The sequence below is a fragment of the Mauremys mutica genome, chromosome 20 (genome assembly GCF_020497125.1).
Source record: "Mauremys mutica isolate MM-2020 ecotype Southern chromosome 20, ASM2049712v1, whole genome shotgun sequence".
Lineage (NCBI taxonomy): Eukaryota > Metazoa > Chordata > Testudines > Geoemydidae > Mauremys > Mauremys mutica.
The window spans coordinates 709,752-770,303 of NC_059091.1; the positions used below are offsets into that span (position 1 = coordinate 709,752).

At 64.5% G+C, this 60,552-nt stretch overlaps 1 protein-coding gene across 2 annotated transcripts; it reads right to left on the reverse strand.

Annotated features, from left to right (window-relative positions):
* Positions 1 to 331: 331 nt before the first annotated feature.
* On the reverse strand, positions 332 to 43,856 carry LOC123353592 (ELAV-like protein 3). 2 transcript variants are annotated; one of them, XM_044994812.1, is made up of 8 exons: positions 43,747 to 43,856; positions 41,305 to 41,375; positions 7,563 to 7,785; positions 7,230 to 7,333; positions 6,588 to 6,741; positions 5,595 to 5,820; positions 2,906 to 2,944; positions 332 to 718 (listed from the first exon to the last, which is right to left on the reverse strand). In XM_044994812.1, exons 2-8 carry the CDS (start codon positions 41,371 to 41,373, stop codon positions 391 to 393), a joined length of 1,143 nt encoding a protein of 380 aa, XP_044850747.1. In that variant the 5' UTR covers positions 41,374 to 41,375; positions 43,747 to 43,856; the 3' UTR covers positions 332 to 390. The 2 variants fall into 2 exon arrangements, with proteins under 2 accessions (XP_044850747.1, XP_044850746.1); XM_044994811.1 differs by lacking the exon at positions 43,747 to 43,856 and having other exon boundaries at positions 332 to 739; positions 41,305 to 41,533.
* Between the last annotated feature and the right edge of the window lie 16,696 nt (positions 43,857 to 60,552).

Sequence of the window (60,552 nt, forward strand, 5' to 3'; positions counted from 1 at the left end):
CCCACTGGGGTTATCGCGACGCCGTGGGGCACAGTTGTGGAGGAGGAGCACGGGGGGGGTCAGGCTTACGTTTGCCTCGCCTGCGGGCGGGGGTGGGACCCCGGCACCCCCCTCGCTGTCTCGTCACGGCTCCCACGGCGGCTTCTTCCTCCTCACCAAGGCTGCAAGGCGTTCGCTTCCTTCGGGTGCCCCACGGGGGGCATCGCGTGCCAGCTGGGGGGTGGCTGGGAGGGGGACGGTGCCCATCACGGGGTGGGGGGATGGTGCCTGCCATGGGGCGGGAGGTTCGGGGGGGGGCTTGTCTCGCTTTCCATCAGGTCGGGGTGTCGGGGGGGGGCTGCCCAGTCTCTGCCACGGCTCCTCTCTCCTGCCCTCGGCTCAGGCCCAGGCTCAGGCCTTGTGCTGCTTGCTGGTCTTGAAGGAGACCTGCAGGATGCGGTCGCCCAGCCGGTACCCGTTGAGGCTGGCGATGGCCATGGCCGCCTCCTCGTAGTTGGTCATGGTGACGAAGCCGAAGCCCTTGCACTTGTTGGTGGCGAAGTCGCGGATCACCTTGACGTTGGTGACGGCGCCGAAGGGCCCGAAGAGCTGCCACAGGACGCTCTCGTCCGCCTCCGGCGACAGGTTGTAGACGAAGATGCACCAGCCGCCGCTGGAGGCGCCCGTCAGGTTGACGCCCGCCAGGCTGGTCATGCTGTCGATGGTGATGGGCGAGAACCTGGAGATTAAGGACAGAGGACTAACCTTGGGTGTAAGGCAGGCATGGGCGCGGCGGGGGCACAGCGCCCACCCGCCCTGGGCACGAGGAGCAACCCACCCGCCCTGGGCAAGGGGAGCGGGGAGCAACCCACCCACCCTGGGCACGGGGAGCAACCCACCCGCCCTGGGCACGGGGAGCAGGGACCAACCCACCCGCCCTGGGCACGGGGAGCAACCCACCCGCCCTGGGCACGGGGAGCGGGGAGCAACCCACCTGCCCTGGGCATGGGGACCAACCCACCTGCCCTGGGCACGGGGACCAACCCACCTGCCCTGGGCACAGGGAGCGGGGACCAACCCACCCGCCCTGGGCACGGGGAGCAACCCACCTGCACTGGGCACGGGGACCAACCCACCCACCCTGGGCACGGGGAGCAACCCACCCGCCCTGGGCACGGGGAGCAGGGACCAACCCACCCGCCCTGGGCACGGGGAGCGGGGAGCAACCCACCTGCCCTGGGCATGGGGACCAACCCACCTGCCCTGGGCACGGGGACCAACCCACCTGCCCTGGGCACAGGGAGCGGGGACCAACCCACCCGCCCTGGGCACGGGGAGCAACCCACCCGCCCTGGGCACGGGGACCAACCCACCCACCCTGGGCATGGGGAGCAACCCACCCGCCCTGGGCACGGGGAGCAACCCACCCGCCCTGGGCACGGGGAGCGGGGACCAACCCACCCGCCCTGGGCATGGGGAGCGGGGACCAACCCACCTGCCCTGGGCACGGAGAGCAGGGAATCGCCCTGGGCACGGGGAGGGGGGACCAATCCACCCGCCCTGGGCACGGGGGAGCAGGGACCCGCCCTGGGCACGGGGAATGGGGAATTGCCCTGGGCACGGGGAATCACCCTGGGCACGGGGAATGGGAAATCGCCCTGGGCACAGGGGAGTGGGGACCCGCCCTGGGCACGGGGAATCACCCTGGGCACGGGGGAGCAGGGACCCGCCCTGGGCACGGGGAATCACCCTGGGCACGGGGGAGCAGGGACCCGCCCTGGGCACGGGGAATGGGGAATCGTCCTGGGCACGGGGAGCAGGGACCCGCCCTGGGCACGGGGAATCGTCCTGGGCACGGGGAGCGGGGACCTACCTACCCGCCTGGGGCACAGGGGAGCAGGGTCCCTCCTGGGCCACCACCCCAGGCCTGGGTGCGGGAGGCCCTACGTTCCAGCCAGCCACCAAGCTCAGCTCCGGGGGGCAGGGCTTGGAGGGAGCCTGGGATCTGGATTCGAACCCGCTCTCACCTGCAGTGCCCTCCACCCCTCCCCCACAGCAATTCCATTCGGGGGGCGTGGCCAGACCAGGATTTGAGGCGCCCCCCCGGGCATGGGCGGCTCTGGCCTGCGCTGCCCTTACCCTGAATCGGGTTCATCTCCCCCCTCTGCCCCAGACTCCCTGGGTGACCCTCTCTGGGCCTCAGTTTCCCCATGTGAGCAATGGGGATAATGATCCTTCCTGGCTCTATTTCGATTGTCAAGTCTTCGAGGCAGCGACTGTCTGTCCCTGGGTCTGGGCAGCGCCCGGCACAACAGGGGCCCGGATCTTGTTTGGGGCCTGGGGGGGCCTGGATCTCCGTCGGGGTCTCTCAGCCCAATAACAAAAGCAGGCGTGTTTGCTGCTGGGGGATCTGCGCACGTCCCCCCCCCTCGCGACCCCCCCGCGCCGGCCAGGCTCTGAAGAGCATCGAACCCCAACCCAAGGGAGGGAACAATCAAGTGATGCGTCCCATGTGCCCCCCTGCCTGACTCCCAAGGCCCTGACACCCCCGGGGGGGAACGGGGGGGCTGGGCATTCTGCACTGGCCAGCTGCTCCCATGCTGGGGGGGGCGGGGGTGGGGATTATGATTTCAATGAAGACGCCGCAGAATCGACCCCAAAAGAAGGTTTTTTTCCTTTCCACCATCAGGCCCGAAATGGATCCAGGAACCTGCCCCCCCCATGGCCCCCCAGTCATGCAGGGCAGGGATCTGGTTGGGGGCAGGGACCCAGGGGAGATGGGGGGAGGTGGAGGCGTCTCTGCTGTCAGGCTGGGCTGGGCAGGGGGCCTTGGGGAGGGGATGGGGAATGGGGGGGGGCTAGTTAATTCCCAGTGCTGGCGGCTGGGGCTGGGGGGCAGCGGCGGGCTGGGGGGGGGGCTCGTTACCTCTTCACGCCGTAGGCCATGTTTAGCAAATTGTCCAGCCTGTGGGAGGAAGACGGAGAGGAGAGGCGAGGGCCCGGTTAGTAGCTAACCCGGTACAGCGGGGAGGGGGGGCCCTGCAAGGTCACCTGGCTCGGTTATGGGGCAGGAAAGGGCAGGGGGTGCCGCGTGTAGACATGGGGGTGCGACACCGGCTGCATTGCACATGTGAGTGCACCCGGCGGCATCACTCGTGTCAGTGCACCTGGGCCTGGCAGATGCTTTGTGGGTCAGAGTGCACATGCATGCACGAGGGCTGTGTGGCACGGGTAAATGCACACGCATGCACGAGGGCTGTGTGGCACATGTAAATGCACACGCATGCACGAGGGCTGTGTGGCACGGGTAAATGCACACGCATGCACGAGGGCTGTGTGGCACGGGTAAATGCACATGCATGCACGAGGGCTGTGTGGCACATGTAAATGCACACACATGCACGAGGGCTGTGTGGCACGGGTAAATGCACATGCATGCACGAGGGCTCTGTTGCATGTGTTACACATGTGCCTGGAAGCATGTTGCATGAATGTTCCATGTAGCACATGCTGCACCCATGAAGGTGTGTGTGCTTCACGCACATGCGTGTTGCCTGGCCATGTGTGTATTTGTGGCAGTTCGCACATGCAGGCTCAGGAGCTGTGTAGAAGGCATTGAATCACACGGCACGCTACATGTGGCTGCTCAGAAGACACACATCCTACATGCATGTCATGTGTGCAACATGTGGCGTTGCAGCGTGTGGAATAGCCCACGTGCCCTGCTGCATGCATGACGCAGGCATGATGTACATGGACATTGCTGGATGCACACGCATGTTGTGTGTAATTTTTTTCTCACACTCAGGCCAGCAACCCCCGTGGACACAAACGCGTCTGACTGGCTTGGCTACGTGTGGCGCACGCAGGGCGGGGACGTGGGTCACGCGTGTGCCGAGGCTCTGCCCGCAGGGCTGTGTACACGCCGCAGTCCTGGCTTGGGGGGGGGGGTCAGGTTCTATTATACCGTTGGGGGGTCATTTTAAAGCTGGAGGGGTAACTAGAGAAGGAGAGCGGGCTCGGTGCCAGGACTGGCCCTGGCTGGAGAAAATGGGGCGCTGAGGGGGATGGGCCCGTCTGGGGGTACAGGACTGGCTGTTTGGGGGGGGGTCACATCCCAATGGGGGGGCTCAGAGCCCCTTGTTCACAGGCCGCAGTAACGATGTGTGAACACGTAAAAAGGGGGGGGATCTAGTGAGACTGGGGGGGGGGGATTATGGCTGCCATGGCAACCCAGCCACCGGTCCAACCCTGACCCCCGCCCATGCACCCAGTATGCCCCCTCCCCCCCTCTTCTTGTGGATGAGAAAGTTGAGGTCCCTGAATCGCCAAAATCCCAAGAATGGTCCTGTCCCCCCCCCCGCTGCCCATCGAGCCATGATGCCCAGTAGTGAGATGCAGCCACCTCTGGGGTGGGGCAGGGGATTGGTTCCACAGGGATCCCTCGCGTCCCTGCCCAGGGTGCCCTGCCCAGGATGCCACCGGTTACCTGCCTTCCAGAGGGGCAGATACGGCCAACAGCATCCCAGCTGCCCCCTTCCTTCCTGCCCCACAGAGCCAGACCCCCCCGGCCGGCGTGAACAGCCATCGCTCCTTTGACACCTGGGGATCCAGCCCCATGGCTGGGATGCAGCCACCTCTGGGGTGCCAATGCCGCACAACGGACGGAGCCAGGCCATGAGGGAGGAGCCCTGGCAGGAGTTCGGGGCAGGACGGGATTTCGGCCAGGACGCCTGGGCTCACGCCCCTGCCCCAAGCTACTAAGAACTGAGGTTTTATTTCTCCTCTGCAAGGCGGTGCCTCCCCCTGCCCAGCTCCTAGCACCCCCCCCAGCCTCCAATTCAGCCCCTTGGCCCGGGGGGGGGGGGTCTCCCATCCAAGTCCTAGCCATGGCCTGGCCCTGCTTAGCGCTGTGGGGACCGGGCCCCAGGGGTCCCGGACAGTTCACACCTCTGCGATGGAGCCAGCCCCAGGTGGGGGCAGAGAGCCAGAGGTGATGGGGAGCCCCCCCAGCCCCAGCAGAGACAGAGGGGAGGGGCTGCCCGGGGGAGAGGTACCCAGGGGCCATTTCACAGACCCCGAGTTCGTCACTGGGCAACCGGGACTCAGGGTGCTGTACACAGGAGATGGGCGGGGCTATTGGCAAAGGGGCGGGGCAGGAACCAAGGAGGCGGGGCTACTAGGGTAAGGGGTGGGGCCAATGGTAAAAGGGGACAAAAGGGGAAATGTTAATAGAACAAGGGGAGGAGTCAGGAGCAAAGGGGGAGGAGTTACTAGGGAAATGGGAGGAGCTAATAAGGGGGGCTGGGAATGTGCTAATAGTAAAGGACGAGGGGCAAAAAGGGGAGGGGCCAGGAAAGGAGGTGGGGCTACTGGTTAAAGGGGAGGTGCTAGCAGTAGAAGGGCGGGGCCACGGCCAAAAGAGGAGGCACCGTGGCAAATAGGGACGCTCTAATAGAAAAATGGGAGGGGCCAGGAACAGGAGGCGGGGCTACCGGCAAAAGGGGAGGTGCTAGCAGTAGAAGGGCGGGGCCGTGGCCAAAAGGGGCGGGGCGAGCCGTAAAGGGGCGGGGCTCCCCGGACGAGGGGCGGGGCCGGGCCCAGCGGCGTCTCACCTGAAGCGCTGGGTCTGGTGGTGCAGCGGCCCCGTGTAGCGCCGTGCCGTGGTCTGGTACAGGTGGCTCAGCAGCGCCTGGCCGGTTTTCTGGCTGGGGTTGTTGGCGAACTTGACGGTGATGGGCTCGCTGGCGCCCAGCGGCTTCTGCCCGTTCAGCCCCTTGATGGCCTCCTCCGCCTCTATCCTCTTGTCGAAGCGGATGAAGCCCACCCCTCGGGAGACGCCTGGGGGGAGCACAGCCAGGTCAGGGGGGCGGGGCTGGCCTCAGCGTGGCGCCGAGGGGCACCGTGGGGCAGGGGGCCAGGGTGGGGCTTGGCAGGGGGCGCCGTGGGGCAGAGAGCAGAGCAGGGGGTCAGTGAGGGGCGCTGTGGGGCAGGGAGCAGGGGGGAGCCGTGGGGAGGGGTCAGTGGGGATGCTGTGCTGCAGGGAGCAGAAGGGCCAGTAGGGGGTGCCATGGGGGAGGGGGTCGGGGTGAGGCTTGGCAGGGGGTGCCGTGGGGAAGAGACCGGAGCAGGGGAGTCAGTAGGGGGTGCCGTGGGGTACGGAGTCAGTGAGGGGCACCACGGGGCAGGGGTCAGTAGGGGGCGTTGTGCTGCAGGAAGCAGGGGAGTCAGTTGGAGGTGCCGTGGGGCAGGAGGTCGGTGGGGGGGCTCCATGGGGCAGGGAGTCAGCGGCGGGGGGGGGCTCTGAGGACTCATGGCTGCTTTTCACAGCAGCCTGGCGCCATCAAGACGAGGATTGTGCCCCCCTCCCCCATTTGGGCCAAATCGGAGCCCTGGGCCCCTGCAGCACTGACCCCCCCCCCCGTCCATCAGTCTCCAGGCCCCACGGTCCCTCAGGCCCGGATGGGTCTGATCCAGGGGGGCTGGGAGGGGCCAGAGCTGGATGCCGCTGAAGCCACCGGACCCCATTGATCCAGCGCCCTGGAGAGAACCCTGGAGTCCGGGCTCCCAGCCCCCCCTCCCCGGAGCAGGGGGCTCCCGGCCCCTACCGGTGACCTGGTCCACCAGGATGCGGGAGGTGATGATGCGGCCGTACTGCGAGAAGAGCTGCTCCATCTCCTTCTGGCTCATGCTCTTGGGCAGGCCGCTCACGTACAGGTTGGCATCGCGGATGGAGGCCGAGCTGGGCCGGGCGTAGGAGACCTTGGGGGGCGGGGAGGGGTCAGACGGGGGCTGCGGGGAGACAGGCGGGGCCAACCCCTCCCCCGCCACCGCCTCACCCTTCGCTGCTCCTCTCCCTGGAGCCCTGGCTCCCAGCCCCCCGCTCTAACCACTAGGCCCCCCTCCGAGCTGGGGATAGAACCCAGGAGTCCTGGCTCCCAGCCCCCCGCTCTAACCACTAGGCCCCCCTCTGAGCTGGGGCTAGAACCCAGGTGTCCTGGCTCCCAGCCCCCCGCTCTAACCACTAGGCCCCCCTCCGAGCTCTGAGCTGGGAACAGGGGCAGGATCTGTGGTGCTTCCTCCCCCCCGCTCCACTCCATGGGTCTGTCTCTCACTGGGGGGGTTACCCGGCTACCCCCTAACCCCTCCCTGTCCTTGAATCCAACCGGCTCCGTCCCCCCCATCCCCCCTCACCTCATCCTGGCCCCCACCCGCCGCCTCCTCCCCAGGTCCTGCCCCCCCCCGCTCACCTTGATGGTTTTCATCTGCAGTTTCAGCCCGTTCAGGGTGTTAATCGCTTTGTCCGCGTCATTCGGGTCCACGTAATTCACGAACCCGTAACCTAAACTCTGCCCTGGGGGCGGGGAGAGACGTGAGTGGGGGGCACAGAGCCCCCTCCCCTTACCCGCACAGCCCTGCCAGTGCCCCTCACTCCCGACCCGCAGCCCCTGCCAGCCCAGCCCTGGGCTCCCACCCCCCAGCTCTGCCGGTGCCCCTCACTCCCAACCCGCAGCCCCTGCTAGCCCAGCCCTGGTCCCCCAGCCCTGCCAGTGCCCCTCACTCCCGACCCGCAGCCCCCGTACCTGTGATCTTGTCCCGGACCAGCTTGCAGGACTCAATCTCCCCAATGCTGCCGAAGAGGCTCTTGAATTCCTCCTGCGTCATGTTCTGGGGCAGGTAGTTGACGATGAGGTTGGTTTTGCTGTCGTCGGCCGCTCCGTTGGCGCTCAGGGGCGGCCCGTTGGGGAGGCCGCTGTTACTGGTGGGGCCGTTGGACACCTGGGTCTCCATGGTGCTGATTATCTGCTGGAGACAAGAGGGGGCAGGGGGTGATCGCTCTGCAGGCAGGGGGCTGTGTGGGGCAGGGGGTGCTGGGTCAGGCAGTGGGGCTGTGTGGGGCAGGGGGTGATCGCTCTGCAGGCAGGGGGCTGTGTGGGGCAGGGGGTGATGGATGGGGTTAGGGGGTGCCGCATGGGGTAGGGACGCTGTGTGGGGAGAGGGGACTGATCCAAGGGGGCACTCCATGGGGTCGGGGGGACTCTCCAAGGGGGTATCTGCCCTGGCATTCGCTGCCACCCGATGGGTGTCAGCCGAGTGTCCTGGCGCCGGGGTCGGTTCAGCCCCGGGGGCGCCATGGACAGACCGACGGACAGACGCCCTCCCACCCGCACTCAGGGAAAAGCCAAGGGACCAGGGGAACCCGTCCAGGCTGCCAAATCCAGAGCCCCTGAAACCCGGGGATGGCGGGACCAAGCGCTGGAGGGCAGACGGCCAGGCTGGGGGGCCCAGACAGACACACAGACAGGCCGAGGGGGACAGGCGGCCGGCCCGGGGGGAGGGGGGAACAGACAGCCTGGCTGGGGGAAGGGATGGCCAGGCCAGGGAGCGGGGACAGACAAACAGGCCGGGAATGGGGGACAGATGGCTGGGCCGAGGGGACAGACAGACGGTCGGGGGGACAGACAGACAGACAGACAGACAGACGAGGGAACAGACAGACGGGCGGGGGGGACAGACGGGCGGGGGGACAGACAGGTGGGCGAGGGAACAGACAGACGAGGGAACAGACGGGCGGGCGGGGGACAGACAGACGGGCTGGGGGGACAGGCAGAGGGACGGGGGGACAGACAGACGGGCGGGGGGACAGACAGACGGGCTGAGCACAGACAGTCCCAGCTGTTCTAACATTCTGGGGAGCCAAGCCCCCAAATGTCCCCCGCCCCCTTGCCAAGGGCAAGAGCCACCCCCTCACCCCCCACCCCCGTGCTCTCCCTGCAGCTGAGCCCCTTCCCCTTCCCCCCTCCATGGAGCAATGGGGAGCCTGCTCCGACCCCCACCCTGGCCTGGTTATTTCTGCCCCCTCCAATGCACGAACCCCGAATCAGCTGCCCCCCCTTCCCAACACCCCCATTCCAGTCCTGGCCTTTCTCTTAACCCTGCCTCAGCCGCCCACATCCCCCCTTGAGGATCCTCCAGGCCCGGCTGCCCCAGGACGCCCCATCAGACCCTCCCCTTGAGACACTGATCCACCTTCCAATACATTCGCCCACCCGGCTCCTCCAGGGGCTCCAGATCTGCCTCCCCTCGGTGGCCAGAAACCTCCCCATGTCCATGCTCGGGCTGTCCCCGTTTGCTCGCGCCCCCCTCCCTGGCTCCCCCCGGGGTGTAGACGGAGCGCTCAGCTCCCCGGCAGCCTGCGTCCGGCCAGGCGGAGCAAGCCCAGCGCTGTCAGCGCCGCCCTGGCTGCAGGGAAGGTGCCTTGCGTTGACAGCCAGCAGCTCTAGCCTGACCTGCAGGCCGTTCCTTCCCCCGGACGCTTCGTGCAGAGCCCCAGGATCTCGCTAAACCAGCCGAGACTGCGGGGAGCCAGGTGCCCCCGACGCCCCCGCAATGGCAGGGAATTGATTCACTGAGACATGCCCAGATACTCCCAGCCCCACACTGCAGAGGAAGGCGAAAAACCCCACCCCCCACCTCCAATCCCTGCCAATCTGGCCTGAGGAAATTCCTCCCTGCCCCTAATCGGACGGTCAGTCTGACCCTAGGCAAGCTCCACCAACCAGAGGATGCTTCTCTGGCCAACCTCTGATGCTCCAGAGGAAGGCGGGGGGGGGGGGGGGACAGGATCCATCTGCCCAGTTGTGCACTGTGGGGGAAGGGACATCCCTTCCTGACCCCTGCAGGTAACCGGCTGCAGCCCTGAAGCATGAGGTTGGATTCCAGCCTTAAAGCATGCGGAGGGCAATGCAGAGATTCCTCTTCTCCTCGTGGTCTGTGATGGAAGGGGATGAACAGTGGGGCTGACAGATTCCAAGCCAGAGGGGACCTCCATGACCAGCTCCCCCCCACCCCGCAAGGCTGTAGAATCGCTCCCAGAAGTGGGAGATCATCTTTCAAAACCCTCCAAGTGATGACAAGTCCAGCCCCTCCCTGGGAAGCGGCTTCGCCGTGTCATCACCTCCCTGTGTCTTATTCCAGGGTCGGATTTATCTACCTTCAACTCCCAGCCAGCCCTTGTCAGCCAGACTGAAAAGCCCTCGCGGCATCGCCAACGACCCTTTAGTCGTCCATGGGCCTGCTCCACGGTCTGTTGCCGGCCCCTGCGACCGTCCTGCCACCCACATGACGTGTGGCTTGTGAGTCCAGGAAACGCAGGGCAGATCCCAGGAGGCGATTCCCATACCGGGGGCATTGCCGCCCCTCTGGTGAGACCGGGCTGGGGGGGGGGAACGGCCCTGCCTGCAACTTGTCCGAAAGTCCCCAAAGACATGAGGGGGCCGTGGCCCTTCTGATCAGCCAACGTTAATATCGGTGAAAAGCCCCCAGCGATGCAGAACCCCAGAGACACCCCCCTTTCTCAGCAGCAAGGCAGGGGGGCAGCAGGCTCGGGGTGTGTGATTCGAGGAGCCCATTGCCTCAAACCCATCCCTCGTTTCCTGCCTGCAGCCCGGAGGTGCGATTCCGGCAGCAGGAGGCGCCCGGTGGCCGTGTGCCCCTGGGTGCCGAGTGCCCCCCCCGGAGAGCCGCCCTCATTGAGCCGACAGCGAGGACAAGCCCGGCGCACGGATCCAAGCCTGGGCCCCAAAATTCAGCAGCCAGATCAGAGCCACAAACCAATCCCAGCTCCTTCCGCCGGCCCGGGGACGCCTGCAGCGGCCGGTCAGTTTCAGCCGTGGCTGTATCAGCGTCTCCCCCTCGGTTCTGTCAGTTCCCCGGCGGCTCTGTCAGGGACCCATGGGCCCGAGCCGACCTGTGCCGCAGCCGCGCGTCTGAGGGAGGAGGGGGTGGAAACCGGCGCAGCAAAGCGCAAATCAGGCTGGAACGGAGGGACCCCGAACTCCCCCAGTTCCCCGCGAGGCCGGCACAAATCTCCCACACGGCGGCTGCAGGTGAACCCGCAGGCCGGGCCTACGCTGGGGCATTTTGCGGGTGCTGCTACGCCAGGCAGGGGTCACCCAGAGCTCTGCCAGCCAATGGTTGCAGCGTAGACTCGGGCTGAGAGCCCTTGGCCAAAAAATGGCCCCGTGTAACCCAAGGGCGTTAAGCTACACGAGGCCTTTGCCTTCCAACACACGAGTGTCCGTCCCCACGCGGCATCCCCGGGAGCAGGGCCTTTCAGTTCACCCCCCGCCTTAATCCGAAGTCGCCCCCCGCCTTAATCCGGTGTAGACGAGGCTGGGTCTGCATCAGGGGCCTTTGCCAGCACAGAGGGCCTGGCAACGTGCCCCAGCAGGGACGCAGCCGGGGGGCATTGCTCACCCCAGCGCCCCCAGGGTTGTTGCCGGCTCGGCTGGGTGGGTCGGGGACGAGCTTTTCCACACTCCCGACTGAGCAGCTCTCTCCCCTGTGCAGCCGGCCCCGGGCGGGTCTGGGATAGCGAGAAAATCAGACCCCCCCCGCCCCCAAGCCGCACGGTTCTACCCGGCGAATCCTGTGTCCACCCGGCCTCACACGCCAGCCCCGCCCCACAGCTCAGGGGAGTTTGGCCAGGGTCACGCCTCCCCCAGCAGCTGCCAAAAGCCTCACGAGGGACACTAGTGACCCCCCCAGCCCCCTATCCCCCCCCCCTTGGACTTTTCAATTGATCAGAAGAAGCAACCACAGCGCCCCCTAGCCCCAGGCAGGGGTGTTGGGGGTAGGACCAACTTCGAGGGGAGAGCACCCCCTAGTGCCCCCCCGCTTCCTGCAGCACAGCGCCCCTAGTGCCCCCCGCTCCCTGCAGCACAGCGCCCCCTACTGCCCCCCCGCTCCCTGCAGCACAGCGCCCCCTACGCCCCCCCGCTCCCTGCAGCACAGTGCCCCCTAGTGCCCCCCACTCCCTGCAGCACAGCGCCCCCTACGGCCCCCCCGCTCCCTGCAGCACGGCGCCCCCTACGGCCCCCCCGCTCCCTGCAGCACAGCGCCCCCTACTGCCCCCCCGCTCCCTGCAGCACAGCGCCCCCTACGCCCCCCCGCTCCCTGCAGCACAGTGCCCCCTAGTGCCCCCCACTCCCTGCAGCACAGCGCCCCCTCCGGCCCCCCGCTCCCTGCAGCACAGCGCCCCCTACGGCCCCCCCGCTCCCTGCAGCACGGCGCCCCCTACGGCCCCCCGCTCCCTGCAGCACAGCGCCCCCTACTGCCCCCCCGCTCCCTGCAGCACAGCGCCCCCTACGCCCCCCCGCTCCCTGCAGCACAGCGCCCCCTAGTGACCCCCCCGCTCCCTGCAGCACAGCGCCCCCTCGTGCCCCCCGCTCCCTGCAGCACAGCGCCCCCTATGGCCCCCCCGCTCCCTGCAGCACAGCGCCCCCTACTGCCCCCCCGCTCCCTGCAGCACAGCGCCCCCTCGTGCCCCCCCGCTCCCTGCAGCACAGCGCCCCCTACTGCCCCCCCGCTCCCTGCAGCACAGAGCCCCCTAGTGCCCCCCACTCCCTGCAGCACAGCGCCCCCGATGGCCCCCCCGCTCCCTGCAGCACGGCGCCCCCTACGGCCCCCCCGCTCCCTGCAGCACAGCGCCCCCTAGTGCCCCCCGCTCCCTGCAGCACAGCGCCCCCTAGTGCCACACTGGGGCATTGGAGCCAGCACTGACTGTGTGGGAGGCGCCCCATGGGGTACATCTGCTCCCAGCAGGATCTGGCCCATGGCAGACACCAAAGCCTGCAAAGCCCCCCCGACCCGCCGACGCCCTGCCCCCCCAGGGACCCCCCACCCCCACCAAAACCCTGCCTGCCAGCGACCCCCACCCTCCCACCGACGCCCTGCCCCCCCAGGGATCCCCCACCCACCCCGCCAACGCCCTGCCTCCCAGGGACACCCCCACCCGCACCCCACTGACGCCCTGCCTCCCAGGGACCCTTCCGCCCCCACCTGGCCGACACTGCCTGTCAGCGACCCCTCCACTCCCACCCCGCCAACACCCTGCTCCGCTGAGTGGCCCCTGCAGCTGCTCTGGGGCGGCCGTCGGCTCCCTGTGGGGTTATTGATCCGTCCATCGATCTCGACATTATCCCCGGCCCCAGGCCAGACACCGAATCCATCGGCAGTGAACTGCCAGCCAGACTGTACCCGGCAACGCTCCTCAGTCCCGACCCGCAGCCCCTCCTGTTCCGGCCCAGGGCTCCCCCACAGCTCCCCCAACGCTCCTCCGTCCCGCCCCGCAGCCCCTCCTGTCCCGGCCCAGGGCTCCCCCAACGCTCCCCCAACGCTCCTCAGTCCCGCCCCACAGCCCCTCCTGTCCCGGCCCAGGGCTCCCCCAACGCTCCTCCGTCCCGCCCCGCAGCCCCTCCTGTCCCGGCCCAGGGCTCCCCCAATGCAACCCCCAACGCTCCTCCGTCCCGACCCGCAGCCCCTCCTGTCCCGGCCCAGAGCTCCCACAACGCTCCTCCGTCCCGCCCCTCTGCCCCTCCTGTCCCGGCCCAGGGCTCCCCCAACGCTCCTCCGTCCCGCCCCACAGCCCCTCCTGTCCCGGCCCAGGGCTCCCCCACAGCTCCCCCAACGCTCCTCCGTCCCGCCCCACGGCCCCTCCTGTCCCGGCCCAGAGCTCCCCCAACGCTCCTCCGTCCCGCCCCACAGCCCCTCCTGTCCCGGCCCAGGGCTCTCCCAACGCTCCTCCGTCCTGCCCCACAGCCCCTCCTGTCCCGGGCCAGGGCTCCCCCACAGCTCCCCCAACGCTCCTCCGTCCCGCCCCACAGCCCCTCCTGTCCCGGCCCAGGGCTCCCCCACAGCTCCCCCAACGCTCCTCCGTCCCGCCCCACAGCCCCTCCCGTCCCGGCCCAGGGCTCCCCCACAGCTCCCCCAACGCTCCTCCGTCCCGCCCCACAGCCCCTCCTGTCCCGGCCCAGGGCTCTCCCAACGCTCCTCCGTCCCGACCCGCAGCCCCTCCTGTCCCGGCCCAGGGCTCCCCCAGGGCTCTCCCAACGCTCCTCCGTCCCGACCCGCAGCCCCTCCTGTCCCGGCCCAGGGCTCCCCCAGGGCTCCCCCAACGCTCCTCAGTCCCGCCCCACGGCCCCCTCCTGTCCCGGCCCAGGGCTCCCCCAACGCTCCTCCGTCCCGCCCCACAGCCCCTCCTGTCCCGGCCCAGGGCTCCCCCAGGGCTCCCCCAACGCTCCTCCGTCCCGACCCGCAGCCCCTCCTGTCCCGGCCCAGGGCTCCCCCAACGCTCCTCCGTCCCGCCCCACGGCCCCCTCCTGTCCCGGCCCAGGGCTCCCCCACAGCTCCCCCAACGCTCCTCCGTCCCGCCCCACAGCCCCTCCTGTCCCGGCCCAGGGCTCCCCCACAGCTCCCCCAACGCTCCTCCGTCCCGACCCGCAGCCCCTCCTGTCCCGGCCCAGGGCTCCCCCAGGGCTCCCCCAACGCTCCTCAGTCCCGACCCGCAGCCCCTCCTGTCCCGGCCCAGGGCTCCCCCAGGGCTCCCCCAACGCTCCTCCCTCCCGACCCGCAGCCCCTCCTGTCCCGGCCCAGGGCTCCCCCACAGCTCCCCCAACACTCCTCCGTCCCGCCCCACAGCCCCTCCCGTCCCGGCCCCAGGGCTCCCCCAGGGCTCCCCCAACGCTCCTCAGTCCCGACCCGCAGCCCCTCCTGTCCCGGCCCCGGGCTCCCCCACCGCTCCCCCAACGCTCCTCCGTCCCGCCCCACGGCCCCCTCCTGTCCCGGCCCAGGGCTCCCCCAACGCTCCTCCGTCCCGACCCGCAGCCCCTCCTGTCCCGGCCCAGGGCTCCCCCAGGGCTCCCCCAACGCTCCTCAGTCCCGACCCGCAGCCCCTCCTGTCCCGGCCCAGGGCGCCCACAGGGCTCCCCCAACGCTCCTCAGTCCCGACCCGCAGCCCCTCCTGTCCCGGCCCAGGGCTCCCCCAACGCTCCTCCCTCCCGACCCACAGCCCCCTCCTGTCCCGGCGCCAGGCTCTCCCCCCCCCCCGCCGCCTTGGTGCTGGAAGGCGGGAGATCTGTCTGGGGTTCCTATGAGTCCCCCCAGCACCCTGGGAACTGGACCCCCCTCCATGGCCCCCCTTGCACTTGGGGCTCATTCCCAGATTGTGTCATGGGGCTGGGTTGGCTGGGTCCCTCCTCCCCCCACCCTCAGATTGAGGCCCAGCCAGACCTGTGCAAACCCACCTGGATGCTCCCCTCCCCTGAGGGCCTGGGGCCCAGGGATTGTGGGGGTCCCAAATGCAACCTCCCTCCATGTGTTTTTACCCATTGGATCCCCACTTCCCAACCTGAGCTGAGACAGAACCCAGGAGTCCTGGCTCCCAGCCCCACCCACACCTGGTGAACCCCAGACTCCTTCTCCTGGCCTGCCCAGACCGAGCGGGATCACGTATTCTGCCCAGACACCGTCGATCCGTTCAGGTCACTCCAGGGTGGGAGGCAGCGAAAAGGTGACGCTGACACGCCCTGGCTTGGTAGGCAGCCCCCTGCACTCAGCCGGCCGGCCCTTCTCCGGCAGCACCACGGTAACTCCCGAACACTGCCTCTGACCCACTGGAAAATCACAGGGAACTGTTCTCGGCACCTCTGGGCAGAGCCCCTGGGATTTGGGGAGAATCAGAAATCTGGAAGAGGCCAAATGGGGGACGCACGGAGCCCCTGGCATGGGGAGAGTGGGGGTTCCTGGTATGGAGGGGGTATTGGGGGCACACAGCGCCCCTGGCATGGAGCCAATAGGAGTTGGGGAGCAGAGAGATCCCCACCTCCCAGCACAGCTGGTAGCACCCGGCAGCAGGGGGAGTCAGCAGAAGAGCTCTGCATGGGCTGGATGGATTAGATAGATAGAGGGGGTGGATGGGGATAGATAGATAGATAGAGGGGGGGGTGTGGGGATAGATAGATAGATAGAGGGGGTGTGTGGGGATAGATAGATAGAGGGGGTGGATGGGGATAGATAGATAGATAGAGGGGGTGGATGGGGATAGATAGATAGAGGGGGTGTGGGGGATAGATAGATGCGGGGATGGATGGGGATAGATAGATAGATAGATGGGGGGTGGGGGGATAGATAGATAGATAGAGGGGGTGGATGGGGATAGATAGATAGATAGATAGAGGGGGGTGGATGGGGATAGATAGATAGATAGAGGGGGTGTGTGAGGGTAGATAGAGGGGGTGGATGGGGATAGATAGATAGATAGATAGAGGGGGTGTGTGAGGGTAGATAGAGGGGGTGGATGGGGATAGATCGATAGATAGAGGGGGTGTGGGGGGATAGATCGATAGATAGAGGGGGTGTGGGGGGATAGATAGGTAGAGGGGGATGGATGGGGATAGATAGATAGAGGGGGGTGGATGGGGATAGATCGATAGATAGAGGGGGTGTGGGGGGATAGATAGATAGATGCGGGGATGGATGGGGATAGATCGATAGATAGGGGGGGGTGTTTCGGGATAGATATATATAGGGGGGGGGGGGGGGGTAGATAGAGCGAGGGGGGGGGATGGGGATAGATCGATAGAGGGGGTGTGGGGGGATAGATAGATAGAGGGGGGGTGGATGGGGATAGATAGATAGATGCGGGGGTGGATGGGGATAGATCGATAGATAGAGGGGTGTGGGGGGATAGATAGATAGAGGGGGTGTGGGGGGATAGATAGATAGAGGGGGGTGGATGGGGATAGATCGATCGATAGATAGAGGGGGTGTGGGGGGATAGATAGATAGAGGGGGGTGGATGGGGATAGATCGATAGATCGATAGAGGGGGTGTGGGGGGATAGATAGATAGAGGGGGGTGGATGGGGATAGATAGATAGATCGATAGATAGAGGGGGTGTGGGGGGATAGATAGATAGAGGGGGGTGGATGGGGATAGATAGAAGCAGTGGCTGGGACAGACAGATGGGCCGGGCTGGGGATGGAGGGACGGGGGGAGCGATAGAAGCCGCCCCCCTTTGGGGCCCCGCCATTGTCCCCGCTCCCCGGCCCCGCCTGGCTTGGGCAGCTGCGTCTCCGGGCCCTGCGTCCCCTGCCACGGCGCAGCCGGCCGCGGTGTCAGTTGCAGGCTGCGGCCCAGCTTAGCCGGGCTAAGCCCCTAATTAGGATGATCCCTGGCTCCATCCGCCTTAACGCCACACAACGAGCTTAGCCCCCCCTTCCCCCAGCAAACATATGTCACGGGGCGGCGGGGGGGGGGGCTGGACTGAGACACACACCCAGGGCCTGATCCCCCCCCCGGACCCCTTTTCCACATGACAGCCATCTGGCCCAGCCCGCGGGCCCCAGTTGCCGCAGCAACCGTCTTCTCAGCAACTGCTTGGCAACAGAGACGCCATCCCCTAATCCGGTTTGGCCAGAGCGGGTGTGGGGGTGCTGATGCCCCCCCCAGCCCTCCAAAGCCCTCCCCCCGCATCATCACCCCACAGAGAGACCAGGCCCCCTGGGGGGTCTACAGGGTATCCCCGAACCTCGTCCCACCTACTCACCCCTCCCCCTGCCATAGGCTCCCTACAGACCCCTATAGAAGGGATCAGCCCCTCCATCTGCTGCTATACGGCCTCTGGGGGTGTCTCTAGGAGGGGTGGAATTCCCTGCTCAATTCTATAGGGGGTCTCGAGATACAGACGGGAACAAATTTTCTCCTCAGCGCTATGGGGGTCTCTAAATACCTAATTGCATAGGGGGTCTGTAGATACCTATCGAAGGGATAGAAACCCTGATTCAATTCAATAGGGGAGGGGCTCTGCCGATAGCGGGAGAGAATCATTGATTCCATTCTAAAGCACCTATAGAAAATCCTCCAGGTTTCTGGGAACCCTGCTCCTCTCCTAGGGAAGCCCCAGGAAGTTCTATAGGGGCATTTCCCATGAGGGTAAAATTCTATAGGTGCATTTTCAAGTGGGGAAAACACTGCCCGGCTCGGGGCAGTCTGCCCGGCGGGTCGCCCGGAAGCCCTGGGCCTGGCAGCCCCGGTGTGCCCGGCTTGGGGCAGTCTGCCCGGCGGGACACCTGGGAGCCCTGGGCCTGCCAGCCCTGGTGTGCCCGGCTCAGAGCAGTCTGCCCGGCGGGTCGCCCAGGAGCCCTGGGCCTGCCAGCCCCGGTGTGCCCGGCTCAGGGCAGCGCAGGGCCGGCTCCAGGCACCAGCCCAGCAAGCAGCTGCTTGGGGCGGCCAACGGTGAGGGGCGGCACGTTCGGGTCTTTGGCGGCAATTCGCCGGCGGGTCCCTCACTCCCTCTCGGAGCAAAGGACCAGCCGCCGAATTGCTGCCGAAGACTGAAGCGGCGGCGGTAGAGCTGCAGATCGCGATCGCGGATCTTTTTTTCTTTTTGCTGCTTGGGGCGGCAAAAACCCTGGAGCCGGCCCTGGGTCAGCGTGCCCAGCTGGCTGCGGAGGAGCTGGGTGGGTTGGCAGGTTTCAGCCAAGTCCTGCCTAGTTTCTGGAAGACGTTGCCATCCCCACAATACTGAGGGGGAAACTGAGGCACAAAAGCAAGTAAGTGATTTTTGTAGACGTCTCACACAGCAAATCTGGGGCAGAAGTGAGAATAACAACCCTGCTGTAGCCACTAGACACCACTCCCATCACATAGCTGGGACTAGAACCCAGGCATCCTGACTCCGCCCCCCCCCACTCTAACCACTAGATCACACTCCCCTCCCACAGCTGGGGATAGATCTAGGTGTCCATATTCTCCCTTCCTCTAGTAGCCCCATCCCCAGGGCTGGGCCAGAACCCAGGTGTTCTAACCGTCGATCCCCTTTAACCGCCACGTCCGCAGTTTCGCCAGCACTAGCAATGTTCGGTGTTTCCCCAGCTGCTCGAGCCATGGGGCTGACGAGGGAATCCCAGCTTTCATGGCCATCAAAAAGCCTTCGCAGGTGCAGAGAGAAGCTTGACAACCTGCCTCCTAAAGGCTCAGAACCCAGAGCGAATATACCCCAAATGGACTGATTTTTTTTAAATCTTATGATTTTTTAAGACAATCTCAAGATTTTTAAAAAAAAAACCCTGATATCCCCATTCCCCAGCTGGAGAAATCACCGAGTGGCTGTGGCAGGGGCATGACAGTTGCGGGAACATCCTCCATCAAAGGCCATTTTTAAATCAAGTCCTTGTGCCCAGCCCCCACCCCCCCGCTCTAACCACTAGACCCCACTCCCCTCCCAGAGACAGAACCAGGAGTCCTGGCTCCCAGCTTCCCCCCCCCGCTCTAACCACTAGACCCCCTTCCCTTCTGCTCCCAGTGCTGGGGATAGAACCCAGGAGTCCTGACCCCGGGCCTGTCCTCCCTTGCCCGTCTCCGCAGCAAAGCAAGTCATCCGTGGCATGATAATCCTCCATTGTGCACCAGGCAGGGAGGCAAGAGGGGAGCGAAACGCCCCCTCCCCTTCCCCCCACGCAGAGACAAACCCGGCACACACAATGCTGGCCCCAGGCCCTGCGGACAATGGGGCATTGAGCACCCAGGCGACAGGAGGCACCGGGCTGCCAGCCACGGAGCGCTGCTATTCTCCCACACATCCGCTCCCCCCCGTGCGCCCCCCCGTGTCAGGGGAGCTCTACAGCGCAGGGAGAGAATCGGCGAGAGAACGAGACGGGTCGGGGGGGCTAAGCCGGCATGTTAGTGATGTGGCTGGGGGTCAGGGCTCCTGGAGCTGCGGGGGGAAGGGAGTCTGGGGGTCACGGGGAGGCCTGGGAGCCAGGACGCCTGGGTTCTGGCCCTGTGTCTGGAAGGGCAGTAGCACCTAGTGGGGAGGGTACAGAGACAGGGAGCCAGGACTCCTGGGTTCTAGCCCTTATGCTGAGGCCTAGGATAGTCCACTGGGATCAACCCACTTCCCCCGGTTCAGATCTCCCCAGCTGCACCCAGCACATGGCGGGCAGGATTAGAGGGTGCTATTGGCTCACTGCATTACGGTAACACATAGAGGCCTCAGCCCAGATCAGGGCCCCGTCGTGCCGGGCGCTGCCCAGACCCCGCCCGAGATCAGGGCCCCACATTGTGCCGGGCGCTGCCCAGACCCCGCCCGAGATCAGAGCCCCACATTGTGCCGGGCGCTGCCCAGACCCCGCCCGAGATCAGGGCCCCACATTGTGCCGGGCGCTGCCCAGACCCCGCCCGAGATCAGGGCCCCACATTGTGCCGGGCGCTGCCCAGACCCCGCCCGAGATCACGGCCCCACATTGTGCCGAGCGCTGCCCAGACCCCGCCTGAGATCAGGGCCCCACATTGTGCCGGGCGCTGCCCAGACCCCGCCCGAGATCAGGGCCCCACATTGTGCCGGGCGCTGCCCAGACCCCGCCCGAGATCAGGGCCCCACATTGTGCCGGGCGCTGCCCAGACCCCGCCCGAGATCAGAGCCCCACATTGTGCCGGGCGCTGCCCAGACCCCGCCCGAGATCAGGGCCCCACATTGTGCCGGGCGCTGCCCAGACCCCGCCCGAGATCAGGGCCCCACATTGTGCCGGGCGCTGCCCAGACCCCGCCCGAGATCACGGCCCCACATTGTGCCGAGCGCTGCCCAGACCCCGCCTGAGATCAGGGCCCCACATTGTGCCGGGCGCTGCCCAGACCCCGCCCGAGATCAGGGCCCCACATTGTGCCGAGCGCTGCGCAGACCCTGCCTGAGAGCAAGGCCTCGCCCCCGCCAAAGACCAGGGTTCCCGTCGTGCCAGACACGGCCCAGCCCCTGCCCTCAGTCGCTCACGCCGTCACTAGCATGGGGAAGGGTCAACTCCTCCTGTTTGGCTGAGGGGGTCTCTGAGAGTTTGGGGGCAGATTCTCGGCCCTCTGACTCCCACCACAGGTGCAGGGCCTTGGATAACCTGACGCTGAGGCCACAAAACATCTCCAGCAAAGCCAGGACTCGAACCCAGAGCTCCATTATCCTAACCCAGTGTCCTAACCACTAGGCCCACCTGCCTTCCAGGCACACCCTTCTGAAACAGCCACGTGATCTGATGCCCCATTACACACCCGAGCCCCATGGTGCCCAGAGGCACCGCCACGGACCTCTCCCAACCCCACCACTGCCTCCTCGTACCCAGGCAGCACCCCAGTGGCCCCGGAAACAGACGTCTCAGTGCAGCCACGCTGGCTCCGCCTCTGCCCGCGTCCCCTGAGAGCTTTGGCTCCCAGCCCATATCTGGTGGGTGAGCTAGTCAGAATCTCAGTGCAGGAAGAGCTGGGTGGCTTCTCTGGGCCACGCAGTGCGGGAGGTCAGGCTAAGCGCTCAGATCGGTCCCTTCTGGCTGTAACTCCAGGGATCTCAGCATCTCTCTTAGCGAGAGCCGCCAAGCAACGCAGAAACCGCCCCATCCCGTGGGCAGCTCCCCCGGGTTCGTGCCCCTCGCTGGGCAAAACGGGCCCCGTTATTCCCAGCCTGAATCCATCTCTTGTTCCGAAGCTGGATCTCGCTCGGCCAAGGGCTGTCGGGTTAAAGAGCCGGCGGATTCTCTCTCTCGCCTCCGCGGCGGGGACAGACCGACCGCGACCTAGCGCCTCCTGTTGGACACAACGCGTGGGGCTGGCACAGAGGAGGTGCTGAGGGGGGCTTTGATTTGCTAACATGTCTCTGGGTCCCCCAGGGGTTCATTTCCAGAGTGGGCCCCCTAGCTGGCGGTACCCCGTGCAGCGTCGTCTATTTTAACAGCAGAAGGGGCCGTCTCCCGGGTCTCGCGGGCCCGAGAATTCGGAATTCGGCCTGTGCTGAGCCCAAACTCTTGTGTTTGGCTAAAGCAGCTGCCAGATAGGAACCAAGCGAATCCTCCATGGGGGAGTTTGTTCCCATGGCTAATCGCTAGCAAGACCAGCAAACCAATGGAGACCCGGCTTATACCGGCAGGACAGGGCTTTTGTCGGCATAGCCAATGCCAGTCCCCTGAGAGCTTTTTCCGCCATACAACGGTGTCTACACTACAGCTTGTGCCGGCACGACTGGCGGGTACAGGGTTTTTCACATGCCTGCTCACCAGAGCGACACCAGCACAAATGTTAAAACCAACCCTCTGGGTTTCAGTCGGACATTTCTTCCCCCCCAGCCCTTGGCGGATTTGTTGTTTGGATGAATAAAGGACGAGAAAACGTGATCTATGCGGGAAGACTGAAAAAATGGGGTTTGTCTAGTCTGGAGAGACGACTGAGAGGGGACGTGATCACCGTTTTCAAGTCCATAAGAGATTGTTACGAGGAGGAGGGAGAAGAATTGTTCTTAACCTCTGAGGACAGGACAAGAAGCAACGGGCTTAAATTGCAGCAAGGGCGGTTTAGGTTGGACATTAGGAAAAACTTCCTGGTTAAGCGCTGGAATAAATTGCCTAGGGGGCTGGTGGACTCTCCATCACTGGAGATTTTTAAGAGCAGGTTGGAGAAACACCTGCCAGGGATGGGCCAGATCAGTGGTTCTCAACCAGGGATCCAGAGCCCCTGGGGGGCCACGAGCAGGTTTCAGGGGGTCTGCCAAGCAGGGCCCATGTTAGACTTGCCGGGGATCAGGGCAGAAAGCCAGTGTCCCACTGCATGGGGCTGAAGCCTGGGGCCCTGAGACCTGCCACCTGGGGCTGAAGCAGGAGCCTGAACTTAACTTCACGGGGCCCCCTGTGATGTGGCGCCCTGGGCAATGGCTCTGCTTGATACCCCTTAACGCCAGCCCTGGCTTTTATATGCAGAAGATCAGTTATTGTGGCCCAGGTGGGCCGTGGAGTTTTTATAGCATGTTGGGGAGGCCTCAGGAAGAAAAAGGTTGAGAACCCCTGGTCTAGATAATACTTAGTCCTGCCTTGAATGCAGGGGACTGGACTAGATGACCTCTCGATGTCCCTTCCAGTCCTATGAGTCTATGGTTCTTCTCTGGACCCTCTCTGTTTTTTCCCACAGCCTTTTTAATATGATCACTAACCAGACTGGCCATCTTTGTAGGGTGGTGGAAATACCAAAGAAACTCACCACAGTAACATTTAACTTCAAAACAGGGAACTACAGAAAAATGAGGCTAGTGAAGTGGAAATTAAAAGAAACAGTCACAAGAGTGAAACGCCTGCAAACTGCATGGAAACTTTTAAAAAACACCATGATATAGGTTCAAACGATACTGATACCCCCAAATTTTAAGAAAACAGTAAGAGGACCAAACACATGCCACCCTGGCTAAACAGCAGAGTAAAAGAGGCCATTAGAGACAATAAGACGTCCTTTAAAAATCGGAAGTCAGCTCCTACTGAGGAAAATAAAAAGCAACATAAACTCCAGCAGGTCAAGTGCAAAAGGATAATTAGCGAGGCCAAAAAAAGAATTTGAAGCGCAACTACCAAAAGACACAAAAACTAACAGCAACAAAATTATGGGTTTTTTTAAGTGCATCAGAAGCAGGAAGCCAAGCAATCAGTGGGGCCGCTGGACGATCGAGGTGCTGAAGCAGCACTCTAGGAAGAGTTGTGGAGAAGCTAAATGAATTCTGTGCATCGGTCTTCACGGCTAAGGACGTGAGACAGATTCCCACACCTGAGCCATTTTTTTCAGGTGACAAATCTGAGGAGCTGTCCCAGATTGAGGTGTCACTAGAGGAGGTTTGGGAACAAACTGATAAACTAAACAGTAATAAGTCCCCAGGCCCAGATGGGGTTGACCTGAGAGTTCTGGAGGAACTCAAATATGAAATTGCAGAACTATTAGCTGTGGTACGTAACCTATCGCTTAAATCAGCCTCTGGACCAGATGACTTGAGGATTGCTAATGTGACACCAACTTTTTAAAAGATTCCAGAGGTGATGGTGGCAATCACAGGCCAGTGAGCCTAACTTCGGTACCAGGCAAATTGGTAAAGAACATCAGACACACAGAGAAACACAATACACTGGGGAAGAGTCAACATGGTTTTTGCAAAGGGAAATCACGCCTCACCAATCTACTAGAATTCTTTGATGGGCTCAACAAACATGTGCACAAGGGTGATCCAGTGGATATAGTGTACTTGGACTTTCAGAAAGCCGTTGACAAGGTCCCTCACCAAAGGCTCTTAAGCAAAATAAGCAGTCATGGGAGAAGAGGGAAGGCTCTCTCATGTATCAGTAGCTGGTTAAAAGATAGGAAACAGAACGGTAGGAATAAATGGCCAGTTTCAGCATGGAGAGAGGTAAAGAGCAGGGTCCCCGATGGATCTGCACTGGGACCAGCGCTGTTTAACATATTCATAAATGATCTAGAAAAGGGCGTAAACAGCGAGGTGTCCAAGTCTGCAGCTGATACAAAATTATTCAAGGTCGTTAAGTGCAAAGCTGACTGTGAAGACTCACAAAGGGATCTCACAAAGCTGGGTGACGGGGCAACAAAATGACAGATGAAATTCAACGTTGATCAACGCAAAGTGATGCACATCACAAAACGTAATCCCAGCTCTACATACAAAATGATGGGGTCTAATTTAGCTGTTACCACTCAAGAGAGATCTGGGAGGCTTTGTGGAGAGTTCTCTGAAAACATCCGCTCAGTGTGCAGCGTCCGTCAGAAACGCGAACAGAACGTGAGGAACCATTCAGAAAGGGACAGATAATAAGACAGAAAATATCATAATGCCTCTAAATAAATCCACGGTGCGCCCACACCGCGTGCCGTTCTGGCTGTTCCATTTCAATAAAGAGATGTTCAAATCGGAAAAGCTACAGAGAAGGGCAACAAGAATGATTCAGGGGCTGGACCAGCTTCTGTATGAGGAGAGATTAAAAAGACCGGGACTGCTCAGCTTAGAAAAGCGACGACTGAAGGGGGATAGGATAGAGGTCTATACAATCGCCAATGGTGCGGAGGAAGTGACTAAGGAAGTGTTATTTGCCCCTTCACGTAACACAAGAACCAACGGTCGCCCAAGGAAATTACTAGGCAGCAGGTTTACAATGAAGATAAGGACGTATTTCTTCACACAACGCACAGTTAACCTGTGGAACTCACTGCCAGGGGATGTTGTGAAGGCCAAAAGTATAACGGAGTTAAACAAAGAATTTGATCAATTCCCGGAGCACAGGTCCACCCATGGTTATTAGCCAAGAGGATCAGGGCTGCAACCCCATGCTCTGGGTGTCCCTAAACTGCACAATGGGGGACAGATCATGCGCTAATTGTCCTGGTCTGTTCACTCACATCTGGTACCGGCCATTGTCAGAAGACAGGATACATTGGACCACTGCTCTGCCCCAGTGTGGCCTTTCTTATGTTCTTTAACTGGGTGCAGTATTCCAGTATCGCTCTCCCCAGTGCTTCATACAGAGGGAAAATCACCCCCCAACTCACTGCCCCCCGTTTCTATGTGGTTCTCGAGTACAGAACATTACAGAGCCCTGGTGCACTGTTGGCTCTGGTCATCTGCCTATCAGCCCAGCCCCAATAATTACTTCCACGCCATCCCGATCTGGCTATAAGGACTGGAAGCTCTCGGAAATCTGGCTCTAAGGATTTTGGATCCCCACCAAAGAGGGCAGCTGTTTCCTGGGCCCAGTTAACCCTGCCAAAGCCCTCTGCTTCCATCCAGTCCCAGGGCTGCCCCCTCAAGGGGGTTCACCAGAAAGCCCCAGCTCCCGGAGTCACGGGATTCTTCGGGACCCTTGGCTTCCTACTGAAAACAAAACATCAGTTTTTAGGCCTTGTGGACAAAGCCCAAAAAATGCGACCTCCTCACGGCTCCAAAGCCAGAAGAGAAATAAAGCTCCCACCATGGGATTTTTTTTTCCAAAATCTCAGGATATTTTTAAGCCGCTTCTGCACTTTTCAATGGCTTGGGGTTGAAATGTAGGAACACTCCTGCATTTCGGAGTCCAGACGGGGCCTCGGCTGTTTCTAACATCTAACAGCCTGACATGGCGTTTGGGGATGTGCAAAACCTCTTCCCTTGAGATTGGCTTTACACCAGTGGCACGCGACCTGGGGAAACTGAGGAAGAGAAAGGGGAACTGACTCCCCCAAAATCACATAGGCTGGTGGGGCAGATCTGAGAGCAGAACCCAGGCGTCCTGACTCCCAGCCACATCCTGCTCGAACCCACGAGAGCCCACTCCCCCATCTAATCACTAGACCGGGCGTTTGTTTCAACACAGCATGTCAAGCCGTTTCAGCGACCGATGCACTAGCCCAGCGGTCGGCCCAAGCAAACGCGCTCTCGCCGCTCAGAAAGAGCCGTCTCCAGATCGATTAACCACAGGTGCCGATTAGAACATTCGCTGCAACAGTGTCTCATGCCTCTGCGCATTCAGGACCCGCATCGCCCAGGGGCACGGAGCTAGCGCCCTGCATCCTCACAGCCCAGCAGGCACTGGCAAAATTAACCCTGGCGCTGCTGGAATCTGTTTTGTTACACGCAGACTCCCTGAGAATCGTAACGTCCCCAAAGCCTCCTAGACGCCTGCTTTCTCGCCCAGCAGGACAGATCGATCGGCTCACACCCCCTAATATTTCACCAGCGAGTGCGCCACGCCCGAGGGAAAGAGGTTGTAACAATGCTGTCGTATTGCGCCTCTCAGCCTCAGATCTCAAAGCACTTTGCAGAGGCGGTCATTAGCTGAGCTGGGGGCCCCCCATTGTGCCAGGCGCTGCATGGACCCCGACCCAGATCAGGGTCCTACGCTGGGGGGCTCCGCACAGGGTCTGACCAAGATCAGGGCCCCATTGTGCCAGGCGCTGCATGGACCCCGACCCAGATCAGGATCTCATGCTGGGGGGCTCTGCACAGGGTCTGACCAAGATCACGGCCCCATCGTGCCAGGCGCTGCACGGACCCCGACCCAGATCAGGGTCCCCTCTTCTGGGCGCTGCTCAGACCCAAAGGGGGTGAGAGCCCCTGCCTGGCTGAGTTGACACATTGAGGAAGGAGGGGTGGGGAGGTGGCTAAAATTTGACCTTTATGCCCCCTAAGACTCGCCACCCACCTAGGGTTTGATGCACACACAGGCCGGGCACCCTGGAGCTCTGACCCTGGGACCTCAGGAAACCACCAAGACATTGCAAAGCCCAGCTCGCAGGTGGGACAGCCAGTGCTAACTGTCCCGGCGTTTATCAGGAGGCAAATGTTCAGGTCACCTGACCCCCCAGTAGCTCTGGGGCTGCACTCCCAGGTTGCCCAGGTCCGTGCCCAGTGACATCCTCTGTGCCGTCTTGGCACCATAACAGCCAGAGACCTGCGGTGGCCTGTGCAGCAATGTCTGCCTGAGTCTGCAGAGAGCCTGAACCAATCACTCGGCGAGGTGTGAGGTTCTTCGACGGGACGCTGTTCAGGGCAGGGACCCTCTTTTGGTCCGTGTCTGTCCAGCTCCTGGCACAATGGGGCTGCCTGATGCTGGGCGTGTGTGTGTGTGTGTGTTCACACAATAACCCCCTCCCTCCTCACATCCCCCTCCCCTCCCCAGATAGAACTAAGCCACACAGCTGGAGCCCTTCCCAGGAGCTGGGCAGCTCTGGGTCACTCCCGGTACCAAATGCCCCTTATACAGGAGACTCCTTCTGCAGCTAGCGGTACAGGGGCTAGGATACTGCTGAGCTGAGCTGCTTGGAGTCCATCCAGGAGAGGGGAATCACACACACACATACACACACACACAGACGCACACACACACACTATCCAGTCCATTCCTCTACATTTGCTCACCAAGCCAGGTTTTTTTAGAGGAGTCCTGTTACCTTTAAAGCGAGATATTGGAGCTGGGGGAGATTTGCCAAGTCATTTCCATTTCTCCAGTAGTTTTAAAACTAAAGCTGTGCAGCAATTCCATAAGACGACCCCCACAAGCCAGGGATAGAACCCAGGAGTCCTGATTCCCAGCTCTCCTGTGCTCTAACCACTAGACATCACTCTCCTCCCAGAGCCAGAGCCAGAACCCAGGAGTCCTGGCTCGCAGTCCCCCCTGCTCTAACCACCAGCCCCTGATCCCCTCCCAGAGCCAGAACCCAGGAGTCCTGGCTTCCAGCCCTGTCACGGAGTGTGGGGGAGTCAGGCCCTGCACCCCTGGGCTCCCTGCCGATTCACCAGGACTCTCAGCCAGCCAGGAGAGCAGAAGGTTTATTTAGACGCCAGGAACACAGTCCAACACAGGTCTTGCAGGCACAGATAACCGGATCCCCCCTGTTAGGTCCATCTTGGGGCCCCACAGCCCCCATCAGGGATCAGAGCCCTCTCTCCCTGCTTCCCTCTGTTCCCAGCCAACTCCAGTCTGCCCAACCCCCTCCGGCCTCAGCTTCTTTCCCGGGCCAGGAGGTCACCTGACCCCTTTGTCTCCAACACCTTTAGTTGCACCTTTGCAGGGAGGGGCCCGGCCATCAGTTGCTAGGAGACAGAGTGTCAGGCATTTGCTGCATGGCCTTTTGCTGCTAGATACTTAGGATCTGTACCCAGCCCCCAGTAAGACCAGTCCCACTTCGTCACAAGCCCCCCCTGCTCTAACCACCAGCCCCCACTCCCCTCCCAGAGCCAGAGAGAGAACCCAGGAGTCCTGGCTCCCATCTCCCCCTACTCTAACCACCAGCCCCCACTCCCCTCCCAGAGCCAGAGAGAGAACCCAGGAGTCCTGGCTCCCATCTCCCCCTACTCTAACCACCAGCCCCCACTCCCCTCCCAGAGCCAGAACCCAGGAGTCCAGGCTTCCAGCCCCCCTGCTCTAACCACTAGCCCCCACTCCCCTCCCAGAGCCAGGGACAGAACCCAGGAGTCCTGGCTCCCAGCATATGACGGCCAGGCCCTGGATCCCAGCAGCCCAGGTGTTGGGAGGAGGTCAGGACACAGTGGGTGCTCATCCCAGCCAGGGTGCCAGGCCTCCAGTGCCACATACCACCTGGTGAGAACCCACCCGGCTGGGGGCCCAGGCTCGCGGCCTCCGGGCCAGAATTGGAGAGGGGGTGGGGGGGTGGGAGGTCAGGAATTGCCCTGTTCCCTCACAGTCTCTCCCTCCCTCCCCACAACGGTCCTGCAGCCTCCTGCCGCAGGGTGCTGCCAATCTGCCTCCCACTGGGCATCCCCCCCACCCCGAGCATCCCCCCCACCCCAGTTGCTGGACGTACCCTGCCTGTATCCCCACCAGCCCGTCCCCCTCCAGCCACACCTTTGCATTGCCAAGACCCCTGCATGGAAAGACCCCCCAGCCTGGCCCATCCCCAGCTGCTGCCGGCAGGGGACACCCCAGAGCCCACAGCCCCTCGCCCTGCCACTAAGGGGTCCAGTGGGTGGGCAGAGGTGGGGGCTGGGAGCCAGGACTCCTGGGTTCTGTTAGAGGCTCTGGCAGGTGCAGGGAGTGGGCGTCTCTTGCTGCTGACTGATCCTCCCCGGCACCGTAGCCAGGGGGGCAGGGGGGGCAAATCTCCCGGCTGCGGGTCACCCAGGCGACGTGACGAAGGGCTGGAAGCCACACGGGATGCACCTGCATTGGGATTGTTTACGGCTCACGAGCTGCCAGCATGGAACTGCCCTGGGCTCAGCACCACTCCCCTGCCAGAGCTGGAACCCAGGAGTCCTGGATCCCAGCGCCCCCTGCTCTAATCACCAGACCTCTCTCCCCTGCCAGAGCTGGAACCCAGGAGTCCTGGCTCCCAGCGCCTCCTGCTCTAACCACCAGACCTCACTCTCCTGCCAGAGCTGGAACCCAGGAGTCCTGGCTCCCAGCGCCCCCTCCTCTAACCACCAGACCTCACTCCCCTGCCAGAGCTGGAACCCAGGACTCCTGGCTCCCAGCGCCTCCTGCTCTAACCACCAGACCTCTCTCCCCTGCCAGAGCTGGAACCCAGGAGTCCTGGCTCCCAGCGCCCCCTCCTCTAAGCACCAGACCTCACTCCCCTGCCAGAGCTGGAACCCAGGAGTCCTGTCTCCCAGCCTGGGCCCCTGCCGCTCTGCTAGCCCAAGCCCCAGGGGCAGCTGGGTAATTGTGCCTGCCTCTGGGGAGCAGCCCAGGGTCTGTCTGGTTCAACCAGCCTTGGGGAAGAATCTCCCTTAGGCTCGGCCCAGATGTAGCTGTGTGGGCCATTGGGGGGGAGGATTCAGGGAATCCCCCCCACCTCAACAGCTTCCTAGGAGAGCTGGGTGCCAACAGAGCCCCCACGCAGGGCCCCAGGCCTGGGGGGAAGGCGCTGAGACCCACTTGATGCCTAGGGGCAAGAACTACACACCTGGAGCCTGGGGGGTAGCTGGGGTGTCCGGCACCATCTGCCCCCCAGGGCACTGCACAGCGTTTGGAGCCCAGCGCCCACCCCAGAGCAGAGTAGGGTGCAAGGCCCTGGGGCAGGCGGAGCAGGGAGGGAGCACGGTGCCAGCCAAGCCCATGGAGGGGGATGGGAGGGGAGCCCTGGGCTCAGTTCCCTGCTCTTAAACCAGAGCCATGACGGTATTTAGAATCCTACCTTCCAAACTCTGTGCCTCAGTTTCCCCATCTGCACAGTGGGAATAACAGTGGGGGTAGGTGAGGATAAAGATTGGGAGGTGCCCACATATTATGGGGGAGTCAGATACTACAACAACAGGTGCTTATCTAACCCACACACCCCCCACAAGGCAAGGCAGGGATATTCTCTCCAGTATACAGATGGGAAACTGAGGCACAGTCCTGCCTCCTTGTTCTAGCCCACTAAACCCCACTCGCCTCCCAGAGCTGGGGAGGAGAACCCAGGAGTCCTGGATCCTTAATGACCACAAAGTGCACCAGTAACCACACGTCCTACTCACTAGCCCAGCCCTGGGCTCCCCACCCCCAGCTCTGCCGGTGCCCCTCACTCCCAACCTGCAGCCCCCTGCTCCCCGAGCGCCCCACCACACACGCTCACGTCCTGCTGCAGGAACTCATTACATACGAGCTCTGGGGGTCCAGAGAGGGGTCTCGGGGGCTGGGGGGGGGGGCAGACCCTGGCAACCCTGAGGCCAAAGGCAAGTGGAGATTGAAACATCCCTGGGCTCTGTGCAGAAGGGACCTCAGAGCCCTGAGCCTGGGGAGGGGGGGTCCTGGCACCGGGCAGCACCAGGCCAGGGAGGGGGCAGGGCAGCCTGGCCGGCACAGATCACCACCACATCCCCCCAGGGCCCGGAGCTGCAGCTGGGGATAGAACCCAGGAGTCCTGACTCCCAGCCCCCCGCTCTGCCCACTCCCCTCCCAGCACTGGTAGTAGGTGCCCTGCAGAGAACTGGCCAGGGACTGAAATGGGGTGGGGCTGAGGAAGGCCCGGTGCTGATGGGGGAGGGGGGTTCAGCCAGGACTCCTGGGTCCTCCCCCCATGTAGCAGGGCAGATGGGGTCGGAGGGCATCAGGCAGGACTCCTGGGTCCTCCCCCCATGTAGCAGGGCAGACAGGGGTGGGGGGCGTCAGCCAGGACTCCTGGGTCCTCCCCCCATGTAGCAGGGCAGACGGGGGCGGGGGGCATCAGCCAGGACTCCTGGGTCCTCCCCCCATGTAGCAGGGCAGACGGGGGCGGGGGGCGTCAGCCAGGACTCCTGGGTCCTCCTCCCATGTAGCAGGGCAGACGGGGGCGGGGGGCGTCAGCCAGGACTCCTGGGTCCTCCCCCCATGTAGCAGGGCAGACGGGGGCGGGGGGCGTCAGCCAGGACTCCTGGGTCCTCCCCCCATGTAGCAGGGCAGACGGGGGCGGGGGGCGTCAGCCAGGACTCCTGGGTACCATGGCAGCCGCAGGGGCTCCCCCAGAGCCTGTGCTCATTGGATCCCCCCCTCACCCCAAGGATCCTCCCTCCCCCAGACTCTCCTCCTGGGCTGGGGTGCAGGGCCCCATCGCCCCAGAGAGCGAGGCCTCCCCAAGCAGGGTGGGTGGGGCTCTTAGCTCATCACTGGAGGGCTGCCCCAGGCAATGGGACTGGGCGGGGTGGGGGGTGCCCGGTTGGCAGCCATTTTCTGGGGGCTCGAAGCCCAGCCCAGGGACTGGCAGCACCAGGGGAAGGAGAGAGGCGGGGGGGGGGGGGTCCAGGATGGACGCACCCCTGGGGAAGAAGGATGTACTGCCCCTCCCCTGCCCCATGATTGCAACCCACCAGCCCCCAGGAACAGCAACACACCATCCCCCCAGTGCAACACACACATCCCAGTGCAACACACCAGCCCCCCCAATGCAACACCCCCCCAGTGCAACACACCATCCCCCAGGGACAGCAACACACCATCCCCCCAATACAACCCCCATACCCCCAGTGCAACCCACCATCCCCCCAGTGCAACACCCCCCCAGTGCAACACACCATCCCCCCAATGCAACACCCCCCAGTGCAACACCCCCCAGTGCAACACACCATCCCCCAGTGCAACACCCCCCCAGTGCAACACACCAGCCCCCCCAATGCAACACACCATCCCCCAGTGCAACACCCCCCCAGTGCAACACACCAGCCCCCCAGTGCAACACTGCCCCCAGTGCAACACACCATCCCCCCAGTGCAACACACACATCCCAGTGCAACACACCAGCCCCCCCAATGCAACACCCCCCCAGTGCAACACACCAGCCCCCCAGTGCAACACCCCCCCAGTGCAACACACCATCCCCCCAATGCAACACCCCCCAGTGCAACACCCCCCAGTGCAACACACCATCCCCCCAGTGCAACACCCCCCCAGTGCAACACACCAGCCCCCAGTGCAACACCCCCCCAGTGCAACACACCAGCCCCCCAGTGCAACACTGCCCCCAGTGCAACACACCATCCCCCAGGGACAGCAACACACAATCCCCCCAATACAACCCCCATCTCCCCAATGCAACACCCCCCATGCAACACACCATCCCCACAATACAACCCCCATCTCCCCAATGCAACACACCATCCCCCAGGGACAGCAACACACCAGGCCCCCAGTGCAACACCCCCCCAAGGGACAGCAACACACCAGCCCCCCAATACCTCACACCCACCCCCTCCCATTTCCACCCCCTCTGCACAAAGCCCCCGGCCCATCCCCAGCTCTTCGCCCTGTGTGCACGATGGGGCAGGGCAGGCAACGTGTGTGGGGGGGTCCCTGCTCCAGAGGCAGGGGGTGTGGCAGAGCCCCCCCCTCGCCAGCCCGCGCCGGCTCTTCGCCGGCTGCCCCCACCCCGTCACACGCCATTGTCAGCTCGCCAAACGGCGCCCCCCTCCCGCCGGGCGCCCGGGGGCGGACATGGGGCTCCCCCTCCCCCACTGCTAAGCCACCTGCACTGTGACTTTAAGAAACACACGCTCAGCTGCTGCACCCCCCCCCCCCTCTACTGCATTGCTGTCCCTGCAGCCCCCCCATGACACAAAAAGTCCCGCTAAGGGGAACGGGGGGGGGAGCTTCCATTGGGGACTCCCCAGAGATTGCCCACCCCCCCGCACCCCCTTTTCCTCCCCCCATGGTGCATTCCACTGGGGCCTCCCCAAATTCCTCCATCCCCCCCAACCCGGCCACCCACGGCTCTGTCCAGACAGGGTTGTTACCCATGAGGGGCTCCCCAATCCCCCCTCCCTCTGCGACACCTCCCTTCCCCCCCCCCTTAAATCCTTCGGGGGGGCGGTTATAAGGGACAGCGAATGCCTGGGCCCGAAGGCGCCTCGGCAGCGCTACAAGGTCAAAATGGCTTTTGTCGCTCTGGAAAAGTGTCTCTTGGTTGGGGGAGGGGCTCTTAAACCGACCTTGAATTCAAACTGCGGGGGGGAGGGGGGGTTGGGGGGGTTACGATGATCTTAACGCGCGCGAGGCCGAGGGAACGGCGCCAGCGGGAGGCCTTGTGCGCCGAGCCCCCCCCCCCCCTCGGGCCTACACCCTCGCTGGCTCGGCAGCGTCTTCAAAGAAAGGGGGGGGGTCGGTTCGGAGACGCGGAGAACGTGTGGGGGGGACTCGAGGGGGGGGACACGGCCGGGGCTGAACATTATCTGGGCTGGATGGTTTAGACACTACAACTCCTGGGCCTGGCCTCCACGGGCTGCCCCTTCTCATCCTGTGGGTCTCGGGGGTCACCGGCAAGTCTGCGAGGTGGGGGAGGGGTGCAGTATAGAGATCTGGGGGGGCAAAGCACGTGGGGCCAGCCTGGCCCCATAGCACATGAGGCCCCTGGTGTGGAGAGGGGGGGTTGAAACAATCTACAGTTAAACTGGGGGGGGCGGGATGTTATACTAGGCAGACAGAGGCCTGGCTTGCAGAGCCAGCCACACAACGGCAAACACACGACATGGAGGTGTGGGGGGGTTAAATCTGCAATTCAGCCAGGGGGGGCGGGTGGGGGGGTTAAGAGGCTCTTAAATTAGCCGGCAAGCCAGAGGCTGGGGAATGGCGAGCCCGGGCCCTGCGCCTGGCACCGCCAGCCCGCGCGTGGGGGGCACGGGAGAGCGGCTGGGTTTTAAATGAGCTGGCGAGGGAGAGACGCTGGGTTGGGAAAAAACAGGATTTACAATTTGCAAAGGCAAAACCTGAGTGTGTGTGTGGGGGGGGGGGCTTGTCTGTGACCGAGCCCCCCGTCCCCCCCAAGCCAGCCCGCTGTCAGTTCCTATTGTTCAGAGCCCGGCTGGCGTTTCTCCTCCTGCAGAGTCGGAGATGGCAGGGGGGGGGGGGGAGCTGCTGTCTCAGCACCCAGAGAAAGGCAGGAGCTGCTCTCCAGTCACGCACAAAAATGTATCGCGCTCTGAAGGATTGTGTGTCTCGCCCTGCGCGTCTCCGCAGCGCCCAGCGGCTGGCACGATGGGGGGGGGCTGATCTCGGGTGGGGTCTGGGCAGTGCCTGGCCTGATGGGGCCTGATCTTGATTCTGGAGGGGTCTCAGGCATTAGTGTAATAGTGATGCAAACATGCGGTTATAGCCACGTATCTAGATCTATACACACACCCCTATCAGCACACATACACTGACACACACACCCCTATCAATACACACACACACACCCCTATCAGCACACATACACTGACATACACACCCCTATCAATACACACACACACACCCCTATCAGCACACACACAGTGACACACACACACACACCTATCAATACACACACACACACCCCTATCAGCACACACACAGTGACACACACACACAAACCTATCAGCACATATACACTGACACACACACCTATCAATACACACACACCTACACACACACACACCCCTATCAGCACACATACACTGACACACACCTATCAGCACACGCTCACACTCACTCATACACACAGATATACACCCCATCAGCACAAGCACATACACGCACACTCACACACCCACCTATCAATACACACACACATACACACCTATCAGCACACGCACACTCACACACCCACCTATCAATACACACACACATACACACCTATCAGCACACACACACTCACACACAGATACACACCCCTATCAGCACACACACAAAGAGTACAATATACATGTGCGGAGTGCGTTATGCAGCCATACCTAGAGCCACACACCCAGTACATCCCACAGCCGTGTGTGTGTGTGTGTGTCCATACACACATCTCGCTCGCTACCCCCCCCCCCACACACACACGCACCCCGGTGTATTTCACACACACGCCATCTATGAGATCTCGCCATCCCCAGACACATTCCCACCGAGGGCAAATTTTATCTCAATCCCACCCTAGCTCCTGTCACGCACCCACAGAACATCCCCGCCCCATGGACCAGCCGCTCACTGACACGAAATATTCCTACAGATGCCTAGACAGCGGATCGCACATCTCCAGATCCCCCATTGCCCCCCCCGGCACACCGAGCCCCCCCGCGTACCGCCACCGACCCCCCCGGCACACCGAGCCCCCCCGCGTACCGCCACCGACCCCCCCGGCACACCGAGCCCCCCCCCGCGTACCGCCACCGAGCCCCCTCCGGCACACCGAGCCCCCCCCCCGCGTACCGCCACCGAGCCCCCCCCCGGCACACCGAGCCCCCCCCCGCGTACCGCCACCGAGCCCCCCCCGGCACACCGAGCCCCCCCCGCGTACCGCCACCGAGCCCCCCCCGCACACCGAGCCCCCCCCCGCGTACCGCCACCGAGCCCCCCCCCGGCACACCGAGCCCCCCCGCGTACCGCCACCGAGCCCCCCCCGGCACACCGAGCCCCCCCCGGCACACCGAGCCCCCCCGCGTACCGCCACCGAGCCCCCCCCGCACACCGAGCCCCCCCCCACGTACCGCCACCGGCCCCCCCCAGCAAACCGAGTCCCCCCGCGTACCGCCACCGGGCCCCCCCCGGCACACCGAGCCCCCCCCGGCACACCGAGCCCCCCCGCGTACCGCCACCGAGCCCCCCCCCCCGGCGTACCTCCACCGAGCCCCCCCCCGGCACACCGAGCCCCCTCCCTGGCGTACCGCCACCGAGCCCCCCCGGCACCCCGCCACCGACACCCCCCCCCCCGGTGTATTCGGTAGCGGCTCTTCGCGGCTCCCTGGCTGTCTCCATGTTGAGCCCTGTTCTCCCCCCCCCACCCCGCCATGCCCTGGCTCGCCCCACAGCTCTGCCCACGCGCGCTATGGGGCCAGAGCGCTGTAGATCTGGGGCATCGCCCCCCATCCTGGCATCTTTACACCCACATTTCACCCCGCTCCCCACCCCACCCCCTGACACCCAACTGGGGCCCGGGCTGCGAGCTCCCGTGCAGGGGGGGCGATTTGTACCGTACACCCCCAATAGACGCGCACCCCAATATCAGCCAAGCCCCCCCCAGCCCCCCTAGATACCTACGGTGACCATTCTTCCAGCGCCGCGGGCTCCCCCGCTGCAGGGCCGGGCGGCCGTGGGGCTGCGCTCTCCAGCCGCCGGCCCGCACCCCCCAGCCCCCCGCCCCGGGTGGGGTCGGATCAGCGCCGAGGACCGGGGGGGAGGGATGGAAATCCGATTTTCCTGGAGGACCGATTGAAAAGCCAAATTCCCGGGCGAGGATCGGGGCTGGATGTGTGTAGGTCCAGCTGCGGGGGGGGGGGGGGGGGAGATCAGGAGTTGGGGGGGGCTGAGCGGGGGGGGGAGCTGAGAAATGGAGGGGGCTGAGCGGGAGGGGATGAGCAGGGGGGGCTGAGCAGTGGGGGGGGCTGAACGGGGGGGCTCCTGTTCTCGGCCTCTCTGGGAAGAAAGGAAGGCGAGAGAGGACGGGGGGGGGGGCGCAGGGATGGGGGGGGGCGGAGACCCGGGCCGGGGAGAGGAGAAAGGCAGCGCAGGAATTGGCAAAGCAGAAGTAAAAGCGAACAATGAAATGGACAGAAGGAGCCGAGTCTTGGCCCGGGGGCGAGGAGAGAACGAGGGGGGGGCGGGGGGGGTGAAAAACGAAAAGGAGGAAGAAAAAAACCGAAAAGAACGAGAAAAGGAAGGAAAAGGAGGAGCCGCTGCGGCAGCCCTGCGCTGGCTGGTCCTTTAAATGTCCTTGGTTATTTAAACCCGGGGTTTATTACCGGGGAGGGGGGGCGGGGTTTTTTCGAGGGGGGGGCGGGTTTTTCTCTCCCCCCCCTCCAATATGCAAAAAAAAACAAAGGAACCTCTGCAGCTCCCCCACCCCTCGCGCGAGGGCTGGTCCGGCTGCCCCGTGCGCCCCCCCCCCCGCACCCGCCCCGGCCCCCCAGCGACGGGACCCGGCTCATTGGCTGGGACCAGCGGCAGAGAGTTCTCGCTTGGTTAACACCCCCCCCACCTAGCACACGCAGCCCCGCCCCCCATGGCACCCCCCCAAACACGGATAGCACACACCCCAGAGCGCCCCCCCCGGGGTAGCACACACAGCCCCCCCATAGCACACACCCCAGAGCGCCCCCCCAGGGGTAGCACACGCAGCCCCCCCATAGCACACACCCCAGAGCGCCCCCCAGGGGTAGCACACGCAGCCCCCCCCCATAGCACACACCCCAGAGCGCCCCCCCCTCAGGGGTAGCACACGCAGCCCCGCCTCCCAATGGCACACACAGCCCCCCCCCGATACCACACACCCCAGAGCGCCCCCCCTGGGGTAGCACACGCAGCCCCCCATAGCACACACCCCAGAGCGCCCCCCCCTCAGGGGTAGCACACGCAGCCCCGCCCCTCGATGGCACACACAGCCCCCCCCATGGCACATCCATCCCTCCCAAGCAGCCCCCACCCCAGCTCGTGCACACGCCTCCCCATACTCCCAGCTCCCCCCAGCATTCACTCGGCCCCCATCCTACCTCTGTACCGCCCCCCTTTCCCCGCCCCTCCCCGTTCGGCTACCAGCCCCCAAAGTGCACAGACGCCTGGGGGGGGGGACCCCTCAGCTCCGGGGAGGGGGGAAGGGGAAAGAGGATGTTTCAGATACAAGCCAGAGAGAGAGAGAGAGAGATCGGGAGATATATATAGAGAGAGATATAAATAGCTAGAGATGGGTAGATATAGATCTAGAGAGAAGGAGATTAGATAGATAGATAGATAGATAGATAGATAGATAGATAGAGGGGGTGTGGGGGGATAGATAGATAGATAGATAGATAGATAGATAGATAGATAGATAGATAGATAGATGGGGTGTATGGAGATAGATAGATAGATAGATAGATAGATAGATAGATAGATAGATAGATAGATAGATAGAGGGGGTGGATGGGGATAGATAGATAGATAGATGGGGTGTATGGGGATAGATGGATAGATAGATGGGGTGGATGGGGATAGATAGATAGATAGATAGATAGATAGATAGATAGATAGATAGATAGATAGGGTATGGGGATAGATAGATAGATAGATAGATAGATAGATAGATGGGGTGGATGGGGATGGATAGATAGATAGATAGATAGATAGAGGGGGTGGATGGGGATAGATAGATGGGGTATGGGGATAGGGATAGATAGATAGATAGATAGATGGGGTGGATGGGGATAGATGGATAGATAGATAGATACGGTAGATAGATAGAGGGGGTGGATGGGGATAGATAGATAGATGGGGTATGGGGATAGATGGATAGATAGATAGATACGGTAGATAGATAGAGGGGGTGGATGGGGATAGATAGATAGATGGGGTATGGGGATAGATGGATAGATAGATAGATAGATGGGGTATGGGGATAGATAGATAGATAGATAGATAGATAGATAGATAGATAGAGGGGGTGGATGGGGATAGATAGGTAGATGGGGTGTGGGGATAGATAGGTACCTAGATGGGGGTGGGCGCAGCCAGGGTGTGTAATAGAACCAGGTCTAGACAGAGAATCTCTCTTTCATGTCAGGCCATTGAGTCTCCTGGTGTCTGGGTCAGGGGCCACCACCCGAGGGAAAGGGAGTTACAGGAAATGCTGCCGGCAGACTCTACTCCACCAGCAAGATTCACCCCCATCCCGCGGGGCAGAGAAACTGAGGCACAGAGAGGACTTGCCCAAAGGTCACCCAGTGAGGCAGTGGCAGAGCTGGGGACAGAACCCAGGAGTCCTGGCTCCCAGTCCCGCCCCAGCTCTACCCACTAGACCCCGTGCCCCTCCCGGAGCTAGGCACAGAACCCAGGAGTCCTGGTTTCCCAGTCTTTGCTCGGCGCAGCCTTCACTCCAGTTTAGATGTTAGCTCTGAAACGTGCCAGTTTCACTCTGTCTCCGCTTTGCCCCCCTGGCATCGCCCAGTTCCTGAGCCACTGAAATGCTGGGGAATGACTGCGGCTAATCCACGGGCCCCATTGTGCGGGGCCAAGTGAGGGACAGTCCAGGCTGGATGGGCCCGATGGGGAGGGATGGACGCAGGCTGCATCCAGCGCTGAACCTAGTGGAGCGATGTTGCTCCTAGTCTGGCCCCACAGGGAGGTTGGATAAAAGACCAACTACTGCTGCCAGCAAAGGGAGCTCCTTTCTAGTTTAAGCAACAGAAACCTGAGGGGAGAGAGGATCCGGGGTGGAGGGCACCCACCCATGGCCATCCAAAGAGCCTGCAGGCCCTGAATGGCAGCACCTGCCCAGGATGGAATCAGAGCAGCTCAGCTGTGTGTCATAGCGCCTATACTGCTGGTGTCAAATGGGGAGTCTCCAATGGCTCAGGCAGGTGAGGCAGGGAGGTCCAGGGTTCAGGCTGGAGTCACCAATAGGACACAGACTGCAGTGTGGGAAAGGGAGGCTGTCACTGTGTCATTATCCCCAGGGGATGACTGAAGGACGGGGACTGACAAGGTGGACCCTGGAAACTGGATCCTTTATGCATCCCATATCCAATTCCCCACTCCCCTAGGTCTGGATTGGCGGTTGCACCTCCTAGAGAGGACAGGCCCCATATCCAATTCCCTGAGACAGCCAGTCCCCACTCTCTGGGACTGCATCAGAGACAGGACTTCTGGGTTACCCAGCTCTGGGAGGGGAGTGGGGTCTAGTGGTTAGAACAGGGTAGGTTGGGAGCCAGGACTCCTGGGTTTTATTCCTGGCTCTGCCACCGACTCCCTGTGTGACCTTGACCAAGTCACTTCCTCCTCCCATGCCTCAGTTTCCCCATCTGTAACATGAGGCGAACGATACATCCAGGCAGATGTTTGTGAGCTGCCCAGATACTATGGTGCTGGAGCCCAGTGCCAGAGAAATAACTGCAGTGAAAGTCACTTTGTCCCAGGTTCAACACGCCCACCACTCCTTGCCTCCAGTGAAAAGCTGCCCTGGCCTAAAGCCACATTCTGTGGGTCACACGGTGCTCTAGAAAGGGAGGCATGTATTATCCCCATTTCACAGCAGGGGAAACTGAGGCACCAAGACAGGCAGGGACATGCCTGCGGCCCCCCACTGAGCTGGGACAGAACCCAGGAGGCTGAGCTCCTAATCTCCCCCTGTTCTAACCCCTAAAGAAAGTTCCACTCCCCAATGCAGGGAGAGAACCCAGGAGTCCTGGCTCCCAGCACCTCTTGCTCTAACCACTAGACCCCACTCCTCTCCCAGAGCTGGGGATAGAACCCAGGAGTCCTGACTCCCAGCCCCTTCCTGCTCTAACCCACCAGGCTGCACTCCCCTCCCAGAGCTACTAATAGAACCCAGGAGTCCTGACTCCCAGCCCACCCCCCACAGCCCCCACCCTGGTCTCACAGCACAATCATTGGCCTCAGACTGGATGCCTCCTTTCCCCTCTAACCCCATCTCTTTCTCTCCCCTTCCCTGGCGGGATCCTGGCCTGCCCACCCTGTCTATAGGGAAATCAGCGCAATGTCTTGCTCGAGCAGAAGCAGCGCGACGCAGGGAGAAAAGCCCTCCCGTCGCCTGCTCGATTTCCGAACCGAGCATCGGCAAACCTGTCACCACCCTGGCTAGAGACACACACACACCCCCGCATGCAGCCTCGGGGAGGGCGTGCGGCAGCCGCTTCGGACTCGGCTCCGCCATCCCCCAGCTCCCATCCGGCCCCGTTTCCATCAAAACCCACCAATTTGGGGGGCAGGAGGAGGAGGTGGCGGTGGGAGCGGGTAGGGCGGGGGGGGGGGGGGTTGTTTGCTAATAACCGAGGAGAGAGGATTGGTTTCGGTTAAGCTGAGACGGTGCCTTGTTCCCTACCTCATTTGCGCTCAGCAGGTATCTTTCTGCGTCTTGCGGGCATCTGCTCCTTTTGAATAACGTCGCCATTGCTGATGGAAGGAGTGAGAGAGGAGAGAAAATTAGTCCCAGGGGAAAGCCAGCAAGAGACACGCACGCATAGCTAGGTAACGGGTTGGTAGCCGCGGCCGGAGATTTATAGCCCAGCCGGCCTGCGATTTTCCACCCAGGGAGAGCCGGAAGCAGAAAAGGAATCTCGCCACGCCGAAGAACCGAAACTGACCAACACCCCCCTCGACGCGCACACGCGGCTCCCTTCCCGTCAGGTTCTTCGCAGAGAGAAAGGAGCCGGATATTTTGATGATGCCGTGCAAAGGGAAGGGCCGAGGGGGGCCAGGCCGGGAGCTGGCTGCCGGAGAACCTGGCCCGCGGCACGTACTGTCAGTCGCGGGTATCGAGGGAGATGCTGCTACGTCCTGCCACCGGTCCACATTCTAATGGGAAGCTGCATCTAGTGGTTAGAGCAGGGAGAGGAGGGGGATAGGACTCCTGGGTTCTGTCCCCAGCTCTGGGAGGGGGCGTGAGGCCTAGTGCAATGGTTTTCAACCTTTATTCATTTGCAGACCCCTAACAAATTTCGAATGGAGGTGCGGACCCCTTTGGAAATCTTAGACATAGTCTGCAGACCCCCAGGCGTCAGCGGCCCACAGGTTGAAACCCCCTGGCCTAGTAGTTAGAGCAAAGCAGGCATGGGCGTGGGGCGTGGCAGCGATCCCTTGTCTGGCACGGAGATGCAGCCACCCCTGGGGCGGGGCACAGTAGCGGTTTGTTCAAGGAGACCTCACCCTGCGCTGAAACGCAGCCACCTCTGGGGTGAGGTGGGGCAGCTGTTTATACCCAGTGCTGAGACGAGTGTAACAGGCCCCGGTGGGGGAGCAGAAAGGGCTGGGGGCAGGGATGGGATGACCTTGGGGCTCTTTCCCGGAGGCCAATATCCCCTGTGCTCCCCCCAGCCACGCGGGGCCCTTCCCTGCTCCCTCCGCGGCTGGGCTGGGGCGTTGTCCCGCCTGGATCACTCAGCGCTGCCCCACCATGGCAATCACGACATTGTGGCAGGGACAAGGACAGGGAGCAAAAGCCTCCCAGCTGCGCTCTTCTGACCCCCCCCTCGGCCCCCGGTGACACCTGCCAGCCTGCCCCCTCCCCCGCCCTCAGCCCATGCATTGTTCCCTCCATGTAGCCTCCCCCCGCCAGTGTTCTCAGCTCGCTCCTCACAAGCGCCCCAGACGCTGACGCACCACAGAAAAGTTTCGCACAAGTGTTGGCAGGATCCCGGCCTCCCGCTTTGATGGGCTCGGGAATTCGAGGCTGGGGAAACGCAGCCCGATGCCCCTGTGTCTCCCCAGAGCAGGGGCAGCGGCACCCCCGCAGGGGGGCACTCTCTGCACCCCCACGGCCCCAGCCGCCCTCCCAGCTCAGAGCAGGAAAAGAGGCTGGTCAGTTGCCCGGGTTTCTGGTTAGTTTCATGGGGGGTCTCTGCCAAGGCTGGGGGCTGGGCGCCCACAGAGGCTGCCCCCGGGAGGAGGAGGGTGAACTCGCCCACCCTATTGCTGAACCCAGGGTGGTACCTGACCATGAGGGCACCTGGAAAGCGGCAGCTCGATTCGTCCCACCGGCGGGAGGCTGGGGGGTGATTCGGCCTACAGGGCACGTGGGTGGGAATCAGGACTCCTGGGTTCTGTTCCGGGCTCTGAGTGGAGAGTGGGCTTAGGGGGTTACAGCGGGGGAGGGGAGCTGGGCGTCAGGACTCCTGGGTTCTAACCCAGCTCCAGGAGGGGAGCAGGGCCTAGTGGGTTATAACAGGGGAAGGCCGGGAGTCAGGACTCCTGTGTTCTATTTCTGGCTCTGGGTTGGGAGTGGTGTCTAGTGGTGAGAGCAGATTGGGGGTGGGACTCAGGACTCCTGTTCCAGCTCTGGGTGGAGAGTGGGCTCTGGGGATTAGAGCGAGGGGGGGGAGGCTTGGAGCCAGGACTCCTGGGTTCCACTCCCAGCTCCAGGAGGAGATTGGGGCTACATTGGATCACACTGCCAGACTGTCTAGCCTCGTATCATGCCCAGAGCACTGACCCAGACCTCGCTAGTCGGCCCGTCTAGCCCAGGACCTGCACCCCACACAGAACCGGCCCAGCGGAGCTCTCTGGCAGGCCCAGCCCTGCTCGGTGTTTGGCTGCATGCTGGACGCTCCAATCTGGGTGGAGGGTGAAGCAAAACCAGCCGTCGCCAGATCAGGAGGCGAGGGACGGGGGTGTCCCCAAAGCCATGGGGACCGGCTGCGTCCATCCACACAGGAGCCATGGGCCAGGCAGGGGTGGGAGTCCTGCACTGGCAGCTAAGGGGACCTGGTGCACAGACACTCCTAGTGACACATGCATGGCCTCTCGCTCACGAGGCCCGTGCACTCACGCTGGCCATGGCACTCCTGCGCCTGCAGAGATCCTCCCGTGCGGGTCCTGGCTGGCTCAGGGGGGAGCAGCGGCTACGAGACCCCCAGCGACGTCTCTGCTAAATACCCGTCAGTTTCTCTGGCACTGAATTGTGTTAAAAGAGAAAACAACTGGGCTGAGGATCTCCCTACCTTGTTCCCTGAGTGCCCTGCCCTAACCACTAGACCCCACTCCCCTCCCAGAGCCAGGGAGAGAACCCAGGAGTCCTGGCTCCCAGGTCCCCGCCCCCCAGTTCCAACCACTAGATCCCACTCCCCTCCCAGGGCCGGGAGAGAAGCCAGGAGTCCTGGCTCCCAGCCCCCCACCCCCCACTTCCAACCACCAGACCCCACTCCCCTCCCAGGGCCAGGGGCAGGGAGAGAACCCAGGAATCCTGGCTCCCAGCCCCCCACCCCCCACTTCCAACCACTAGGCCCCACTCCCCTCCCAGGGCCGGGGCGGGGAGAGAACCCAGGAGTCCGGAGACAGCCAAGGTGGCTCCTTAGCATTTTCTGAGACCAGACCCAATTCAGCACCACAGACAGCTCCGGGGAGCCGCCCCTGTCCGCGGTCCCAAGGCGGGGCCCAGCGGCGCCGACAGGGCCGAGCGTGCGGAGCAAACCCGAACCGCGCTCGGCTCGTCCCCGCTGGGGACCGCTGCAGTGAGGTGAGACAGGGCCAATGGGAAAGAACCCAGGAGTCCTGGCTCCCAGCCCCCACTCTAACCACTAGTCTCCCCTCCCCTCCCAGAGCTAGGGAAAGAACCCAGGAGTCCTGGCTCCCAGCCCCCCCGCCCCCACTCTAACCACTAGTCCCCACTCCCCTCCCAGAGCTGGGGAAAGAACCCAGGAGTCCGGCTCCCAGACCCCCCTCTAACCACTAATCCCCACTCCCCTCCCAGAGTTGGGGAAAGAACCCAGGAGTCCTGGCTCCCAGCCTCTCTGCTCTAACCACTAGTCCCCACTCCCCTCCCAGAGCTGGGGAGAGAACCCAGGAGTCCTGGCTCCCAGCCCCCCCGCCCCCACTCTAACCACTAGTCCCCACTTCCCTCCCAGAGCTGGGGAAAGAACCCAGGAGTCCTGGCTCCCAGCCCCCCGCCCCCACTCTAACCACTAGTCCCCACTCCCCTCCCAGAGCTGGGGAAAGAACCCAGGAGTCCTGGCTCCCAGACCCCCTCTAACCACTAGTCCCCACTCCCCTCCCAGAGCTGGGGAAAGATCCCAGGAGTCTGGCTCCCAGCCCCCCCCTCTAACCACTAGTCCCCACTCCCCTCCCGGAGCTGGGGAAAGAACCCAGGAGTCCGGCTCCCAGCCCCCACCCGGCTCTCCAAAGGGGCTGGACTCTCCAGAGCTTCAGCTGCAATATCCCCAGTGACCTCAGATGACCTTTGAATAGAGGTCAGTGGGGGGGGGCAGTTTGGCCTCTCGACCCGCCAGGGTCCACGAAGGGTCAGCTCCCCCCATGGGGAACAACAGCTAGCGGTGGGGGGAGGAACCCCCCTCCCCCCGGCATCTCCCTGCCGTGAATAGACCCCCTGGGGCGGGGGAGGGGAGAAGACCCCAGGCCCCAGCCCCAGCCCCCACCACAGAGTGATTCCTGCCTGGGAGGGGAGTGGGGTCTGGTGGTTAGAGCAGGGGGGCTGGGAGCCAGGACTCCTGGGTTCTCCCCCTGGATCTGGAGGGGAGTGGGGTCTGGTGGTTAGAGCAGGGGGGGCTGGGAGCCAGGACTCCTGGGTTCTCCCCCTGGTTATGGAGGGGAGTGGGGTCTGGTGGTTAGAGCAGGGGGGGGCTGGGAGCCAGGACTCCTGGGTTCTCCCCCTGGATCTGGAGGGGAGTGGGGTCTGGTGGTTAGAGCTGGGGGGGCTGGGAGCCAGGACTCCTGGGTTCTCCCCCTGGATCTGGAGGGGAGTGGGGTCTGGTGGTTAGAGCAGGGGGGGCTGGGAGCCAGGACTCCTGGGTTCTCCCCCTGGATCTGGAGGGGAGTGGGGTCTGGTGGTTAGAGCAGGGTGGGGGGCTGAAACTGATCTCCCCCTTTCCTCTCTGCCAAGCCCAGCCCCCGCTCTCCTGCCCCCAGGAGCAGGGGTGGGGAGCAGGAACCATATGCCACCAATTAGCCAGTGATCCCACAGCTCCCACCATCCTGGCAGGGGGAGGGGATGTGTTGAGGAGGCCGAGCCCCACGGCCCATGGGAGGAAGGGGCCTGGCAGATGCAGGATCTCACCCTGGGACTGGCCGGAGGAGGGGGGTCCCAAAGGGACTCTGATTGCAGGGCCAGGGAGCCAGATGGCTGGGGGTGGGGGAGTGGATTGGATTAGAGGGGGGGAGGCCCCCTATGGCAGCAAGGGGAAAGGGAGGGAGGGGGCAGAAACCCCAGTATAGGGATGGGAAAGCGGGGGGCCCCCGCTGCAAACCAACCCCCCCATCCTACAGCCTCCCCATGGCAAACCACCCCCCCAAACTCAGTCTTAATCCCCCCAAATGTAACACAGAACCCATCCCCCTACCTGACCCCGCCCCTAAATCAAACCTCCCCACCCCCGCTCAGGGAGTCCTTCCGCCCCCTTGTAGGGGGCTGGGAGTCCCACCCAGGCCGTCCCCTCCGAGGGCCCCCATATGTCACGAGTTTGTTGGGCCTCAGCTTGTTCCCCAGGGGTCCACATGGGGGCACCGGGGTGAGCACTGACTGCCAGGGGAAAGCGCCCCCTAGTGAGCCCCCCGACCTCGCTTCATGCAGCACAGGGGCCCGGGCACCGTGTCTGGACAGAGGCCAGGAGCTCTCAGCCCCCTGCATCGAGGCCACCCCCCTGGTGCCTCCGAAGGCTGGTGGTTAAGGCCCTGGGCTGGTTCAATCCCTGGCTGTTCCACTGACCCCTCTGCATGACCATGGGCGAGGCCCTGCCCCTCTGGGACTCAGTTTCCCCGTCCTGCCTTTGTCCGCTGAGGCGCAAAGGCCTTCAGGACTGGGACGGTCTCTGTGTGCCTGGGCTGCACCTGGCACAAGGGGGGGGCTGTGATTGCGGTCGGGGTCTGGGCAGTGCTTGGCATGAGGGGGGCTCTGACCTTGATGGGGGTCGGTGCAGCGCCCGGCACAAGGGGGGGGGGCGCAATCTCAGGTGTCTGCTACCATAGTCGTCATATGAAGCCTGGAAAAATCTGCTCCGTGGGTCCCCGCAAGCCACAGAGCTGCGTCAAATCCCCCAGCCCTGCTCCCAGGGAGCCTTGGCCCCGGCCTGGGGATGGGGCGGAGACGCCCTCCCCGTTCGGCTTTGTCAGCAGATCCGGCCTTTAGCCGCGATGTCTCTCGCGGCGCGCCCAGGCCTGCCAGCAGCACTCAGCTCTGCTGCCAAGAGCCGTGGCTGGGCACGAGGGGGGCGGGGGGAGACGGACAGAGCCACGAGGCGCGTTATCCTGGCTGGGGGGCGAACCAGCTTTGCAGGGGGGCTGGAGCATTGGCCTGACGGGGATACGGAGTTGCAGGTGGTTGCAGTATCTTGCTGGGGGGGGGGGGCGGATGCAGCAGCTCAGGGCGAGAGGCTGCCAGGAGCCGCCGGCTGGTTGCACGGGGAGGTGGCATTGGGAGGGTGGCGGGTGATGGTGACGCCGCAGGGGCGCAGCGCATGGGGATACACTGAGCTGCAGCTGCTGCAGATCTGCAGCAGAGCAGGGGCAGGGGGCCGGGGGGAGGCACGAGCTGGTCACACGGGGCGGGGGGGGGGGGCAGTGATGCAGCAGAGCCAGACTGGCAGCAGAGCAGGGGCTAGCCAGGGGGGGGGGGGTACAGATTCACAACAGCACAGGGCCAGAGGGTGAAAGGGTCTTGTGCATTTCATTCCTTGCATTTGGCCTGTGGCTTTCCCAGTTCTGGGGGGAGAGGGGGGATGGGGCCCAGGATACCTGACTCCCAGCTCCCCCCGCCCAACACACACGTACTCTAACCACTACACCCCATTCCCCCGGCGGAACTGGGACTAGAACCCAGGAGGCCGACTCCCAGGCTCCCCCGCTCTAACCACCACACCCCACTCCCCCCAGAGGCTACACCCTTCTCCAGAGATTTCCCCACTCGAGCCAGTCACCTTTAGGGGGGGGCGACTGATCCGCTCAGGACCCCCTGGGCTGGAATCCGGCTCCACCGGCCCGGAGGGAGGTCCGGCGGGGGGGCTCCAGGGACCGGGTCCAGCGCTCGCTCCGTGGGCGGCGTTCACACGGCGCAGGCCGGCGTCCCCTCCTCCCGTCCCTGAGCGCTTCTGACAGCCCGGGCCCCGGCGTGGGTGTCGCAGGCTTAAAATAGCCGCTCGGCCTGGGGTGGCGGCGTCCGTGCGCCTGTCTGGCGGGAGCCGGCTGGGGGTGGGCACCGGGGTCAGGCAGCCGGGGGCCAGCCCCGCATGGGGGTGCCCCGGGCAGCTTCACCCCCCACGCCGGGGTCATCTGTGGCATCTGCCTGTGGTTTCACTGGCACAAGCTTCCATGGGCCCCGTCTCTCTCCCCCTGCAGGTGACACTGGCCGCCTTGCTGCTGAGATGCAGCCACCTCTGGGGCGGGGCCCGGGGGCTGTTCATACAGGGATCCCTCACCTGGTGCCGAGATGCAGCCACCTCTGGGGCGGGGCCCGGGGGCTGTTCATACAGGGATCCCTCACCCAGTCCTAAGATGCAGCTGCCTCTGGGGTGATACTCAGGGGCTGTTTATACAGGGATCACTCACCTGGTGCCGAGATGCAGCCACCTCTGGGGTGGGATGCGGGGGCTGGTTACCAGCCACACAGCAACACCACAGAACCATTTAGGACAGGAAGCGGCGTCAGGACGCCTGGGTTCTACCCCCAACTCTGGCAAGGGTGGGGGTCTAGTGGTTAGAGCTGGGGGGGTGGGGTGGGGCTGGGAGTGAGGATTTCTGGCTTCTATTCCCAGCTCCACCACTGACTCGCTAAGTCCCTTCCCTGTTTTGTGCCTCAGTTTCCCCTCTCGCTGTCTCCTGGGGGGGGGGGGCGTGTGCCCCATGCTGTGGGGGGTGGCCCTGGGGAGATGGCTGAGGAGAGGCGATACCTCTGTGGCGGGTACAAGGAAGCCCCCGGGTGCCCTGGGAAGGCGACGGCTGCCCGCTGCCCGTCCGCCCTGCCCATCACCGCAGCCTCGGGGCTGTCACCAAGCTCAGGAAACAGCTGCGGCTACTCCCCGCCCCAGCACTAACCTCCGGCACATCCTGCTCCTTTGTGCCTAATTGCATTGCCGGGCGGGGGGCGCTGCCCTTTCCCTTTGGGGTCATGGCCCATCCCCCCACCACGCTGGGTGGGCAGGGAGCCAGCAGCGCCCCCCCCAGGCCTGGGGTCAAAGGTCACTGGCAGAATGCACCAGTTGGTCGAACTTCCTCCCTCCCTGAGATCCCCCCCATCACACTGACTAAAGGGGGGGGGGCTGGGCTGCTCCATCACTTTCCCCCCTCCCCATCTGCTGCCCTCCATTGCCTCAGCTTCCGGGGCGGGGGTGGGGGGCTGGGAAGCAGGAGGAGCTCTTCTCTAGGGAGGGATTCCAGAGCAGGGGGGGGATACCAGGCCGGAGGGGCCCAGGGGTCTGATCTGGGGGGTAGGGGGTATACCGGGCAGGAGGGGCCCAGGGGTCTGATCTGGGGGGTAGGGGGGATACCGGGCCGGAGGGGCCCAGGGGTCTGATCTGGGGGCTGGGGGGGATACCGGGCCGGAGGGGCCCAGGGGTCTGATCTGGGGGGTAGGGGGGATACCGGGCCGGAGGGGCCCAGGGGTCTGATCTGGGAGGGTGGGGGGGGATACCAGGCCGGAGGGGCCCAGGGGTCTGATCTGGGAGGGTGGGGGTGGATACCGGGCCGGAGGGGCCCAGGGGTCTGATCAGGCTGGCGAGGGGGGATACCGGGCCGGAGGGGCCCAGGGGTCTGATCTGGGGGGGCGGGGGGGATACCGGGCCGGAGGGGCCCAGGGGTCTGATCTGGGGGGTAGGGGGGATACCGGGCCGGAGGGGCCCAGGGGTCTGATCTGGGGGCTAGGGGGGAAACCCGGCCGGAGGGGCCCAGGGGTCTGATCGGGGGGGTAGCGGGGATACCGGGCCGGAGGGGCCCAGGGGTCTGATCTGGGGGGTGGGGGGGATACCGGGCCGGAGGGGCCCAGGGGTCTGATCTGGGGGGTAGGGGGGATACCGGGCCGGAGGGGCCCAGGGGTCTGATCTGGGGGCTGGGGGGGATACCGGGCCGGAGGGGCCCAGGGGTCTGATCTGGGGGGTAGGGGGGATACCGGGCCGGAGGGGCCCAGGGGTCTGATCTGGGGGCTGGGGGGGATACCGGGCCGGAGGGGCCCAGGGGTCTGATCTGGGGGGTAGGGGGGATACCGGGCCGGAGGGGCCCAGGGGTCTGATCTGGGAGGGTGGGGGGGGATACCAGGCCGGAGGGGCCCAGGGGTCTGATCTGGGGGGTAGGGGGGATACCTGTCCGGACGGGCCCAGGGGTCTGATCTGGGGTGGCGGGGGGGATACCGGGCCGGAGGGGCCCAGGGGTCTGATCTGGGGGGTAGGGGGGATACCTGGCCGGAGGGGCCCAGGGGTCTGATCTGGGGGGGCAGGGGGGATACCGGGCCGGAGGGGCCCAGGGGTCTGATCTGGGGGGGCGGGGGGGATACCGGGCCGGAGGGGCCCAGGGGTCTGATCTGGGGGGTAGGGGGGATACCTGGCCGGAGGGGCCCTGGGGGCTGATCGGGGGGGGTAGGGGGGATACCGGGCCGGAGGGGCCCAGGGGTCTGATCTGGGGGGTCGGGGGGATACCGGGCCGGAGGGGCCCAGGGGTCTGATCTGGGGGGGAGGGGGGGATACCTGGCCGGAGGGGCCCAGGGGTCTGATCTGGGGGGTAGGGGGGATACCGGGCCGGAGGGGCCCAGGGGTCTGATCTGGGGGGTGGGGGGGATACCGGGCCGGAGGGGCCCAGGGGTCTGATCTGGGGGGTAGGGGGGATACCGGGCCGGAGGGGCCCAGGGGTCTGATCTGGGGGGTAGGGGGGATACCGGGCCGGAGGGGCCCAGGGGTCTGATCTGGGGGGTAGGGGGGATACCGGGCCGGAGGGGCCCAGGGGTCTGATCTGGGGGGTGGGGGGGATACCGGGCCGGAGGGGCCCAGGGGTCTGATCTGGGGGGTGGGGGGGATACCGGGCCGGAGGGGCCCAGGGGTCTGATCTGGGGGGTAGGGGGGATACCGGGCCGGAGGGGCCCAGGGGTCTGATCTGGGGAGGTGGGGGGGATACCGGGCCGGAGAGGCCCAGGGGTCTGATAGGGGGGGTAGGGGGGATACCGGGCCGGAGGGGGCCAGGGGGCTGAGAGGGGGGGGGGGGGGGGGTTCCGGGCCGGAGAGGCCCAGGGGTCTGGTCGGGGGGGTGGGGGGGAAACCGGGCCGGAGGGGCCCAGGGGTCTGATCTGGGGGGTAGGGGGGGGATACCGGGCCGGAGGGGCCCAGGGGTCTGATCTGGGGGGTGGGGGGGATACCGGGCCGGAGGGGCCCAGGGGTCTGATCTGGGGAGGTGGGGGGGATACCGGGCCGGAGGGGCCCAGGGGTCTGATCTGGGGGGGTGGGGGGGATAACGGGCCGGAGGGGCCCAGGGGTCTGATCTGGGGGGTGGGGGGGATACTGGGCCGGAGGGGCCCAGGGGTCTGAGCCCGTCTGGCAATGTCTGTGTTAAGCTCATAGCAGCGGGTGTGTGGGCCTGGGGGAAAGGGCCCTGGGGGGGTGTTTGTCTGTGTGTGTTGCTGTATTGGTGTGGATGTGTCGCTCTGTGTGTGTCACTGTGTGTGTGTATTTGTGTGGGTGTGTCTCTGCATGTGTGTCGCTCTGTGTGTGTTGCTGTGGATGTGTATCTCTGTGTGTGTATTTGTGTGGGTGTGTATCTGCATGTGTGTTGCTCTGTGCGCGTCGCTCTGTGCGTGTCGCTCTGTGTCTGTCGCTCTGTCTATTGCTCTGTGTGTCTGTCACTCTGTGTGTTGCTGTGTCTCTGTGTCGCTCTGTGTGTCTGTGTGTCGCTCTGTGCGTGTCACTCTGTGTGTCGCTCTGTGTGTTGCTGACTGTATGTCTGTGTGTCGCTCTGTGTGTGTCGCTCTGTGTGCTGCTGACTGTATGTCTGTGTGTCGCTCTGTGTGTCGCTCTGTGTGTGTCGCTCTGTGTGTTGCCGTGTGTCTGTGTGTCGCTCTGTGTGTTGCTGACTGTATGTCTGTGTGTCGCTCTGTGTGTTGCTCTGTGTGTCTGTGTCACTCTGTGTGTGTCGCTCTGTGTGTTGCTGTGTGTCTGTGTGTCGCTCTGTGTGTTGCTGACTGTGTGTCTGTGTGTCGCTCTGTATGTCACTCTGTATGTGTTGTTCTGTGTGTCGCTTCGTGTGTGTGTCGCTTTGTGTGTTGCTGTGTGTCTGTGTCGCTCTGTGTGTGTCGCTCTGTGTGTTGCTGTGTGTCTGTGTGTCGCTTTGTGCGTCTGTGTGTTGCTTTGTGTGTTGCTGTGTGTCTGTGTGTCGCTCTGTGTTGCTGTGTATTGCTGACTGCGTGTCTGTGCCACGCGCCGTGCGCGGCCCGTCTCCGGCAGCCCTAAGCCGGGAGCCCGGTTGGCCGGACTAGCTGCGCTGAGCTGGGATTTGGGACGGGTCTGGGCTGACCCGGGCGAGGCGGGGGGAGAATTGGGATGGGGGTCGCGGGAGCCGAGCCCTCTGCCTTTACCAGGAGCAGAGGCAATTTATTGCAGGGGGGCCTGGCTGCCTTTGCCACCCCCACCCCCTTCTAGCTCGCCCCACGGCAGGGGGAGGGGTAATGCCCCCCCATTTGTGACACCACCCCTTGGAGAAATCCCTACTCACCCCAACCCCCCACTCCGTGCCCCACACCCAACTCCCTGCCCCCAGTGCACTGACTCTAATGGGGAGGGATGGGGCCCTGTGCCAAGCACGTGGGGGGGGGGGCCTGAGGCATCTGGGAGGGGGAAGGGAAGAGAACCCAGCAGGGATGGGGAAGGGGGCGCATCAGAGGGAGGCAGCGCTGGGGGATGGGGAGCTCCCTGCACCCTCAAAGTCTCCTTTAGGGTTCAATCACCCCCGTCAGCTGCAACCCAGATGAAAAGGCCTTAAATATCTGCACCCCCCAGCTCCCAGCCCCCCCCCATGCCCAGGGGTGCTTTGTCCCCCATTAGCCAGAGCAGCAGCTGCGGTTTCACCAGGGGGGGAATGACCCCCCCAATTCAGCCCATTGCATGGGGGAGGCTGGGGGAGGGGGAGGGTGTCACCCTATTGCACAGAGGGGGAAACAGAGGCACAGGCGGGGGGAGCTAATCGATGCCGTCAGTGCCCCCTGCCCTATGGCACGGGGGGGCTCCCCCCAGCGAGAGGAGGAGGGGCGGGCACGTGGGCATCGTCTCCCCCGCCCCGCGCGGGCCGCGCACACCTGCCTGCCCGCCCTCATCTCCACTTCAAGAAGCCAATTTCCAGCCACTCCAGAATCGCACAAAGAGCTGAATGGGGCTCTCGGGCTGGTGCTGCCAGGCAGGGCCGCGGGAGGGGGGCTCAGGTCAAGGGGGCTGAAGAGGCACTCGAGGGCGGCTGGCACCGCTCGCCGGGGGCCGGGCGGGAGAGGGGAGCCAGCGGCAGAGGAGGGGAGAAACGGAGGAAGGGCCCCTGCCCCATTCCCCATCCCGCCCCCGCCAAGGCAGCCGGACCCCGCCCCAGCGCCAGGCACTTTTACCCCAGCTCACAAGCGCTAGAAAAATCGCAGGCAGCCGCATCGGGAACTGGACTCTGGAGTGGCACCAAGTTAGAGGGAGTGGGGCAGGGGCTCAGCAGGGGGCGCTCTCCCCCGGCAGACAGTGCTGACCCCAATGCCCCAGGGGGCGCTAGGGGGCGCTGTGCTGCAGGGAGCAGGGCAGGGGGGCAGCAGGGGGCGCTCTCCCGTAGAAGGCAGGGCTGGCCCCAGGGGGCGCTGGGCTGCAGGGAGCAGGGCAGGGGGTCAGCAGGGGGCGCTCTCCCCTGGCAGGCAGGGCTGGCCCCAGGGGGCGCTAGGGGGCGCTGGGCTGCAGGGAGCAGGGCAGGGGGTCAGCAGGGGGCGCTCTCCCCTGGCAGACAGGGCTGGCCCCAGGGGGCGCTAGGGGGCGCTGTGCTGCAGGGAGCAGGGCAGGGGGTCAGCAGGGGGCACTCTCCCCTAGAAGGCAGGGCTGGCCCCAGGGGGCGCTAGGGGGCGCTGGGCTGTAGGAAGCAGGGCAGGGGGGCAGCAGGGGGCGCTCTCCCCTGGCAGGCAGGGCTGGTCCCAGGGGGCGCTAGGGGGCGCTGGGCTGCAGGAAGCAGGGCAGGGGGGCAGCAGGGGGCGCTCTCCCCTGGCAGGCAGGGCTGGCCGTAGGGGGCGCTGTACTGCAGGGAGCAGGGCGGGGGGTCAGCAGGGGGTGCTCTCCCGTAGAAGGCAGGGCTGGCCCCAGGGGGCGCTAGGGGGCGCTGGGCTGTAGGAAGCAGGGCAGGGGGGCAGCAGGGGGCGCTCTCCCCTAGAAGGCAGGGCTGGCCCCAGGGGGCGCTAGGGGGCGCTGGGCTGTAGGAAGCAGGGCAGGGGGGCAGCAGGGGGCGCTCTCCCCTAGAAGGCAGGGCTGGCCCCAGGGGGCGCTAGGGGGCGCTGGGCTGTAGGAAGCAGGGCAGGGGGGCAGCAGGGGGCGCTCTCCCCTGGCAGGCAGGGCTGGTCCCAGGGGGCGCTAGGGGGCGCTGGGCTGCAGGAAGCAGGGCAGGGGGGCAGCAGGGGGCGCTCTCCCCTGGCAGGCAGGGCTGGCCGTAGGGGGCGCTGTACTGCAGGGAGCAGGGCGGGGGGTCAGCAGGGGGTGCTCTCCCGTAGAAGGCAGGGCTGGCCCCAGGGGGCGCTAGGGGGCGCTGGGCTGTAGGAAGCAGGGCAGGGGGGCAGCAGGGGGCGCTCTCCCCTGGCAGGCAGGGCTGGTCCCAGGGGGCGCTAGGGGGCGCTGGGCTGCAGGAAGCAGGGCAGGGGGGCAGCAGGGGGCGCTCTCCCCTGGCAGGCAGGGCTGGCCGTAGGGGGCGCTGTACTGCAGGGAGCAGGGCGGGGGGTCAGCAGGGGGTGCTCTCCCGTAGAAGGCAGGGCTGGCCCCAGGGGGCGCTAGGGGGCGCTGGGCTGTAGGAAGCAGGGCAGGGGGGCAGCAGGGGGCGCTGTCCCCTGGCAGGCAGGGCTGGCCCCAGGGGGCGCTAGGGGGCGCTGTACTGCAGGGAGCAGGGCAGGGGGGCAGCAGGGGGCGCTCTCCCCTGGCAGGCAGTGCTGGCCGTAGGGGGCGCTAGGGGGCGCTGTACTGCAGGGAGCAGGGCGGGGGGTCAGCAGGGGGCGCTCTCCCCTGGCAGACAGGGCTGGTCATAGGGGGCGCTAGGGGGCGCTGTACTGCAGGGAGCAGGGCGGGGAGTCAGCAGGGGGCGCTCTCCCCCGGCAGGCAGGGCTGGCCCCAGGGGGCGCTGGGCTGCAGGAAGCAGGGCAGGGGGGCAGCAGGGGGCGCTCTCCCCGGCAGGCAGGGCTGGCCCCAGGGGGCGCTGGGCTGCAGGAAGCAGGGCAGGGGGGCAGCAGGGGGCGCTCTCCCCGGCAGGCAGTGCTAGGAGGCGCTAGGGGGCGCTGGGCTGCAGGGAGTGGAGCTGACTGAGGTGGTTCCAGACTCTTCCGGCTCCGCCACCATCAAGGCCGTGCCAGGCCGAGGGTGACTGGAAGTTAGGAGCTTTGTCTTGTCTACACAACTATCCCCCCCGTGACGTTGTGAGGGTGATACAATATCTCATGGAAAGGTGACAGGGCCAGAAAGACTTAATCAACTCACAGACTGACCTGAGCCAGGGCTGAGTTAAGGACGGGTGGGAAGATCTGTGACTGACCAGAGCTGTGAAATGCAGCCGGCCTTGCCAGAGCTAGAAGGGGAGGGGCTCGCTCAGGGCTTGGGAGAGCAGCAAACCAGCCTTGTCTATTGCTAGAGCTTTAATTCAAAGATCAAAAAGGAGCATTAACATTTGTGATGATACTCGAGTGAAACCGTGTTATTGTCTGTGTCTCTCGGAAGTTTGTGGTGACCAGCATCCGAACTGTTCAATGGATAAGTGACCCTGTGCTAGTTGCCAGGATGTTTGGGAGAAGGAGAGTGAAGCCCATTGTTTTCTCAGGCCGAAAGGCTGCTGGAAACGTGTAAGAACCTGGGACACGATCCTGCTTCATCTCAGATCCGCTCTGGGTTTCAAGAGGGGGAAACCTTCAGCCACAAGGATTGAGATCCCCAGTCACTGACTGGAGCCCCCTGAACACGGACATTGGACTATTTCTACAAGGACTTGCTGGCTGGGCACCTGAGCCAGCCCCCCTGTGGCATGGCAGCGACCAGGCCATTAGCTGCTGCCAGTGCTGACCGGGTCCTGGCTGTGGTGGGGAGCCCAGGCCGGGCGGCTCCAGCCCCGGGGGTGCCCAGAGGAGCCCAGGTCCCTGCCGGGACACAGGGGGGCTGGCTAAGGTGACCAGCCAGCAAGTGTGAACAATTGGGACACTTCTTTTTGTTGCGGGGAGGGAGGGGCTGTGACGGGGCTGCCCGTGGGAGCCAGCTGAGGTCACTCAATCAGGGTGAGCTGCAAACAAAACGGGGCAAACCCCAGAAGCTGGTGGAGCCAGCGCCCCACAGAGGGGAAAGGCCCCAGGTCCCATTTCCGACCCCCCCAGCCAGCCAGTCCCCCCCCCCCGGGGGTGGGATGGGAGCCAGCGCCCCACAGAGGGGAAAGGCCCCAGGTCCCATTCCCGACCCCCCCCAGCCAGCCAGTCCCCCCCCCGGGGGCGGGATGGGAGCCAGCGCCCCACAGAGGGGAAAGGCCCCAGGTCCCATTCCCGACCCCCCCCAGCCAGCCAGTCCCCCCCCCCCGGGGGTGGGATGGGAGCCAGCACCCCACAGAGGGGAAAGGCCCCAGGTCCCATTTCCGCCCCCACCCCCGAGGCAGCCAGTCCCCCCTGGGGGCGGGATGGGAGCCAGCGCCCCACAGAGGGGAAAGGCCCCAGGTCCCATTCCCGACCCCCCCAAGCCAGCCAGTCCCCCCCGGGGGTGGGATGGGAGCCAGCGCCCCACAGAGGAGAAAGGCCCCAGGTCGCAGCAGAGCAGAGGGGTCTCCGTCTGCCCCCTGCCGCCCACCCCCCTCTCCCCCAGCATTCGCCCGCTGCCACTTTGCCGCCCTCCCGCTCTCTCCTCTTGCCTTGCTGAAGTTATGCCCATGGGGTGGGGGGGTCATGCCACGCCCCCCTCCCCCCCACCCCCCGCTCCCAGGGCTGGCAGCACCGGCCCATCTCCAGTCAGGCGCTGGCTGGAAACCAGCAGCTGTGTGCTGGGGGGTGGGGGTGGGGGGAATGACTGACTGAACCAAGACACCCCCCGCATTTCCTGCCCCCCCAACTCCCTCCCCACCCTGCTGGGGCTTTCAGAAAGGGAACCCCTGCAGCTAACCCAGGCTGGCTCCAATGGGCCCAGCTGGGACCTGCCCCCCCCACAACCACCCAGGCTGTCTAGATCTGCCCCTCCCCCCTCAACTTTTCAGCTAGTGTCCTAAGCCCCTGGCCCTAGATCCGACCCCCATCTCAGAGCTCAGCCCGGCCTCTGCAAGGAACCAGCCCGGGGACCCCCTCGTGCCCCCACCCCATGGATGGGGACATAGGCCAATGCACCTTGTCCTGCCTGGGTGAGGGGGGGGGGGTTAGTGCAGCTGCCATAAAGCAGCTGCTAGCAGGTGGGGGGGGGGTTGAAGATGGGGGGGCAGAGGGAGGGGTCACACGGATCCAATTTCTCTTGACAAGAGGCAGCAGCTGGTGGCTGCTAATGATCTGTGGTAATTAGCCAAGGGAGGGCACCTGGGTGCCTCTGCTTTACCCACCAGGGCACCCAGAGAGGAGTCCCTGGGGAGTGGGGGGTAGGTAGCTATTGGGGGTGAGAGCCCGGCCTGCCCCACAAGTTAAGCAGCATCAGGCCAGAGCAGCCCCTGGATGGGAGCCCCCAGGGGCTGCTTTCACCTTGGTCTCAGGGATGGCACCAGAGCTGCTGTGGAACCGGGCGGGTGACTCACCCTCAGCATCCCTCCCCAGGCCCAGGATGGAACCCAGGAGTCCGGGTTCCCAGCCCCACCCCCACCTGCCTCCATTTCACAGCAGGGGGTTTCCCAGCCTGCCCCATAAGAGCCTGTGCTGGGGAGAGGGGGGTGGGCAAGTCACAGGGAGGCCACTGGGGGGGGGTAACTGTCACCCCCCAGATTTTACCAAGCCCCAAACTCAATCCCACTCCCCCCCCTCAATCCCATTCCCCCCTGTGCTCCCCCACCCCACGGCTGGGCAGGAGGGGGGGCGCCCAGGCTGGGCCCTGGCACCACCCAACAGCTCTGGCCCTGCCTTGTTCCCAGGGCTGGGCTGGCTGGTGAATTACGGAGCTGGGCCTTCGGGGAGCAGGTTTCCGGGGGTGGGGGGGGTCCAGCGAGCAGGGCCGGCGTTGAGGCTTCGCGGGGTCCCCTGTGGCGCGGGGCCCTGGGCAGGTGCTAGCCCCTAATTCCAGCCTGGCTTTGAACCTCCCGGCTCTGCGGTTACTGCGGCGCAGGCCCCGTAAGCCCTGCCCCACAACACTGCCCCCAGCCCTGCCCCATAGAGCACCTGACCCCCTGTAATGTCAGACAGCAGCCAGGGGTCCCCAGGAGCCCGCAGGGGTCCAGCCCCAGCAGCACGGGGTTAACGGCTTCTCCTTCGCTGTATCTGCTAACAGGGTACGGCCGGCCCCTTGGCCCCCGCTGCCACTGCCCCCGCAAAGCCACCCGGAGCTCCAGGCACCCGGCCCCGCTGGCCCCCGCTGCCACTGCCCCCGCAAAGCCACCCGGAGCTCCAGGCACCCGGCCCCTTGGCCCCTGCTGCCACTGCCCCCGCAAAGCCACCCGGAGCTCCAGGCACCCGGCCCCGCTGGCCCCCGCTGCCACTGCCCCCGCAAAGCCACCCGGAGCTCCAGGCACCCGGCCCCGCTGGCCCCCGCTGCCACTGCCCCCGCAAAGCCACCCGGAGCTCCAGGCACCCGGCCCCTTGGCCCCCGCTGCCACTGCCCCCGCAAAGCCACCTGGAGCTCCAGGCACCCGGCCCCGCTGGCCCCCGCTGCCACTGCCCCCGCAAAGCCACCCGAAGCTCCAGGCACCCGGCCCCGCTGGCCCCCGCTCCCCTCCCACAGCCACCTGGAGCCGAGGGGTCCAGGCGCCCGGCCCCGCTGGCCCCCGCTGCCGCTCCCCCCCCAAAGCCACCCGGAGCCGAGGGGTCCGGGCACCGAGCCCCACTGGCCCCCACTCCCCCCCCAAAGCCACCCGGAGCCGAGGGGTCCAGGCGCCCGGCCCCGCTGGCCCCCGCTGCCGCTCCCCCCCAAAGCCACCCGGAGCCGAGGGGTCCAGGCACCCAGCCCCACTGGCCCCCGCTGCCACTGCCCCCGCAAAGCCACCCGGAGCTCCAGGCACCCAGCCCCGCTGGCCCCCACCCCCCTCCCAAAGCCACCCGGAGCCGAGGGGTCCAGGCCCCCCGCCCCGCTGGCCCCCACCCCCCTCCCAAAGCCACCCGGAGCCGAGGGGTCCAGGCACCCAGCCCCGCGTGCCCCCCGCCCCCTCCCAACGCCACCCGGAGCCGAGGGGTCCAGGCACCTGGCCCTGCTGGCCCCCACCCCCCTCCCAAAGCCACCCGGAGCCGAGGGGTCCAGCTCTCCAAGGAGTCTCTCTGACTTTGCACAAAGGGACCCAGATCCGGACTCAGGTGCTATTACAGTAACAGTTGCTCCCTTGGGGGGGCCTGGCGGGATCCCCCCCCCCCCAGCGACATGCCAGAGGGGTCCTTGCCTGCTCTGCATTATGGCCCTGCCAGAGCTCTGGGCTCTCCTGGCACTAACCTGCCGCCTGCCCCTGCCAGGCTGAATGAGGGGGAACCCCCCACCCCAGATCTTTTGCTCTCTAGGGGTCTCTCTGCTCCCTCCCAACTCTGGGCCCAGCCAGCTGCCCTCCAGCATCTCGCCTCCCATGGGGCAGGTCAGCAACGCGACCCCAGGGTGGATTGGAGTGAGCTACGAGGGGGGGGGCCGGGGACCCCCCCTTTCCACTCCCAGCTCCCACACTGCAGAACACAGGCAGCCCCCGCCGCTGGTTTTCTTACGTTCCCTCCGCTCCTGTGCCGGCATCGGAGCCGAGCCCCAGGCCGGCGCCCCCAGGGCCCCCGCGCCCCCAGGGCCCCCGCGCCGGCCCCGAGAACCGAAAGGACGTGAACACCATTCCGCCAGCCTTTCACCTCCAGGGGGCGCTGGCTCCAATCTACCCCCGGGGAGGGGACCGGGGGAGCCCCATGGTGGCAGGAGACTCGGCCCATGGGCCCAGCCCGCCTGCCTGCAGAATATCGCTGCCCTCGCTAGGGGGCCCCGGTGGGGCCCCGAGAAACGGAGGCCGAATGGGAGTGGAAAGGGATCGGAGAAAGGCGGCAGGGCCACACCCCGGCAGGAGGAGGAGAGGGAGGTTTATCTGAGCCAGGGCCAGGCTCCTCCTTCCCCCCCCCCAGGGAAGCCCACCCTGCTGCTGGCAAGCTGGGAGCAGCAGCCAGGGCCCAGGAGTGACGTCTGAAGCGGCGCTGCTGCCATGAACGGTAACCCGCTGACCTGCCCAGGCCAGCTCCCTGCTCCAGAGTGAGGGGCTCAGGCTCGCAGCACACTCAGGCAGCACCGGGACGCTTCGTTCACCCCCCACCAGCTGGACACTTCTTCGCTTTACAGGAAAGAGACGA

Coding starts and splice junctions, on each gene's coding strand:
- LOC123353592 (XM_044994811.1), bottom strand. CDS start 41,373: ATGGCGACGTTATTCAAAAGGAGCAGATGCCCGCAAGACGCAGAAAGA. Junction 7,786..41,304: donor ACCTGCTGAGCGCAAATGAG/GTAGGGAACAAG, acceptor TCTTGTCTCCAG/CAGATAATCAGCACCATGGA. Junction 6,742..7,229: donor TGCAGATGAAAACCATCAAG/GTGAGCGGGGGG, acceptor CCGCCCCCCAAG/GTCTCCTACGCCCGGCCCAG.